General features: G+C 39.1%; 3 protein-coding genes across 5 annotated transcripts in view; 1 reads left to right on the top strand and 2 right to left on the bottom strand.

Annotated features, from left to right (window-relative positions):
* LSM11 (LSM11, U7 small nuclear RNA associated) overlaps window positions 1–12,065 on the bottom strand; it is a 13,341-nt gene extending 1,276 nt beyond the window's left edge. Inside the window, exons 1-4 of the mRNA XM_033096790.1 lie at window positions 11,574–12,065; window positions 6,230–6,369; window positions 4,265–4,348; window positions 1–3,827 (exon numbers count right to left, since the gene is read on the bottom strand). The exon at window positions 1–3,827 is cut by the window's left edge and continues 1,276 nt beyond it. Coding sequence (XP_032952681.1) covers window positions 3,417–3,827; window positions 4,265–4,348; window positions 6,230–6,369; window positions 11,574–12,015 — 1,077 coding nt within the window. The 5' untranslated portion in view covers window positions 12,016–12,065 and the 3' untranslated portion in view covers window positions 1–3,416. The remainder of the gene's footprint in view (window positions 3,828–4,264; window positions 4,349–6,229; window positions 6,370–11,573) is intronic.
* A 2,288-nt stretch (window positions 12,066–14,353) lies between these two features.
* Window positions 14,354–20,600, bottom strand: THG1L (tRNA-histidine guanylyltransferase 1 like). 2 transcript variants are annotated; one of them, XM_033097047.1, is made up of 6 exons: window positions 20,268–20,600; window positions 19,259–19,435; window positions 18,335–18,504; window positions 17,471–17,559; window positions 16,177–16,284; window positions 14,354–15,117 (listed from the first exon to the last, which is right to left on the bottom strand). In XM_033097047.1, the coding sequence occupies exons 1-6, from the start codon at window positions 20,468–20,470 to the stop codon at window positions 14,956–14,958; spliced, it is 909 nt and encodes a 302-aa protein (XP_032952938.1). In that variant the 5' UTR covers window positions 20,471–20,600; the 3' UTR covers window positions 14,354–14,955. The 2 variants fall into 2 exon arrangements, with proteins under 2 accessions (XP_032952938.1, XP_032952939.1); XM_033097048.1 differs by lacking the exon at window positions 20,268–20,600 and having other exon boundaries at window positions 18,335–18,409; window positions 19,259–19,325.
* Window positions 20,601–28,973: 8,373 nt separating this feature from the next.
* On the top strand, window positions 28,974–53,801 carry SOX30 (SRY-box transcription factor 30). 2 transcript variants are annotated; one of them, XM_033096817.1, is made up of 5 exons: window positions 28,974–29,982; window positions 31,593–31,832; window positions 33,081–33,260; window positions 40,622–41,111; window positions 52,746–53,801. In XM_033096817.1, the coding sequence occupies exons 1-5, from the start codon at window positions 28,974–28,976 to the stop codon at window positions 53,125–53,127; spliced, it is 2,301 nt and encodes a 766-aa protein (XP_032952708.1). In that variant the 3' UTR covers window positions 53,128–53,801. The 2 variants fall into 2 exon arrangements, with proteins under 2 accessions (XP_032952708.1, XP_032952709.1); XM_033096818.1 differs by lacking the exon at window positions 40,622–41,111 and having other exon boundaries at window positions 52,746–52,864.
* Window positions 53,802–72,089: the final 18,288 nt, after the last annotated feature.

Raw genomic sequence — 72,089 nt, 5'->3', positions numbered from 1 at the left:
TCTATTCTATTTCATTTTACCCATGTCAGCTGTTACAGGAATAGTGCAAACTGAAAATACAAATACCTACTCTGCATCAAGTTCAGTTTCTAATTTTTCTCGAGGGATAGAAGCGGTACAGCTACATTTCTGCAAGGCTTCTGAGGATTAAGGGCAGCTCACAGCTCCTGACCTGACAATCTCTAAAGGTGCTCCTGGACTATTTCACCATGAAAATAGATAGAGCCCCTCTTGATCCATTTAACAACTCATAGCAAGGATTCCTATGCACCTAGATGTTAATGCTAATATTTTCTAAGCTTTCTGACGTGACAGGCACCATGCACAGAGAGCAGGGTACTGAATAGACACTGCTAACTCTGGCTAACAATCTCACCAACGGCCCACCTCTGTCATAAGATGGTCTCTGAAAGGAAGCACAAATGCTTCCCAAATACTAGAATGAACAACCTAAAGTGCAAGTTCTCCTAGCAATCATTCTGGGTGTGAAACCATACCTTCCATTTCTCAATCCCTTGTTCTTATCTAACGCAGCTGGAAACTCCTGAGAAGACTTCAACAAGTACACAGGTATGCCCTGTGAATTATCTGGAAAACACGCCCACATGTTTATAGATTACTTTGAAGAACCAAAGTTGGATGTTCAAAAATAAGTACTATTCCTACCAAGTTTCCCAAACCCAAATTCTTGGACAATACTAGAAACCAGTTTTGTTGCATTTCAGCTGCTGAGTGTCCCCCTCAGGTGAGCTGTTGGGGAGCCTCCAGGACTACCATTCTAGCTGTTAATTTCCCTTTTTCTCTTTTTCTCCTGAGTAAGACTTCAGTTATTTCCATAGCAACTCTAATGTCCTAAATGATCACATTTTTGGACAGCATATACATTGGAACTATTTGTTCTTCCTTATGAAAAATTTCTCCAATATTAAAAAAAGCAATGATTTTTAAAAATTGACTTCTCTAAAAAATTATCATGCTTTGTACAAATTTGCACATTTACTAGATAGTTCATTCATTCCAGAATCACTGTCCAAACCAAACAAATAAATGGGTGCATAAGAGAGATCACATACAATTTTAAAATAATTTTTAGAGCCAGAATTGTTAAGTTGGGTAGAAAAAAAGTGAATCAATCTCTATACGGATATATGAAAATTATATGCAAACATGAAAACCAGCACGTGTTTAAAACAAATCAGGTTAAATTTAATCAGGCACTAGAATGAATGAAAATTCATTCATTCCTTTTGATTCCAAATTTCTACTTTAGCAGGAAAAATCTAGTATCCATTTCAGCTTCTAACTGAGGGACAAGAGGGCAGACAGATGGGGACAGCCAAACGGGAGACTGGAAAGAGGTAGAGGCAGGGGTGCCTGATGATTAAACAAGAAAACTAATAACTGGGGAAGTGAGATTTTAGACACTATTTAGAAGATTGGCAGATTTCAAGTTTGTAACCTGGAACCTCTCTAAATGCTTAGTGCATCTATTCTGGCTCTAAAAAGTATATTTAAAATGCATTTTAAATAAAAACAAAACAATTTCCGCAAATTCCCCTTTGGGGATGTGTCACTTTTAGATGCTCCTTCTCCCTTTGGTACTATCATATAAACCCCTGAAAAGTTCAGGGAAATTCTTTCTGATAATGATCAGAAAAGAGTGGAGGCTGGGATATAGAGGGCACAGCAAAGAAATGTTACTCTCCCTGAAGATATTCTTCTGAAACTTCCATTGTCCCTTAGAAGAAAGGAATGGAATATGGAAAATAGTTCCTGAAGATATTACTGCCTTCTGATACAGTAAGATCATAATTATGACACCTACAGAGATTACTTTCTTATGTTAGCACCTGCCTTGCTACTAAGACAGAGTTTTTACCAAACTATGAAACAGGGTTAGTAAAAATTACTCATGGCACTTAAACATGTCGAGAAACTTTAAAATGCTTTCCTAAAATTCTTTGTCTCAGTGCTCCTGTGAGGTAGGTGTCTGATGGGGAAAAACTGAGGCACAGAGGGGTTAAATCTGCTCTCCTTTCATTATATGATGAACCAGTGACCCAGCCGGTAGAAGGACCAGGCATCCAAGTTCCATAAACTTTATTCACCTGCTCTCAGAGGGCTTTTCTAAGTTACACAACAAATACAATGGGGGGAATTTTTCTTTTCAAGCATTTTAACTAGTTAGCTCTTTCTTATTCTCACTTTGAACATGAGTTAGCTAAACTAAAACCAAATATAAACTAACAAAACAAAACAAAATCAATGTTGACTAACAGTCTGTGTCAAGATATAGTCAATTCTGCACTGGTGACTGAAAAAGTGTACAATATGATTCAAGTAGTATCAGAGAGTGCTATGGTGTTTGTGTTACTGAAGCCAGCCTGTGAGTAGTGTCCCTTCCAGCCACCAGCCACTACAGTTTATGAGAATCTCTTTGGCCTGACCAAGAGAATAACACCATTCTGAAAGATATTCTACACAAGGCCAGCCCTGCCTGGAAAGAGGACTCTCAGCTGTGTGATGCATGTGTGTTATAGAGCTCATGCAGAACTCTTTGAAGCCAGACATGAAGGTCACAGTCTCCTGCCATAAAACTCACAGGACAGATCACAGAGGGGCAATACACAAGGTACATGCACTAGCACCATGCCACAGAAGTCAGAGAGAAGGACAAGAAGCCACCGCACGAGCGTCTTATAGTCCGATCTGGTATGCCATTCACATAAACTACTTCTGGTAAAGGGAGACCGCTGAGGTCCCATATGCTTTTCCATAGTGAGAGGGATGAAAACAGGCATTCATTGCTGGCTGCTTTGAGCATACCAGCTATTCAAAACTCACGCTTACATAAATTGGTAGCTTTCTTAAATCTTATAGATGTCCGAAGGTAACAGATTACATTTCTTGAACAAGAAAGAATGGTACAGAGAAAAATTCAATGGTCAGTTACAAGACGTGGGTGCAGGGCTCCAGGGCAATTTATACTGCTACTCTTTCAATCACATTCATGAGTACTCAGGGCACTAGCTTTTAGAAATGAGATCGTTCTCATTTCCTCCCACACACTATTGAGTCTATGAAGTGAATTCAATTCATACCATGACCCCAGATTCAAATGGAAGATCTTATATTTGGCTTGAGTGTCTGAAGCAGACCATGATACCAGATGAGACGTGTGTACCCATGTGCAGCTTTTGCCTTTATATTAATGTGAACACCCACCCTCCCCAAGGCCTGTCTCCCCTTGAGGGAGTTCATCTCGCAGAGAGCCCAAGCCTGGCTCTCTCCTCAGCACATGCAGTACCAGAGGGAATCATTACAACTCAGGGTTTCACTGGGATACTAGGACACAGCATAGCAGCGATTCATGCATTTTATTTCTAAAAACCAAAGCTGAAGTGAGGCTGAGCTAATCACTGTGCAAGATGAACCAGCAGGACATTCTCGCCTCGAATGAAAATCTGATTTATATGTCTAGTGAATACCTGCTGGTAGTCCACTTTGGGCTTTCGTTTTTTCTTACGGGGCTGGCCCCTGGAAAGGGTGGTAGCTCTGGAAAAGGTCCCCCCCGCACTAGACCCCTCTGTCTGCACAGTCCTCCCTGACAGCTCTGACCTGGACTCCTCCCTTGTAGATGCCTGCAGGGAAGAAGGGACGGAGCGTGAATGCTTGCGTGAGCCCCGGTCAGTGTCTCCTCTTCCCCACACTGAAGCTACCTTCCAAGTGGATGTCTGGGAGTATCTGGACAGAGTGGAGTCTTCAACTGCAGACTTAGAATCTGCTTCCTTCTTGGAGGAATCTTGAAGTTTTAGCCGATCAAATAGCTATAAGGAAGGCAATAACAAATATTAGCGTTCAACATCGCTCTTTCGATATACAGAAAGAAGACCAGATTCCTTAGCTATGCTCTGAGGACTACTTGCTTTGTAAATTTTAAAAAGTTAGTAATAAATTTTCTATTTCCAGCCATAATTCAGATAAAACAGTATGTCAAGAGAAGGTGCATATAAAATGGAAAGACTTTTAAGCCTTTATAAGAGATAATTTGTTGCTCAAATAATATGTAGGTCAGAAGCAGGGACTCATTTGAAATTAGCTAGATGCATGAGAAGAGAAACTAATGAAGACCTTGGTCCAGGCATAACTGGCTGACAGCACTAGGGCTTTCCCACTAGGAAACCCTGGTTACTGCACTCAGTGATCCTAATTCCTCAAGCTAAAAGCACGCTGGGTACTCAGGAAGTCAGGAGAAACCACCTACCCTCGTGAGAGTCAATGAAGAATCCCGCTCATATGCTTTGCCCAGCACAGGCTTTCGGTACGTCTCATCCACATCAGTAAGTGCCTAGAGAAACAGTCCAAAGGGGGAAAAATGAGGCGGAGTTAAAAATATTATTCTTAGAGCTTTCAAGAAAATTTTTAAAAGGCAAAGTAACATCTAATTGTAGAAAACTAAACTTAACAGGTGACTCAGCTGTTGGACAGAAAAAAATGGTAATACCTGGCACCCTCTGAGTACAACCATGTAAAAGACAAGTCTCTCTGTGGCAAGGCGCCTTTACAACTGCATCATAGAAGTTCTTAAACTTCAGTGTGTATGTATCTAGGAAGCTTATTAAAATATAAGTCCAACCCTACTCTCCTAGAGATTCAGATGCAGTAAATCTGGGATGAAGAGCAGGAACTTTCTGTTTTAACGAGAAACCCCAGGTGATTCTGATGTAGGAAGGCCTCAAATCACCCTTTAAGAAACACTACTGCTTCTTTTCCCTTTCCAGTTTCTGACAGCAATTAACAGAGATTGACCAGGGTTACACCTACAGAATCACTGCTGAATTCTCGTCACTGAGAGATCAACCTCACTGCACAGCTGTTAGGATCAAATGAGATTGTGTATGAGAAAGTACTTTGAAAAGTGTAAATCACCATAAAAATATAAGCTTTATTGTTTATTACAGTATTATTTTATTCATTACATTATTATTACCAACGTCATGAAATATGTTCTCTTAAATCTTTTTCCTTCAAAGGTAAAATCATAATAAAATGTTTTCTTATATTTTTAGAGGCAAGTAAACTGAGCCTCTGAGAAATAACTTGCCCAGAGTCATACAGCTACCAGGTATTAAAGCTAGGATTCAAATCCAGGTTTTCTGATTCCATAATGGTTGAAAACATGGTCTTAGAAGTCAGAAAGACCTGGGATAGTGTCCTGGTACTTCCACTTACACAGTAACAGTGTGATCTGCACCAATCTTCCAAAATCTCTAGCCTCAATTCCTTCATTTGTGAAATGGAACAGTAATAGACCTACAGCTCATTCACTGAGATTATATAAAGTCCTTAGTATAGTATCTGGCACATAACAAGTATTTAGTAAATATGAGCAACTATTGTTATCCAGGGGAATGCATGGATGGAGATAAGGCACAGGGAAAAGGAAAGTTGAAGATGGGTGATATATGGAAAAGAAACATGGAAAGCCCCGGTGGCCCTGTTTTAACTGCTTCATATTACAGTTGTGTTATAATATGTTCCTTCTTTCCTACAAACATCTATAGTAAACAGGAAGCTCCTAGAAGGTTGGGGTGTGTGGTACACTCCTTTATAAGAAAACACCATGCCAAGTGTCTTCTTACTAGTATAGCTATTTCCCCTCTATCCTTACCTATCTTTCCAAAAACAGTAGAGTGAAAGTTCTTTTCTGAAATTTTTGTACTTAGAATATGCCCAACCAAAGAGGGAAGTCAATTCATATTTTTAATAGGAAATCAATACAAAATTACTAAACAATGAAATAAGTAATTTTTCCTGAAGGCTGGGTTTCCCAACCCTGGCACTAATAACACTCTGGAGGGGGTAATTTTTTGTTGTTGTGGGGCTGCTGTGTATTGTAAGACATGCAGCAGAAGTTCTAGCCTCTATGCACTAGATGCCAGCAGTACCCTATCTCACAGTTGTGACATTCAAAAAAATATCCCCAGACATTGCCAAATGTCCCTGGGAGGGACAGAAGGGCAAAATCGCCCCATTGAAAGCCACTGCCTTAAGGAAAAGGAAGCAATAAAAAGACCTTTTTTGTTGTTGTCCAAGAGGGTGCAAAGATTCTAGTTCATCTGAGAGGTTTTTCTGTAGGTTTTACTGAATAAGTTACTCAGATCCTTTAGACATATAAAAGATTTAATCTCTAAGAGCTTCTCCAGCCCCTTAAGAAAGACTTAATTACCATATTCCAGAACTTGTCAAATGCAACGAGGAAGCCTGTACAGACTCCCCGAAGTCCCTTGAAAGTGCGGATGTGAACATTCACCTTCACCCCTTCCCGGATACAACGATGGAGCTCACCCAGAGGACTACCTTCGTGCACTGAAACAAGAGAAGAGTAATCAGTGTGGCATGAACATCTGCTCCTATTCGCAGAGTTAACAACCAAGACCACCCAGCCATCTCCAGCAACACAAGGCAACACGGTGTAGTGGCAACCTCACGATGGGAGCAGCAAGGCCTAACGGGCAACACACAGAAATGAGACAAGATTCCAGCAGAATGTGGATAAACCATAATAGGAACAGCTATTATCCATGTTTCACTACCTGTATATCCTATCGTCTATGACGTCATTGATTCTAAGATGCACCATCATTTAAAACCTTTTTGGGCAAAAAAGAAATATCACATTAAATGTACACATCAGCAGCTGGATTCTTCTCAGTTCTGTGCCTTCTTAAGACAACTTTTTTCAGGATAATTCTCATGAACCACATATCCAGCTTGAGCCTTCCAAAGAACCAAAAACCTTGTTCATATGTTTGAAGGCAACAAACTGTAACACATCTGCCATTAAATAATGTAATCCGAGTGAAAATGGCCTTTAGGCACCCCAGTCTGCGCTACGCTGTGCACAAGCTCTCTCGAGTCACTAGTGTTTCAATGTACATCATCTTCACACCAGGCGTCAGACACCTGGTGCTGTTTCACGCCCTGCTGGGGAACAGGCACCTGCTGAGCACCTGGGTCCTGAGACTGCTGATAAGCATCATGTAAGAAGAGCAGTATGACCATTCATGAGGAGATGGCTGGGGCTATAATTTCAGTTTTAACTATAGTGAATTCTTTTTGTGAGAGCTTGAGAGCAGGGATGAATTTCATTTTTATTACTTCATGTTAAATTAGCTTTCACAACATGTTGGCTATATTATATATAACGTCTCAAAACAGAACAACACACATACACATATTCTCTTACACACTCTCACACTCATGCATGCACAGTCTGTCTTTCCCTCCCAAGTGTGCCATGCAAATTCTTTGGAGGTTATGCCATTGATAGTAAACAACAACAACAACAAATCACTGTTTTGTTTCTAGTGGCATAAGAGAGAACAACAGTCCTGCACTTCCGTTTGGAAAACTAAGTTGGTTACTCTTACCTCCTTATTCCTCATTCATGGGTTGGCTTATAAATGACGGCAGTGATAAATTAATAAAAGAAAACACTCTTGGAAGAAAGTGAATTAGCAGATGAGACGTAGGAACTTATGTCAGATTGAAGATTCAGCAAGAAGGCACAGGTAGAGCAGAGTGGCAGAAACAGCGGCCTTGGAAAGGAACATGAGAACCGTGGTCTGACATGCATCATCCACCCTTCCTCTGGCAATAGTCTAGATTTCTCTGAACCTCTGGTATATAAGGTGTGTGTGTGTGTACATGTATCTGGATATGTGTTATAGACTGTGTTAAATCAAGCATCGTGGGCAACTTTTAGGTCATTCTAATTAGTTGCACGACCTTGGTGAGTAACTTTTTCTCTATAAGTCCGAGTTTCTTCATTCATAAAATGAGGTTAGATGACTAGTTAAATTTTAGATTCAGGACTAAATCTTTGTAATGCAATTTCTTAGCAACTGATCACAATGCCTGGATTACTCCTTCACCTAGACCCCTTCACTTAGCCCCCCACCCCAAACATATACATGTTTCCACAAAGAGTGGACAGACCATTCTTTTTCTAACTTGGAAAAAAATAGGGGCACCACTTCTCCCCCCTGACTCCCCAGGTCCAAGAGAAAGGGCAAGCATGTATCTTAACGACAGTCTCTTATTCTAATTAAACAAACGGCAAACTCAGGTCTTTCAACTCCTACACTGTATCTTTCTCTTCCAAAGATTTAATAAGGTGTAATTCCAGGAAGCATTTTTATCCTTGTGTGACCAAACATACAACACTAGCACCACCTATCAGAACAAACTGCTAAGGCAAAAATGAGCTCCACATCCTGAATCTCTTTCCAGCAATCTCTGTGACAAACTCCAAATGGATATAAGCCAGGCTTGTAAAAACTTAACATGACCAAAAAAAAAAAAAAAAAAAGCCTTATTTTTAAGAAACATATTCTTCCAATCCCCTTCTCCACTGCCACTACACTTGAGCCACACACCCTTCTAAGTCCAGGTCATTTTTAACTCCACTCATTTCTCCCTGTTCATGGCCAACCAATCACTAAATTCAGGCAATCAGTCTCAATAACTAATACTTTTCTCCTCCCACGACCAACCATACTGTCCAGAGCCTTATCAGATGATTGGTTTACAGTGAGTCTCCCAGGTTCTTTCAGTCACGTCAACAAATTCATCATCATCACTGTTACTGTCGTTACTACCAATTACTGAGCCCTTGTATGGGACAGGCCCTGGTCAGTTTAACTTTATGCACATTATTTTATTTAATTCTCACAACTCTAACACAGAGGTACTACTATTTCACCTCTTTCTCGACATGAGGAAACAGAGGCTCAGAAAGGTTTAAATAATTTGCTCAGTTACTTACCTAGTAAACAGCTGAGCCAACAGTTAATACAGGCAGGTTATATACATCCTGACCTGGGGTTTTTAATTATGATGGTCTAACAGTCACCGAGAATTTCCCTATGTGCTAAAGCAGATTACTGTTGTAAATGCTTTAACTGTGTTAATTAATTTAAACCTCACAGCTATTGGTAGATTCTATTATTGTCCTGATTTCAGATGGGGAAACTGAGGCCCTAAAGAGTTTAAGTAACTTGCCTAAAGTAAAACAGCTAGAACACGGAGGAGCCAGTATTCAACAATAGACAGTTAAACCCCTGTGCTCTACATACATTTGACAACAAGAAACTTAGCTTCTAGAAACACTTGTCCTAAAAGTGCTTTTGCTTAAGAATATAGACCATAGTTCCCTCTCTACCATCACAAAGTCAAACAGAAACTCTTTGGTTTGGCTCTTCAGTGCATTCTAGCAACAAATGCCTCTCTGGACTCAAATTCCGTTCTGATTGCTCTGAACACAAATCCTCTGCCTCACATATGTAGTAACCTCCACACACCAAACAAGCAAAGAAAAATTAGAATGTACTCTCCTTTTTCCCTCTCCTGAGACCAGCATAACTATTAAGCACATAGGCCCTGGAGCTGGACAAACCCAGGATTCTCAGCTGCAAACTAACTAGTTATGTGACCCTGGGCAACAACAGATAACTGAGCCTCAGTTTCCTCATGTATGAAGTCATATCTAAGGGTAAAATTAGATATCATGTATCTGAAGGGCTTAGCCAAGGTTACAGCACATGTGCTTAATAACAGTAGCTATAATTAGCAACAATAAAATTATCACCTGACTTACAAAGAAGTTTCAGAAAACTTTTTGTAGTGATGGAATTTGTTCTGTATCTTGAGTGTGGTGGTGATTTTAAGACTTTTTTGGTCACAACTCACTTTACATGTAGTATTTTACTATATGTAAATTACACTTCAGTAGCCTGATTTTTAAATAATTAGCTATCCTCAACCATGCTTTTCTTTAACTTCAAGACTTAAAAGTTTACTCTTACAGGAACTCCTTCTTGCATAAATCTATTCTCACCCACACTTCTGAATTTTTTTTGCTTTCTGAAGATCATCAACTCTTTATGATGTCTATCCATGTCTATTACGCACCCAACTATTTCCAACTGGCATGACTCAAATTTTCAGTGCTTAAGGCACATTCTCTGAGACCTTGATTCCAAGCATATATCCTACTGTGGGGTCAACAAAGCTGGTCTTCACACTCCGCCATAACAATAGAGCAAAGTGATCCATAAGTAAAGCTAAAACCACCCACCACAGAGCAAGATTTCTGTTCCTTGACAATCTCAATAGCAAAGCAATAACTGGCAAAATGAAAATAAATGTTACCATCTGAGATTTGAAATGCATTTCAAAGATCTGATGTGGCAAAAAGTATAGGCAAAATAAGGTACCCCAGACTGCTCCTATTTTAGGAACATGATACTCCATCTTTGTTTCACTGCTGGGCACGCAAGCTGGGGTGAGCCTGAAGCTTGGGCAGGGATGTTCTGCCATGGTACATTATCCCACCCACAAAGGCACTCCTAACAGCATACAGCTTTTCAGAATGTTCCTCTCTTAATAAACACATGTCTAGGAATGAATCAAAATATATCCTTGCTTAGCACAACCCTCCATTCCAAAGGTGGGGATTTAATAATAACACAATTTAGTTATCAGGATACAGATGCCCTGAATGGCTAAGTAGGTCACTGTGTGCAGAGGGCAGATGTCAGCACTGCTTGCAGATAACAAAAGATGTAAGCCTGGGCTGTGTTCATGCCATTTATACAAGACCTAGCTCACACGTGAGCAACCTCTGCTGTTGACAGCTTTACTTGAAGGATCTATTAGGAGGCTCCAAGAAATCCCCTAGCGCCATTTCCACATCCCGAACTTAAAATAACCTGTGCCTATGGTAATATGAGCCTGACAGACACAGTCCTGCACCCAGCCTGGTAGCATGGCTGGAGGACAGTGTGTTTTAGTGGCATTTTGTGCCTGCTGCTCTAGCTAGCACTGTGATTTGGTAATGTGAACATATGTGTATCAAGACCCTGCATCCCTTCTGCTTAGAGCACGGGGAGCACGAGCTGTCACTTAACGTGCAGGGGTTATGAGCTTATATGTCTCCTGTGCTAACTGAACAGATCGCCCCACACTCCATCCCATCATCCCCAAATCCCACTGACCAACACTCATTCTCCTAATACTGGCTGTGCACCACCACCCGTCTGTGGTCCCCAAGAACTCCTCTCACCTCTGCAAACCCCCCTCCGATGTCCCCATCTCTCTCTCCAAACCGCCCACTCCTGCAGATCCTCTCTGCAGCTTCCGCAACACCCCTCCCCTGCAGCCAGTGCCATGGACCCCCACCACCTTTGCAGACCTTCTACTCCCATTACCACGCAGACCCTCTCCATGGCCCCCTATTACTTCTACAGCCTTTTCCACTCTGCCCCCACTGCTCATGCAGACCCTTCATTCCTCAGGACGACCAACCCCACCCAGTTCCCTCATTACTCAAGGAGGACCTCCCCACGGTCGCTGATCACCTCTGCAAACCTTCCCCGAGACCCTCCCCCTAATATGTGCCGACGCTAATACACCAAGCCCCTATCACCTCGCCAATGTCCCCTCAGCCGCCACCTTCCGGACAGAGGACCGGTCAGTCTCTCGTCCCCGCCCCCGCCTGCCGGACTCACAGGGCATTCGCGTGAGCACATTGCGCGGCGCCTTCCTGCTCCGGCCCGGACCTCGCCGGCTCTCCCCGGCGGCGCCGTCCCCTTCTTCTTTGACCACCATGAGACGGCGGAGGCGCTGGATGCGCTCGGGGTCCGGGGCGGGGGCGTCCGGGCGGCGACGGGTCCTGCCCGAGGGCCCAGCGGCGGCAGGGGCCCCCGAGCCGGGGGCCGCGCCCTGCGCCCGCCCGCGCCTGGCGCCCCGGCACCCGGTCCTGAGGAAACTCTCGTATGCGGCTACGTTGTTGAAGCAGGGCGCGTTGGGGTAGGGGATGGGAGGCAGGCGGGGCGCGTACAGAGCCAGCAGCGGGTCGAAGCTGTCAGAATTGACATCCAGCCGCGGGCTGGGCGGGCGCGCGGGGCTCCCGGCGCCGGGCGACCTCGCCCCCCGCTCCCGCTCCTCCATGTTTGAAAGGCCCGCAAGCGGAGGCCGATGGGAAGAAGGAGCGGAGCCGACAGAGGGCGGCACTGCGCAGCCGCGCCGCGGGGTCGCACTGCGCCGGCGCGGCCGCAGGGGGGCAGCAGCTGTCCGCGTTCAGTTCCGCCGGGGGCGTGCCCGTGGCTGCGTCCAGCCGGGGCCCCCATCACCTCAGCGCGCGCGACACGTTGATCTGCTTTAATGCGGTGTTTCCCCATCTATACCATTACCACTTAGGGTGTTTGTTATTACTCCAGATAACCCGGGGTGGTGCCCGGGACCAGTGACTCTCCAGGCGTTTCCTTTCTGGAACAGCCATCTAGTTACTCCCCTATCTTGATTGGGCGGGAAGCGGGCAAAGAATGTCCCAATGTGCTTTCATGCTGAGTACCACTGGGGGGGGGGGGGGTTATCCACTGGCGGTTAATCTACCTGGGCTCAAATTATTTAGCGTCTCCGAGTCTTTACATTCTCATCTGAAATATGATAGTACCTACCTCGAAGAATTGTCCTAAGAATGGATAGTGCCTATAGAGCTTATAATAAATTGTTCTTGAATGTTAGCTAATACTAAGTGGACAATGAAACTAAGAATGGGTGGATCCCGGTCCTCCCCATTTCCTACGCCCTGTGCAAAAAGTAATTTGCATTAACACCAGGACCTTAGTAAGTCACTCGATCACTGATTTTCTATGCATTGTTAAGCAACTGGAGGAAAGGATCCAGCTCTTGGAAGATAGGAAGATGGAGGATTTACAAGACCTGGTTGTACTTTATAGCCTCTGCTTATTAAAACGTTTTTGTTTTTTGATATTAAGATGACAGTCTATACCGAAGGCCCCCTCATCCAGCAGAGGTTAAGATGTTTCCAGCCACCTACAGGCCACATAAATCACTTCAACTGCAACCAGTCCCCGAAACCATCAATTTATTCTATACTACTAACTGCTTTTGTGTCAAGAAAGCCCAAGAGAATACTATTTTTAGACAGCAAGACGAAAATGAATATACACCTGTGCAATATACATTAGAATACATACAACAAAACCATCAAGCATGGGGCTTCTAAGTAATTGCACTACAGATTTGGTTATGGCATGAATATGAAGCCAGGATATTCCTTTGTTCAAACCCCTCTGCCCAAACTAAAAACAAAGCTGCAAACGGCTGGCAATTTAAGAACAAATACTTGTCCCCGTATCTTACGACAAAATTGAGTGATAGAGAGCCTTTGTGGTATTACATGGCATCTACAGAAAACACGGCTTTGGATGCTTTTGTCTTGAAAATTTATACTTAAATGCCTTCATGTCTAATTTGGTATAAAATGTTGCAAGTTTACTTACCACTTACCTTTGCCCGTTAAGCGCTACATTATCTTACTGCCTCACTTGGCCTATCACAGTACACTCTGTTGCTCAAAATGTAGTATACCAATGACTACAGGCATCAGAAGCCTTTGGGGTTAAAAAATCAATTACTGAACCCCAAATCTTTATGGGGGTAACACGGAGTCAGCACTTTATACAAGCATTCCAAGTAAATTTTTGCATCCAGAAGTCTGCATTTGTGTGAGAAAAATGAAAAATGAGGCCAAGGGAACTGAATCCTTTATTTTTTTTCCTCAGAGATTTTATCAATTACCAAACATGAGCCTCATCTCCTATTCTTGTAGAGTGAGAACAGGAACGGAAAACATGGCATCAACAGATGGGGTATCAACTGGAGAACCATGAGACCAGACATTGCCCTTTCAAAAACATTTTCTTCTTGGCCTGCAATGCAAGACCAGACACTGTGAGGTGGGCTGTCTCTTCATTCTTAACAGAGCCAAATAATCTTTTCCTCTAAAATATGAAACCGAGGACAAGAGGCAATGTGAGTTCTCTCACCACCTGTCCCCACTACTGCCCCCTTTCAGAGGCCAACAGCTTGACAACATAAAATGAAAGCTGTCGCTTTCTGCTCCTTACCCACCTCCACTGGCCCGTCTGCAGGTGGAGCTATTATTAGGACCCCCTGACACCTGACACCTGACACCTGTGACCCCAAGGGGAGTATTGACCCCCTGCTCTCCAATTCAAATGTCATTGTTCTAATTTATACAGAGGCTACATGAGAATCTTTTTCAGTAAGTCCAATAGGTGACAAGGTGACTGAAGTATCTAGAGGACACGGAGTGAGTTTCTCCCTCCTCACACGTTTTCTTTCTCTCATATATACACATAATTCTTTCTTTTTATAAAGAGGTAAGTGGCCTTGCAAATAATGACCCTGGCAAGATGATGATCATGCTGGTAACTCCACAGACTCAATCTATGGAATGTTTACACAAGGACTTCCAAACTATTTATTTGTTCAGCCCAAGTTGCCAACTTGGAGACTGACACAAAGCTGAGCTGTCCCCGGAATTCCTGAATTCAAAAGACATCATGCAGGCATCAATCCATATTTATCTGCAGGTCTGCCAAAGACGAAAGCAAGTAGATAGGTGGAAAAGGTGACATTTTTTTCAAGGCCACTGAATATTCTAGTTAAGAACAGGTAGGCAAGAATAAAGTTTGGGCTCATCTTCTATCACAGGTGAAAAGAGCTTGGCAGGTTTTTATAAGACTATGTATGCCACAACCTAAAAATGATTCATTCTGCAAGGCATGAAATAGTTCTTGCTTTATAAAAATAGTACCATGATTTTTAAAAAATGCACTTCTATTGAAGGCACCATGTTCCAATACTGCATAAAAAGTGTCCCACTTAAAGCAGAACAAGATACCCCACCTCCGTCCATCCCTTCCTTCCCTGTTCCCCTCCCAACCAGAGGCATGTCACTCCTGGGACATTGTTCTGGGTGGCAGGGATGGCCACCTAAGGCCAGAAGAATTGGAAGGCCTTGCATGGTTAAGCACGCCAGGATTGAAAAGCAAAGGGTCAGTTGTCGTCATCTAGGATCTCTGGATGTTCCTTCCAGAAAGCATCCCCGATGATATCACAGTGCAAGGGCACTGGCTTAGTCCTGGTTCGGGTCACTTCCATCTTTTTTCCTTCCATTTCTGCTGGCAGCTTAACTTCTTTTGTCGTGACTTCATCCACCTATAAGTAAGTTAAAATGTTGACACTGTTAACTGGAGAGTGGGTTTAGGAAGGGAAGCAGGGAGATGCGAGGGCGATTTGCTTTATTTTATATACTTCTGACACATATATATGTTTATCAAGAGATACAGATACACACACGTATGTATACCTCAACATACATGAACTTCTTTACAATTAAAAAATACTTTAAAAATGTTATGTTGCTATATTCTAAAAGGACATTTAGGAACAAAGGAGGGGTTTCATGTTCCTTGTTAGCAATAACTGTAGAACTAATGGTATATTAGCTCTCCCACTTGCATTAAGAAGTACCCAAGTCTGTGCCAAACAACAAATGTGTTTTAAAACTACTAATAAAAGAGCTGAAGTTGCTAGTAGAATGACTCACTCTCAAGGTTGCCCTTAAGACTTGAAAACATTCATTTCAGAAAAAAACTACTTTAGGTGGGAGGAAATACATTTAGAGAAATCATTATGCCCAGGAGCTGATACGGAGAGAAAATATTGGTAGAATTAAGGACTTGGGTAAATGTACAGACTTATTACAGGATATTAAGTAAGTATGAATGTCTGGGGCATCTCATAAACCTTCTGTAAGTGTCAGAACCCTCAGATCCACATCTCTTAGGGCCTCCTATTAAAGTTGTTACAGGACGGACCATTTAATGGTATTATCTATCCAGTGTGGGAGAAAGTATTCTTTAAATGTTCAGTGAATGCAAAAATACTTTTATCTGCACTGCAACCCTTTATCAGGGTTTTATTTGATTTGGGGAGAGCTCATGACACAGAAAAACAAGTGTACTAGTTCCAAAATTCTGTGATTGTACTTTTAGGGGAGATTCCAGATCACAGAGTTCACTGACAAACACAATGAGCCCTGACCAAAAAAAAAAGCATCAAAATAGTAATCTCTAGCATCTTGTTTCGGTAAGGATCTAATTTGTGTTAGCAACTGCAGTCACAGCGGCTTCCAGGTAGCAGGCAAGACACCCCTGGGATGAGCACAGCTCATCCTTCCTGACCTCCAGTTTCCCCGGGACACAACAGCATTACCTTCTGCCATATCAACACAGTTCCTTTCCTGTACATTAGTGGCTCATTATTGTAGTTGATGTTGAATTCAGAAAACAAAATCTCATTCTTGTCTGCCGCAAGAGTTCCCTGAGGAAATAAAAACAGATATAAAAAGCTTTGTATGTCTTCTCTCCCCGCTACCATTCCACCCTCGACCTAAACTTCCATAAACAAATCACGAAGGGAAGTGTTCTTTCAAACATCTTTTGATACTAATGAATTTGCATTTTAAGAGAAGGTCAAAACTTATTTAGATGTGTAAATTCATAAAATTCTGTAGCAAACAATGGCTTCACAAGTCATGCCAGTGATGGGGTGACAGGAATACATACTGAGAACCTATTCTGTACTAGATCCTTTACATATATTTTATTTGAACCTCATAACCATCTCCATTTTAGAGATGATAACTCTGAAGCCTAGAAAGTTAATATAAATTGCTCAAGGTTAAAGGTTGCTCTTATTCTTCTAAGAAGAACCAAATCTAAACTTGGCTCTTCCAAACTGGATAGACCTATTAGGATTCCTATTATTGTTATATGTAAATCTTCATCATTATTATTAATGACAACCGTTTACTGAGTGAAGTACCAGGCATTGTACTAGGAGCTATTATAACACATCATCTCATTTCAGAGTTAGTCGTCCTACAAGAAACAGTTACCTAATAATAAAAGCCAGTGCTTAAGTACTTACAATGTGCTTTGTACTACTGTCCTACGTGTTTTATATGCATCATGCCATTCAATTCTCACCATAAATCTATGAGATAGGAACTATTACTCTCCACATTTTACCTATACAGAACTAAGGCAGAGAGAATAAAATTGAACAGAAGCATGATCTGAGTACAATTATTTGACTCCCAGAGCCCAGACTCTTAATACATTGCGGTCATAAAACAGAGAAACTATAGGTGCCCAGCAGGCAGTGGCAATGAGGGAAAAGGACAGGTGCGATGATCCAAAAAAAAAGCACACGCCCTGTCTAAAGAGTGCAGCCAATATTCAGCTCCAGCCAAGCGTTACCACATAGGAATGCAAAGCCAATGTCACTGATTCCATTTTCCAGCGGAGAATACTGCGGCTCAGGGAGAAACACTAACTCACACAGTGTCACAGAGCAAGCAAAGCACCACAGCTGCTACTAGGATGATTTTTATATCCTTTCAAAACAAAGCTGTAAAGAGAGCTTAAAGAGAATACAAAATGTCATGGGAGAGCCTATAGCAAATTGTCCCCAGCTAAGTATTAATGCAGTAAGATATTTATACCTGTAATCTCTCTTGGGCTTGTACTGGTGTTAGTCCAGACTGTTGTACGAGTGCCCAGAAAACTGTATTATAAAGATTATTGATGTGACCTGTAGGAGAATAAAGTAGTACTGTTTATACACACATAATCTTTATTCAGGATTCACACTTCAAAGAACACTAGAGCCCCACCTCTCTCCTCTTTAAAGAGATCTCAGAGACATTTAGAGACCGGCCCAAAATCATACACAGGAAACATGAGGGAAGTAGGCACGCAGAAACAAACTTATTTCCCAACAGTTTTATTGTATCATTTGTTATGCTTTACACAAATCTGTTAAGTAGTGCATTAAGCTTAGGAATACTTTAAAAGTTACATGATTTACTTTATTCCTACCTCTTTTCCAATTCTTCTGGCAAAGTCAAGATACGCCAAGTGAGAAAAAGTCTCACAAACATTTCATCACAGTCATGTAAGGCAGGGGTCACAATTCAAATACCCACTCAGACCAGCACAAACATAAATGCATAAAGTAGAGTAAGTGACCCCCAGGGAACAACAGGGACCAGTGGCACACTGGCTTCTGTGTGTGTACATCGTATGTATGAAAAGGCAGCAGAACACAGGTTCTGTCCAATACTAAGTGGGAATATAGACCTACTACTCCCAGATCTTCTGATTTAAAAAAAAAAAAAAAAAACAAAAGCTGGAAATAGGGAATATTTACATGAAATCTCCCAATATTTCATTTTCAACTAATTTTTTATAAAACTGAAATATTGCATTCCAAACAAAGTATATGTGAGCCAAACCTGTACCAGATCACCACCTCTACAGTATGGAATTGGTGGTTTAATTATATCAGTTTAATTCCCTTCACTTACAATCTGCTTGCCGCCAGCTGAGATAGTCCTTTAAGATCTGGTTGGTAGGATACACCACAACTCTTCCATCAAAGCCTGGGGGATACAGGAGGGGCTGGTCCTCAAAGTAATGCTGCCAATAAAACACGAAGCTGGAGGCAAACTGGGAGGCCACGTGAGTCATGAACTTACTTGCAAGTATAAGGCACATTGGGTGAAGAAAAGAGAAAACACATGATATTAATTCAACATCATGACAGAGCCTGTGGGTGCAACAGAGAGATTACACAAACTGCTCAGCATGCCAAGAGATAAAATGTGTTGGGCCAAGAAAAACTACTTTAATTTTCAGTTACATATTTGAAATGTAGCCTGCCTCTCCTTCTAGTCCTATAAGTAATTTACAAATACCAAATTTTCCTTTGTATGTAATGTGAATTTATGGTTCAAGAAGTTTTGTGGGTTTTTTGTCTTGGAAGGAGGGGAACCATTGTTCTAAAAACATACCAATTTATTATGTCATTTGTTTCCTGTGAATTTCAAAATACTCAAATATTAGATTTGTCTATTTTGTACTGAAATACTGAAAACCTCAATTAAAGGTTTAAGCAATACTGCAACGATTGTATAGAATGTCACTGGCTAAAGCCAACCTATGAATCATTAATATTATATACCATGATTTATTTTTCTAGTCTTAATGTTTAATGTCAAATCAGTCTAGAAGCTAAGGTGACAGGGAACGGAGGGGAAAAAATCAGATAAAAAGGGATACGGAATGCTCAGATATCAAATGGAAGTGTAACAGTCCAAACAGGAATATACATACATTCTGCAGCTGCAAATACTGCAGATACCATCTGTGGTCTGCAAGTCTGTGTTTAAGATAAGCAGAAACCAGATGCTGGTAGGAAGTATTCTGAAGGAGCTAGGCCATGGAATTACCTGGCTCTTCTTTTAAACCAATTGCTTTTTCGCTTGAACACAAAGCTGTACTCATCACTCTGTCCATATGCAATCACAATATCCTCTAGTTCTTCCATTACAGTCTGAGCACATTTGGTCATTAGGTGGAGAGCACGGCTATCATTAGGTTTTGCAAAGTTGTGCTTCTCGGAAAACCTTCATTAAGAGAAAAAGAGGAGGAAAAAGGGCATGAATGGAAGAGATCTTGTCGTTAACACCACAGATCAAAGAGGAAGATACTGTAATAGTGTCATGAGTCCAAATATTCCACTAGCCACAACCTAATCCATTTCTTCGCGGTGCAGGGTTTTTTTTTTTTTGCTCTGACCAACTGAGAAAAGGAGACATAACTGCTAAGCCCCAATTCCCTTTTCTGTGAAATGGGCAACAGAGAGTATTTACTTTGAATTGTCCTGAAGATTGGGGGAGGATAATAAATGTAATTACGCCCGGCTCCTTAGAAGTGCTCAATAAATGTTAGTTACAATAATCATTATCATTAAAGTAGCAATTCTAAAAAATTAAATTTCCATCTTTTTGTTACACTTCTACTTTTCTTTCTATTTTTTCCTCCTGAATCCAGTCCATGTGGCTGGCCTATTACTGACAACGAAATAAGAACATATTGTAAAGTGTTGCCTACAGTAAGGCCTAAACAGACCTTTTAACAGTCAGCACTCGAAGACATCTAACAAAATAGCTGGGCAATTGCCTGAAGAGGTAAGTACTGTGCACGAGTGACTTTTTCCACCAGGTCCTTGCTCGCGGGTATCTGTCGCCAGCTTTTCACCAGGGGAGCACCCTACCTTATTTAACTACCCTGACCAGCTTGCTTTCAAGCATTTCGCAACGAGCACATAAAATGACGCTCAATGACGCGCGCTCATTGGCTGCCGCGTTACCCTGGTGACCATGACGGGCCTACGACAGATGCTGGGTTCCCCGGAAGCGCTGGCGCACCACGCGGCTAAAAGCCGTTCTCACTCACCTATGGAAATTTCTGCCGTCCAGCCGCACCACCACCCAGCAGTGGGCCAGGCAGGTGTCGTCAGCCTCGAAGTCCCGCACGTACTCGAACTTGCTCTTTGCCATGGTCGCCCCCAATTTCAGGTACCGTTTCAGAGTGACGGAAGTGGAGGCCAAGCAACCGCGAATCTTCACGTTGCAAGCAGCCCAGATTCCCGCCCCCATGCCATCCCCGCGAAAGGGAAGAGACTAGAGAGCCGCCCCGGAAGTTCCTGTCTCTTCATGGCCGCTCTAGCTAACGTGGAGGTCGGAGTCTGTCTCGCCTCTCCTTGTAGTCCTCAATCCACTTCCGGGCCTCGAAAGAGAGTTCCATTTTTCCTTTTGCTCTACTTACGGTTGCTAGCTTTCCCTCTGTTCTACAACAAATCATTCTAACAAAGTTTTTAAATTTTTTCTTCTAACTTCGAAGTTTTGTGATGTTTTTCTTTGCAAACAACATTTGTTAATTTGTTGTAGAAAATGTAGAATATTTAAAGTACTTAGTATCTCCCCTCTCCATGCCAAAGTATTGGAGCTTCCTTCCAGTCTTTTTTCTCTTTGTATATTTATGTTTAAACAGGGAACACACAAAATTGGAATCCTATACCTATAGAATTTTTAATATTTTTTCCACTCACCTTGAGTATTTTCAAATGTCATTAAATATTCTAAAGCGTGATTTAAAAAAGAAGAACGGATTCATTCCAACATATGGACATACTAAAATTAACTTATTCAAAATTTGTTGCTAGTAGATAATAGTAACAATAAAACCCTATTATTTGTATTATGGTTTATAAAGCTCTTTTGAGTTCATTACTTAACTGTTTTTATCCTCAAGAAAATTATTCATATAATATTAAAAAGATATATGGTAAAAAGTAAGTTTCTTGCTAACTCCTAACTTCCTACCTTAGGCAATTACTGTTACCAGTTTCTTGTATATCCATCCAGGGAGAGATATAGATATATAGATAATACAGATAAATATACAGATAGAGATGTAGAGATAGAGATCGAGAGAGATAGATATAAATGATATCGGTGATGCCCTGTTTCCCTGAAAATAAGACCTAGCTGCGTCTTTTGGAGCAAAAATTAATATAAGACCCCTTCTTATAGTAAAATAAGACGGGGTCTTATATTAATTTTTGCTCCAAAAGACGCATTAGAGCTGATTATCCGGCTAGGTCTTATTTTCGGGGAAACACGGTATAGATACAGATATATGGCAAAGCAATAATAGAATGTTACTTCTTCCCTCCCCATACTTCTTTCTTCCACCACCTGCCTCCAGCCCCCACCCCACCCCCAGGACAAGTAGTGGCAGGTGGGGGAGGGGGATGCCTTCAAGTGCAGACAAGAAGGGAGAACTGCTTCCTCATGTTCCGGCTGCGGACCTGCTGAGTTTGCCTGGTGCTGCCACCGTAGGAAGGCACCAGGAGAGTCACTGGAAGATGCTGAGAGGTGTCATCTCTCCCGCTCCCTTCAAGTTTGGTTGTGTATGTGAATGTAGAGATCACTGACTACATTACACTTGGAGGTTTCTGGAGCAGCCATGTGATGTGCTGAGGAAAGGATGGGCACATCTCACTGCAGTTCTCCCTAGCCTCTGAGGCCTGGAAAAAGTCATCTCCACCATCAGTTCCATAAGAAGGAGCTCAGTGGTTAGAGGGGAAGGCAGGAGCTGGTAGCTACCTATGAGGTCACAGGGCAAGTGAAGTCACCCTTCCTGGAGGGGGTTTGGAGACAAGGTGGAAGAGCCAAAGGGAGCTATGGCTGCTCCTCTTCAAAGATCCTAAAATAATCTAATGCTAAATATGGCCCCAGGACAACCATACACCAAGTCAAAGCAGGAAGAGAGAAGACTTCCCACCACCAGGTTGAAGGCCAGTTATATAAGGGAGGCCTCTGCCTATCCTACACCCCAGCCCAGACTTCAATGGGACAAGAATTAACCTTGAAAAGAAGGGCTGATCCAGAGGACCTCAGATCCAGGCCATGCCTCCCACCTCCACTCCACAGTGTTGGAGTGGAAGCGGCATGAAAGAGCAGACCCAGGGCCTCCCACTCCAAGCCCCTTCAGTAATGGGTCTGGCCTGTACTGGGGATGGGGTGGGGGGTGGTAATGATGCTTGTCACAAAAAGACAAATACTCTATGATTCTGGAAACTCAATGAGGTGCTTAGAATAGTCAAATTCATCGGGAAAGAAAGTGGAATGATAGTTATTAGGATAAGGGGAGTTGTTTAATGGGTGTAGAATTTCAATTTAGTAAGCTGAAAAGAGTTCTGGAAATTGGTTGCACAACAATATGGATGTACTTTACACTACTGAACTGTACACTTAAAATGGTGAAGATGCTACATTTTACATTATATGTATTTTACCACAATTAAAAATAATTTAAAAATCCTGTACACAACAGATATTTATGACCTAACTGAACACTGATGTCTATTTTTAAAAAATTTCTGTTACTAAACAGATCACTTACTCACTGAGGCTGACAAAAAGAAAAAAATTGCCTTTAGTATGGAAGTCATATTTCAGTTTGTCTTCCCCGATGCTGACTCATTTCATTTGTACTAAGAGCTGCATTATGTAAATGAAATTCAGGGTGGAGGGGATAAGAAGAAGGAATAATTTATCTGTATAGTCTCCTTCCCTGCTCTAAACCACTCTAATCAAATTTCTGGCTGGAAGTAATGTACAGTACATGTTTCCAGGAACAGGCTGCCTCGTTCTGTCATGGTTTTGAAGTTGTGGTTTTTGCCTGCCCAGAATCCCTTTTTCTGTCTTCTGACAATGGCACCCCCACTGTCCTTTCCTCCACCTCAGACCACTTGGTTCATGTGAGGATAACCCGATCTCACCTTTGCTCTGAGGTGAGCACATGACCAGAACCACTGTAGTGTCTCACTGAATTACAAAAAGGCCCCTCTCTGGCAGACCTAGTCATGCATCAGGCGAAGGATTGGGAAGTATGCTCTGCACTAGATTTCAGCCTCTGCTTGTCCTCTTTGCAGTGAACACAGCACAAATATTTGTGGTGGCCTCAGCAATAACCAAGACTTGACCAGCCAGGTTCAGAGTTGCGCACCTGATCCAAGCCAGGCCAACGAGACAGTCCGGCACTCTGCTAGAATGGCTGGGAAAACAGACTCTCTTCCTATTAGAATGACTACACTGGTGACCACATTGTCTGCAAGAAGGAAGAGCATGCCCATAGGAATTAGGCCAATACAAAGGGAACAATGGGAGAGATGGAGAAAAATATTTCTGATGACCTTGAGCAGCACGCCTGCAGCCAGTGCTTCTCCTAGACTCTTACAATTTCCAGGAGGGCAGGGACCTCGCTTAATATTTTTCAAAGCTATATCCCCCATGCCTAGAACAATACCTGGCACATGGGAAGCAACCAATATATTTGTTGAGATATTATGCCAATAACTTCCTTTTTTGTATATGAAATTGGATTTTTAGAAGTCTTAACTCATTGGGGTAAAAATAAATAATAACCTCATTTTCCCCAGTTAACTGCTCTCTCATGTTCTCTTTTCTTGCTGCTTAGCAATTCCGTTAAAGAATCTTGGCCAGATCCCATAACTTCCAGGTTAGTAAAATGTGTTAGTATTGGTATTCAAATTTTGGTCAAGAGCACTGTGCTCCCCCAATGCAGGCAACTTTCTCCCTCTCATTCCTATTCCTGTATCAACTCAGGGTAGGAAGGTGATTGATCGATAGAGCAGGTATGGTTCTGGCTTTTTCCAACAAGCCTTTCAGGGAGGTAGCTGGCCCCAAACTAGTAGGGGCTCTTTGAACTTAGAAATGGGCTACTTCACATCTTATATTCTCAGTTCTGGACCTCTGGTATAATTTCAGAGCAACAAGCGGGAAAAATCCCACTTAACATCTTGTTTATCAGGTTTAAGTTGGATCAAAATGCAATTCACATAGATGAGATGAACTTGAAAAAAAATAGGATGACATTTGGCATAAATTCAGGAATGTGCGTAATATATGCAAAGTAGATTGAGGGACATGTGAAGACCCACAAAGACAGAGAAAGTGGGGAGTGGTAAAAAACTATAAGACACAAAATGAAACTTGAAGATATTAAGTACAAGGTAAGGACTTTGGCCTTGATCTATCAAATGGTATTTTAGGAAAATTAATCTGGCTATGGTGTGAAGGGTAAATGAGAGTGAAGAAAACCCAGAGGCAGTTAGCCAACTGAGAATCTACTTCAATATTTTAGATATGCGGTACTGATTAAGAAGACGAGATAGATGAAGAAAAGAAAAACAAAGAATTTGGTATTCATAAAATGTTTTGAGGTCCTAAATCGTCACAAAGAGCTTTAATCCTTTTTAGAAAAAGCAAGGCATTGCGCTATCTTGAATAAATATAAATATTATTATTGATACAGGAACAGAGTTATGTTCAATGAAGTACAAATTTCACCACATAACTAACTACGAGTTATTTATAGGGCTGCATATTGAGTGCCTCATAATAATTTGGCCTTGAATGGACCATAAATTGGTAGCAAAATTGATACAGGCAGATATATTTTAATTTAATTTTTCCAGTGTCTGAGGTGGTTTACTAAAAAGAATTTGAAATCTTCATGCCCATACAAAAGTGAAACCTGAAATGTGAACTGACCTTCTATTTAGCTTATATAGTTATTCAATCCTAAGCAATGGAAGTTAAAGGTAAAAGGAAATCTAGTAAGTTTTGAGTAATTTGCTTGGGAAGAATTATTTCCTAATCCAAGTCCAAAGACCATAGCAGAAATCAATTTTTAAAAACCAGCAAAACAATTGAGAAAATCAGGGAAACTGATAGTTGGTTCCTTGAAAAGATCTATGGAATTGATAAAACTTTAGCAAAATAACCAAGATGAAGAAGAAAAGATACAAATTACCAAAATTAGGAATGAAAAGAGGAAACGTTTTGAACCCTACAGAAATTAAAAGGATTATAAAGGAATATTATGAACAATCTTGTGTCAACAATTTGACAACTTTGTTAAAATGGGCAAATTCGTAGACAGAAATGATCAACTTGACTCAGGGAGAAATATAAAATTTGAATAGACCTTTATCAAATAAAGAAATTAGTTAACTGAGATATTTAAAAATCTTCCTACAAAGGAAAGTCCACACCCAGATGCCTTTCCTTACTGACGTATCCTATCAACATTTAAGGAATTATAATACCAATCAAACACAAACCCTTTCAAAAATAGAAGAGAAGGGAACATTTTCTAGCTCATTTTACCGTGATACCAAAGCTGCAGACAAAGATATCACAAGAAACTATAGACCAAAACCCTTCATGAATATAAATGCTAAAATTCTTTATCAAAATAGCAATTGGATCCAGTAATTTATAGAAAGGATTATGCATTATGACCAAGTGGAGTTTATCCAGGAATGCAGATTAGTTTAACATCTGAATATCAATTAATGTATTGCACGTATTAATAGAATAAAGCAGGAGTCAGCAAACTACAGCCCATAGGCCAAATTTGGAATACCTTTTGTTTTTGTAAAAAAAGTTTTATTGAAACACAATCATGCCCATTCATTTACATGTTGTCTATAATTGCTTTCATGATACAATAGAGTTGATTAGTTGCAACAGAGATCATATAGCTCACAAAACCAAAACATATTTACTATATGGCCCTTTCTGGATAATGTTGCTGACCCCTGCAACAAAGGAGAAAGCCATCTGATCATCTCAATAGATGTAGAAAAAGCATTTGGCAATATTCAACAATCATTCAGGATTAAGCTCTCCACAAACAAGGAATAGAAGAAAACGTCTTTAACTTGATAAATGGCAGCTACATAAAACCTACACCTAACATCAAGCTTAAAGATGAAAGACAATGCTTTCCGCCTAACACTGGGTACAAAGCAAGGATGTCCACTCTCACCACTTCTGTTCAACATTGAACTGGAGCTTCCATGCAGTGCAATAAGGCAAAAAAATATGGATAGAAAATCAATATACAACTAACTAGAGATGAAGTTAAGAAAACAATTACACTCACAACAGCATCAAAAAATATTCAGAAATAAATTTAACAAAAGAGGTGCAGAACTGTTTACTGGAAATTACACAACATTGTCAATTAAAAGACAATGTCCCGAAACTGGATTGAGTGATGGTTATATAACTTTATAAATGTATTTAAACGCACTGAATTTCACTTTTAATTATATACTTACAATAAAGCTGTTTTTTTGTTTTTTTTTAAAAAAAGATTGCTTTTCTGCTGAAAACACACTCCCTGTATACTGTTTACATTGCTGTCACGGAGAATTGTCATGTCACTTTTTTAAAATTACTAATTCAGATTGGAATATGAACTAGACTTGCACCAAATCAACACTCACTTGATTTTTCTGCGTTTCATCAGCCTTTATGTCTGTACTTGGCTCTTTCGGTTAAACCCTAGTTCAGCAGTTCTCAAAGTGTAGTTCAGGACTGACTCAGAGATCTGCTAGGTTAATACAATTTGCAGAATAATTCTAAGACAATATTTGCCTTTTTCACTTCATTCTCTCATGAGTGTACAGTGAAGCTTTCTAGAGTCTATACGGCACATCAATTCGACAACAGATTAAATGCAGAAAAAGACATGAGAATACAACTGTTTTTCTGTTTTGTTTTGTTTTGGTTTAAATTAAGCCAGACATTGGTTCACAATGCCACCCTTCTAATTTTGAGGAAAATATTGTTTTATCATGAAAATGTGTTATGTTAACATGTAATGGATTTAGTATTGATATTTTAAATGAATTGATAACAAGACATTGTTTAATGTCTCAATTTTTATTTATAGCATGGCAAATATTAATAGATAAAGCCACATACATAAAAGCTCTTTGTGATCTTCAATCATTTCTGTGGGCATAAAAGGTTCCTGAGATAGGAAACTTTGAGAACCACTGCCGTGTATACTTGCCTGATATAAGAACTGTTTGCCACATTTGACAACAGGGATTAGAAAGAGAATTGGGGCAGGTCTTCTCTGAGAGATAACTTGTCTTGGTTAAAAAAATCATCTGCATCAAGATAAATCTATGGCTTTTAGTTAGGACATCCTTTAGAAATATAGCAAATGTTAACACAAGATTTCTTTTTCTTGGTGACATTTAATGGAAATACACACAGTCCTTGTACAAGAAGAGGCACAGGCACGGAAAGGACTTGGAGCAGAGCCTAGCACAACAGTAAGACCTTAGAATAAGTAGTGATTATTACTATTTCATCATTAGACTGTGGCAGTCCTTATTCACTTGACAAGTATTTGTTGAATGTCTCTATGGTCAGCACTGGGGATTCAGTGGTGAGCAAAACACACACAGTCTGCCCTCAAAGAGTTGATAGTCAAGTGGCGGAGGCAGTAGAATAGTGTGACATTACATATGTATATAAATTACGAATTGTGGTAAGAGCTTTAAACGAAGTGATGGAGGTATGACTACATATAGGAGATTTGATCTGATTTTCAGTCAGACAGTACTTCTCCGAGGAAGTGCTAGCTGAGCTGCAATTTTGAAAAATGAGCTGACGGAGTTAAGGAGACACAAGGGAGGACAAGCATTGGTGGCATATCCAAAGGTCTTTGAGGTAGAAGAAAGAATGATGAGAAGCCAGTGTGGCTGGACCCCACAGGGCCAGGGCTAGAGTAGTGAATAGTAGTAGTACTAGAGTCCAAGCTATTTGGAGCTCTCTAGGCTTTAACAAGTACTCTAGGCCTTTGTCAGGTGGCCACTGGGGAGCCAAGATTTAGGAGCCTGAGGTGTGATAGGACTAGATTTATATTTTTGGGAGGTCCCTGGCAGCTAGCGTGTAAGGGACAAGAGTGAAATGCAGAGAATCTATGTGCAGGGTTACAGCAGTACCCAGGCAAAAGATGATGATGGAAGCTGGAACAAAGCCATGGCGGAGGAAAGGAAAAGTGGATGAATTTTAGATGTATTTTACAAGTAGGGTCCATAGGGCTAGTGATTAATGTAAAATTTAACTAACACAGTAATCACACAAAGTCAAATTCCCTTTCCAGTAAGGGAATCAACTAACTAATGGGATTATTGAGGTCACAGCATTTCCCCCTTTCCCAGTGATGCTCAGGGCCTATTGTGTATTCTGTTAAGCGCAAACAAACCGCGCGTACAAGGCTCGATTACTTGGCCCGCGCAGGGGACTCACGTGACATTATCCCTTGGAGTTCAGTGGCATGGAACCGCACAGTTTCCTGGGCAACGCCATTGTCAGGCACTCTGGGCGGGGGAGGGGGTAACTAAGGACAACGGCCCGAAGAGAATTCCGGAAGAGAGGGAGAGTCAGGGAAGGGAAAATGGGCAGCACGTGCCACAGCTCTGGCCAACGCGGGTGATTCGAGGGCTCTGCACGAGGCAAGAGCAGAGGGTGGGAGGAGCCGGAGAACGCACCTACGATTGGCAGGCCGGGGGTACAGGGACGCTTGTGATTGGGCGAGGCCACGACGGAGGGCTGCTTTTCGAACCGCGTAGGGTTCTGGGTAGCAAAGGGCTTGGAAGGGTCTTAACCGAAAGGGGGAGGAGGAAAGTCACCAACAAACGGCTGAGCTCACAATCCTGACCAGGAGCAGGCCAGGGTGTCCCCCTCCCCCCAACCCCCCATGGAGAGAGCCAGGCCAGAGCCACCGCCTCAGCCCCGCCAACTGCCGCGGGCGACCCCGCCGCGCCCACTGCGCCCAGCTCCGCCCCCGCTGCCAGTCGAGGGCACCCCGTTTCGGGCAGTGGCCGTCGAGCCCCCTTCGTCGCCGCCCGCCCCGTGCGCAGCCGCCATTGCAACCGTGGCCTCGTCGTGCGGGGAGGCTCCGGCGTCGGGGGTACTGCCCTCGGCGCGGCGGCTACTACACGTGAAGCCAGAGCAGGTGTTGCTACTGTCGCCAGGGCCACCGCTGCCCCAGGCCTGGGACGAAGGCGCCGCCGCCTCGCCCGCGCAGGCGCGACTGCTACAGCTGAGACCTGAGCTGCTGCTGCTTCCACCGCTGCCACCCACTTCGGACGGCGCCCCCTGCAGTCCAGAGTTGCACCCTATGCAGCCCCGGGCCCTGCACGTCAAGGCTGAGAAGCAGGAGCCTGGGCCTAGCTTGGATCCTTTGGCGGGGCCTGGGAGGTCCATCGAGGCAAGCCATAGGGCCTCCAGGGTGGCCAAGGTGGAAGGCCCTGGGCTGGCTCTCGACAGCTGCCGATGGGACGAGAAGGGCAAACTGGAGGCGGAGGAGGTCATGAGGGACGAGGTGAACGGCGGGGAAGGCAAAAGCTTGACTGCCGTCAGAGAAGGAATCATCAAAACGGAGGAGCCTGAGAGACTCCACGAGGACTGCAGGCTTGACGCGGAGTCCGCGTCTAATGGACTGGTCCATGGCAGCAAGGAGGTCATCCTGGCCCAGCCGTCCAGCGCCTTTGGGCCGCACCAGCAAGACCTCAGGATCCCTTTGACTCTTCATACCGTCCCCCCTGGGGCACGGATCCAGTTTCAGGGACCTCCAACTTCAGAGCTGATCCGATTGACCAAGGTCCCCTTGACACCAGTGCCTATTAAAATGCAATCCTTACTGGAGCCTTCTGTAAAAATTGAAACCAAAGATGTCCCGCTCACCGTGCTTCCCTCAGATGCAGGTATTAGACAGCAGGGGAATGTGGTTTACAAATTTCATCTATGTTGACCCATAGCTGACATGTCAGCAATTCAGAAGCCTAAGCTAGAGAAGTAAAATCATGGAACTGATTCTTTTCAGGGCAGAGTCTGCACAGGTATCACTTCTGATTAACTTGTACATATATTAGTAAAATACACTGACCCATTAAAGATTCCCAAACATTAAAAAAAAAATCTATTTTAAGGCCCCGTGAAGTTGAGATTTAGATGTGACTAATGTTTAATATACACAAAAATAGAAATATTCTTGCTAGACAACACAAAGCCCTCAGTTTATATGCTACAGATAATCAACATTTTAAAATATTGTATAGTAGTTCAATGTTTTTATGTGTATCAAGAAGTAGAAGAAAATAATGGTGTTTAATGAAAAAATGGTTAAACAGGAACGTTTTACTGAATTTAGAGGTGATTTTTTTCCTTTAAAAATGAACAGTACACATTTTTCTAGGAGAAAATAGTACATGATTAAATGTAACATTTTAGTATTCTACAAGCTAAGGACTTAGAAAAATATTGAAAATGAAAATACTGTAGAATAAACTAGAAAATTTTTTCAAAGAAATGACAACTGCAAATAGATATTTTATCCATTTCCAAATATATAGTTAGAAAATTCTTATTTTAACATTTAATTCAGACAAAACATTATGCCAATGAATGTCATAGAAAGTCATATTAATCTTCATATTTTCATTCAATTTTGTATTTATTGTTTTCTTTACTGATTCTTTCTCCCCACCCCACCTTCTTGCTTTTATTTTCAGCAGTTTTTAAACTTTGTTTATATTTTCCAAAGGAGAGGAAGGGAAAGCTTTCTTTATAATATTTATTTCATCCTTTGTGTTTTTTTAAAAAGTTTTATTATATATCAAGTAACCCTAAAACAAAGAGAAACAATATATAAAGTTTATAGACAGTTGTTTTTGATGAATTATGTATGAGATGGGAATTTAGCCAGCTTCCTTTATTGTGATTTCAGCTGGATCTGTGACTCTCAAAAAGTCACTTTTATCATTTTTCTCTCAGGACATGGGACTAATGCTGATGACCCACTTGGCAGCAGCTTCACTTTCATAATGAAATACAACTAATATAGTATTATAATATTTTTGCTTGAATGGGCACTACAGTGGTATATAAATCACTTCCTTTAAACATTTAAGAACGCCTACCTAGTGCTGGGACAATAGTCATGAAAAAGTCTTAGTTACTGTCCCCCATTGATAGAATATTTTTAATGGGAAATAAATTACATGTTAATTATTGTAAGAGTTATTAATAAAACTCAAAGAATAAGCCAGCAGTTTACTGTGTCTTCAACATTACTTCTTCCACAATATCTTCAACAATATTATTCTTCTGAGGCAAAGAGGAGTCATTCTAAGCTACAACTTAGAATGCTGAGTTCAGGGGTTATGAGGAATTCTGGAATACTGGTGTTCTTTGGCTATATTGAAGTGTATGTTTTCTCCTGATATTTAAAAAATAGATAGAGGTGGAGATGCACTTCACTTTCAAATTGTGTGTATGTGTCACATTAATTAGTCTCTTAATTTTTGTCATGTAGGAATACCAGATACTCCCTTCAGTAAGGACAGAAATGGTCATGTGAAGCGACCCATGAATGCATTTATGGTTTGGGCAAGGATCCACCGGCCAGCACTAGCCAAAGCTAACCCAGCAGCCAACAATGCAGAAATCAGTGTCCAGCTCGGGTTAGAATGGAACAAACTTAGTGAAGAACAAAAGAAACCTTATTATGATGAAGCACAAAAGATTAAAGAAAAACACAGAGAGGAATTTCCTGGTAATGAAAGGAAATGAACAAAACTTCTTTCTGATTTCTTTTAAATTTATTTAGGTAAACAGGAGGTTAGGTTGAGATTGAAAGACAAAAATGTGTAATTCTTTTCTGATCTGATATGTACCATAAAGAGAACAATGGCTAATATTATACTACTGATTAAATTGATACTGGGCTTAAGTTTTCTTAAACAGAACCAAGTAGAGGGATATCTGGTCTCATATTTCTAACTGATGCAAACCAGGGGACATACAGTTTTACTGTGATTTGGGTTAAATACATAGATATCAGCTTAATGAAGGGAAAGCTCTAGAGTTCTAGGCTATAATTTTGCAAATATACTAGAAAACGAAGTGTTAAAATCATAGCAATAGAAAAAACATGTAGTGCACACTTAAAGGCAATGAGAATTCAGGGGTTAACACCGTGCTCCATTTCAATATTATATGCTTATCAGAACAAAGTCGTGCCTTCTGATTGATACATTTATCCTCACCATAATGTCATTTGAAATGAATTCTGATTTCCTCCCCAGCAGTACAAACATTAAGATTAAGTTTTGGTAAATGCACAGTGTAAGGCCAACATGACTGTGCACAGTAGGAAAAGAATTATTTTTTCTAAAACACGAGCACAGAGGTTCTAAGGGGGGGATGGTCAGAGGCAGTGATGATAGGGAACCAGTGCTTCTCCTAGTTATGCAGGGTTACAACTGCCATAACTCCACTCATCTGACTTTGGAAAGAAATTGGGTTGCTGGTGGACTTGGAGACTGCCAAGTCCAGGAGAGTGATTCTTCCTAGACTAGACGTAAAAATAATGACTGGTCATTAGTGACCATTTCAGTGTAAGATATAGACAATTGTATCTTATAGAAAGTGAGGAACCAGGAGGAGATGAATACTGTCTCACTGGGGCCTTGTTTTCTAGGTAGAGGAAAAGCTTTAAGATTCAAACTCAATGCCTTGAATGGCTTTAACCACAGGTTCAGTATGTGTCTTTGAATATAAGACATTTGACCTTGCTCTTCCTTTGAATTACAGGTTACAACATTGACCACTAGTTAGGAGCTATATGGATATAGATGCTAAAATGCACAGAAAGAGTATCATAGAACTGGAAAAGATACCTTAGACAATAACTTTTTTAAAAAACTTAGACGTGTTTTGGACTTTTAATATGAAAAGAACTATTTAAAGGCTAAATAGGGTCTATATATTCAAATTAAAAAAGGTGTATCTTCTTCTATAGGTTGGGTTTATCAGCCTCGGCCAGGGAAGCGAAAACGCTTCCCTCTAAGTGTTTCCAGTGTATTTTCTGGTACCACACAGAATATCATCTCTACAAATCCTACAACAATTTATCCTTATCGCTCACCTACCTACTCTATGGTAATTCCCAGCCTACAGAACACCATCACTCATCCAGTTGGTGAGTTGGTTTTATTGTAGATTATGAATTTTTAAATAACTGTGTGAAAATTTTACTTCTTAAGTTGAAATTTTGATTCTGTTAGCTTAAAAATTTAGAAAAACAATGTTAAGTAAAAAAAAAAAATGAAGAAGAAAGTGAAACATTAAATTGGAGAAGAAAAAATTTCAGTACACATCAAAGCACTTGGTTAGCCCCAGTAGCAAATATTCCATGTATAAAACCTCAGACCTTTTAAGCAAATCAGGATGAGCCCATAGATTAGGCAGATAATGCAGGAAATGCCTGAAGTAATTCAATAGGAAATAGGAGTATCTTTTTATTACTGGCATTAAAGAATGCCTTACTAATGGGGTCTGAGGCATCCTGTCCTGGAATTTAGTAATGATGACTGATCTGTTAGGACTGTTCTCTTGCTGCCCTAGAAAAGCAATGAAAGTAATCTGTTTTCTACCAAATGTTTGGTTCATTATATTGTCTTTCCCTAAATTCTCCCCTATTATCAGTTCCTTACAAACTCCCTGTCTCCTGCTTTTAAGAACCCAAAATTGAGAATCTAGTAACTTAACTTGTTATAAGGCTATCCATTATTGGTCCTTCCAGAACCTGTTTTAACCATCTCTTAGGCAGAGCTTTTCACATTCACTACCTAAAACTATTGCTCTTTCCAGTATTTACTTGCTCAGGTCCTTCCAGTAGTAAAGGCACCCCTGTATGCTAAGAGGTTTAGGAATCTTGAAAATTGACTTATTAGAATCTTCGGCATTTTCACTTGTTTTCTGTGTAGCATTTTAGAAGTTGATAACAACAAAGCCACATTCAAGGTGTCTAGGTTGAAAAGGAAGGTGCAGAAAGCTGATTCTATATCCCTGTTCTTTCCAGCACAGCCAGGCACTTTCACCCTTCACTATTTGTCAGTATCACCTCTCATCGTGTATTTCAACCTAGGCTTAACTATGTTTGTGTTAACTTACCTTGTTTTTTCTACTATGTTATTTATGATTTCTGCTTTCACAATCTGTTTCTTCTCTTAATCCCTTTGTTTGAAACCTCCCTTCCATCTGCTTCTATCCACTGCTAAATGCTGTATGTTTTCTCTTCCCAGGAATAGATTTATTAATAATGTTCTTATTTGAGGCAGTTGACAGTTTTATACAACAAGCAGTTGACCCTTGAACAACATGGGTTTAAACTTCATGCATTCCCTTATTTGCAGATTTTTTCACTAAATAGAGGTGGCCCTCCTTTTCAGCTAATTTTGCATCTGTGGACTCAACCAACAGCAGATACTGTTTTTGATCTGGGGACATGGCAGGCCAACTGTGTCCGATGGCTCTGTGCCATTTTATATAAGGGGCTTGAGCATCCATGGATTTCGGTATCCCCTGGGGTCCTGGAATCAATCCCTTGCAGATACCGAGGGTGGACTGTATTAATTTTATGCAATTCTGAGCAAAGATATGGGGTAGATAGAAACTGGAAGATTTTCTCCTAATGTTGGCAGAGTTCTTACATCCATGATGTTGTATTTAAGTATGGCAGGGAGAATTATAGGAAGCATTTCAGAGCCATACACAACAGTACTTAAAATTAAGGCACAATAGTAATCTTTTGTTCACTATTTTTTCACACTGTCTCTTACTTTTGGTGATATGTGGTGTCAGTAAAGATTCTTTTCTTGAATCTCAAATGATAAACATAAGTTATTATCTTTTTAGTATAATTTGGGAATTGTTTTCCCAGATATATATCTCAATAGTTAATGATGAAATTTATGTTACTTTGCTGCCCAATTGTAAGTTTTGAAACATGTTCTTTTAATATGTTTTCATCAGGTTGGCATTATATTACTTACAGGAGTTGATATCACTTGCAAATTTGGAAATTTCACTGTATATTTCATTTTCTAAGTCATTTATAAAACTTAAATATGTACATATTATAGCACAAATCCCTACGAGAATCATACTTTTAATCTCTTATCATCTGCAGCTGTGAATTTTTTTACCTTTTTTATTTCTTTCAACTAATTTTATATTATGTTGTAAATATAAAGTCATGCTAATTTTATTTTTCAAACTTGTTTGCTTTATTCCCATGGTAGAAATCAATTTAGTGAGGTATGATTTATCTCTTATAGAAACGATTTACTCTCCTTTTTCTAGAAACCTTTGTGCATTAATATATTGTATAGATTTTTTTGCCAGCTTTTCAAATGTAGAAAATAGGCTCGCCAAGCTATACGTAGTTCTCAAGGTCACCACTTGCAATAGTGAGTTATGTTGACTTTCCAAAAATACTCTGGCAGAGAGACAATTTGTATCTACTTTATCTAATATATTCTCAGTTCTAACAGTCTCTCTACAGTTTTTAGGTAAATGCCACCCAAGGTCTAGTTTTATTCATTTTGTCAATTTGGATTAGAACATTCTGTGAGCTTGACATTATACTGCAATTGATCTAATATTCTTAACCTTTATGCTATGGAAATGGATTAGGGTTGAGAAATCTTCTTAAGGTCTTACTTACTAGGAAGGAGTTTATTGAATCTCTCTGTTCTCCTTTCAGTTGCTTTTAATACTGTAATGACTATTCCACTGATTCTCTTCATTCTGTAAAAGTCTTGAAAGAATCAGTTGGTATTGACTTTGAGGTTCCTCAAATGTGACTCCTTCAATTTTCCTTTGGACTACCTAATTTTTATTTGTGTCTGACTTACACACTTGGGCTTCTCCATTTTATGCATTTGGACAATCTTTTCATTTTAAAAAGATGGTTTTTGAGGTATATTTTTTTCTTTCTGGGTTTTTAGCATTATCATATAAAATGACCTTCATTTTTCTATGAATTTTTAACGTTAGGTATCCCTGTCAACTTTTTTTCCTAGCCAATATCTACGTTTCCAAAAATCTAATAACTCCAGGGTGGAGGTTTTTGGGGGTCTTTTCATGTTTGGATATTAAATTTAAAATGTTATGATCCCTATTGCCTAATATTTCACACACAGAAGTCATGCACTTTCTAGTTATATCAATTATTTGGTTCTCACTCAAACTTATTTCATTTTACTGTGTATTCTTCTAAAGCTGTTTGTTCCTATAAGCAATCATTTATTTGTCCAGTACTACATTATCCCAGCACATTTCTGCCTCATTAAGTCAATCTATTTGGAATCTGGTCATGTAATTTGGTTCTCCCTTGATTTGGTGAATGTTTCTATCTCAGATGTCTTCTCAGTCTATAGTAAATTCCAGTGCCACATTTGCGTGTCTATCTACCTGTCCACCACTACCCTATGTTTATTAAATATCAATGATGGGTCAAACTTTGTGCTGGGGGTGAAATACAAAGATGTTTTTACAGTCTCTGCTGTTAAAGAGTTTATAAGAGTTGTAGAAAGGATTGATACAAATACTGATTTTACTATCTCTTTGAGAACTCTATAACACCTATCTTGTTTGGTATTATTCCTACGACCAATGTTTACTCTGTCTCTCACATGTAACGCCACATCCCAAGCTCTTCTCCTGTTTCTAGTTTCTGAAAGTGCTTATAACATGATAGTCCACAATTCTCTTCATATATCTTTCTTTTATCAAATGTCTTCGATGCCAGTTATGCCAGGATTTTCATTTTATTATAAGTATTCAAATTTGTTTATTTGAAAGGCTTCTGGAACTTGGATAAACATTATATTTATCTTAGCTTGGCTTTTAAGTGTCACGTTGTACATAGATGAATTTTCTAGTGAGATTATTTTCTTCTTTACATTTTATTTCTCAAGTCTGAAATTGGTTTTCCTTATTACATCTGAACTCAGTTGACACCTTTCTCTCTCCTGAATTCACACATTTTCTCTAAATTTTTAGTTTAAAAAATGTTTACTACTATTTTAATTTTGTTGGTGGTAGACATATGGTGCCATTTTGGTTTATCCACCTCTTCTTGCTTAACCAACCCAAACCAAAACAAACCAAACCAAGCCAAACCTCCATCATTCTGATACTGTTATCATCCAAACAATCTGATCTTGTCCCTGCCTTGAGATCCATTCCAGCAAAGTGTTATGTCCATAAAAAAATGCAAATCTGGCTTGAAAATTCCTTGAAGGTGATGTAGCTCTTTATTTTAGGTTTTCTTGAGGGTGAAGAGAAGAAGGAATCACATGCTTCACTGTACAGTAAGTCTTCTTGGAGCTCCTCGTTTCCTTTGTCTCTCCCCAAAGTCCTACTTTTCTTACTAGCAGTTGCCTAATAGTCTTCCCAGCTCTCCATTCCCCTTCTTTGTCATTTTATCTTTATTTCTTATTCTATATCTCTCTATCCTCTCCTTTTCTCTCTGCCTCTGTTTCTCTCTCCTCAGCCATATGCTGCTCCTCCTCTCCTTCTCACTAACCTCCACACAGCTTTTTCTTATAGAGAAATCTGATCTGTTTTCAGTTTCTGCCATTCTTCACTCCTTCACTGTTCATCCATCCCAATTACACAAAAAAAGCTTCATTGCGTCCTTCGTCTATTCAGCACAGACAACAGACTCTTCGTCTTTGGAAGTGGATGGGAGGAGATTTGCAGGAATTATTGAAAACTATTAATAATTTTTTATTTTGTCCTTGTCATACTAGTCTATAGATATGCTAGCTGCTCTAACAAGCACCAAAACATAATAGTTCAAGCATAATTATGATTTATTTTTTATCCATGTAAAGTCAAAAGTAAGTATTTCTGATTGGTGGATGGCTCTTTTCCAAGGGGTGATTTATGGACTCAGGCTTTTTCTACCCTGTGATGCTGCCATCTTTAATGTGTGGCCTCCAAGGCCACTGTACTAATGTGCATGAACCTGCAGAAGAGAAAAAAGCATGGAATATCATGAATGAGAGTTGTTTTTATTATTTTTTTATTTGAAATATAATTGACATCACCTCGCGTTAGTTTTAGGTGTACAGAGGTGTGAAAGATTTTTATGGGCTGTCTCAGAAGTTGTGCACGTCACTTCTCGTTACACTTCACTGGGTAGCCCTTCGGCCACATGGCCACTCCTAACTGCCAGGGAGGCTGGGAAATGTGATCTAGCTGTGTGCTAGAAGATGAGGAAACAGGTGATTGGCTAGTCTTCATACTTAGCTGTAGTTTGATATGTTAGAGTTCTGCCTTTTCTGTAAGTCTTTTCTATTCACTGACAGTTTATCAGAGATGACTAGATGTTGCAGATGTTAACTGCCTCCTGCTTAGCAACCTGAATTTTGATGTTTAGGACATTTTCATTATACTTCCATATAACTCTCTATCTAATGTTTTACCTCAGACCAGAACAGAGGCTGACACATTAGTTGCTTAGTGAAATTTTGTTTAATTAAATAAATGCATGATTTATCACCCCTTGCCTCACTGGTACCCCTTCTTTTATAGAAATGTCTTTGGTAGAAAAGAAATTTGGAATCAGCTAAAAGATGAGTCCCTTCTTTCTTCAGTAACTGCGATAATATCAACGGTCTGTACAGCTCCTGTAATTTATGTTTCCTTTGCCTAGAAAGACCATTCAACTTCTGAGAATTAAGAGCTTCTTGTACTGGGTATAGGGCAGAGAAATCTGAATCAAAGGTAACTTTTAGGAGATATCTTGAGTGCAGTGATTATTCAATTAACAAAACTTGGAGAGATTTTATAAGTCCGCCTGGTTTGGTTGTTTAGAGGAAGTTTAGATCCCTTTAAACCAGATTAGTGGTAGACGTGCTATCAGTTATAGGCTTGTTTATTAGTTTGTTTTTTCTCTCACCTAGTCATACCTTTCTTAGCTATTATTAACCAGGTTCAGTGTTAAAAACTGTGAACATAAACATGAATAAAACAGTTTCCGTTCTCATACTCCCAGTTTCATGATGTGGTTGGGCTGGCAGATATGTAAATAATAATAAAAATTTATACTATTTTCTGGTAAGTGATAGATTTACAGTCTGTGCAGGAACAAAGAGAAAGGAAATTATTCTTGATCGATCAGGAAAGGCCTGACTAAGGCCTGTGCCTCACAGGTGGGAGGGCTAGTCCACATAAGCCCATCAGCTGAGAATCAGGACAGCTTCATTTACACGCTGCTCCTGTGTTGCTTCTACTTCACTGGGTCGGAGGCCATCTTGAAACAGATGGATGTATCCCTGTTTCCCTACGTCCAGGTTCAAGAGGGGTATTATCTGCCTTACCAGGAGAGAAAGGTCTTAACTAGGCAAGGCTGAGCAAAGCTCAACATTCCTCTGAGCCTCTGACAGAGGCGTTTCTAACCACTGAGTCTGTTCTTGGACTGCACTTCTGTATTAACAGAGACTGAACTGCATTTGGAATAAACTAGATCATGCCTCTATTGCTATGGCTTCTCTCTCTATTTCTTTGGAAAAGATTAGTTAAATTTAGGCTAAGCGTGTCATTTGGATAATTCAGCAACTCAGTCAGCAGGCCTCTCTTCTTCAGAAACAGAAAGATCAAAGTTTCCCCTGCCTTTAAAAATTCTGCCATATCCATCGTGTCCTGCTGCAATAATATTCCTTTCATATGTGTCATAAATTGACCTGTGGCACGTCCTATTCTCTCTTGAGAATTACTCTCTGTATTCACATTGAATACAATAACATGAAATAATTGTACTGATTGTTTCCTTAGTTTTTTTAACTAAAAATTAAATGTCATTCATAATTTGGTTTAATATAAGGACGTACACAAAATGAAAGAAAAATGACCCATGCCCACTATGCTGAAACCTCTATTAATATTAAAAATAAAATTAATATATGTAGATAATAGAAAATTCAAACAGAACTTATAGGTATAAAATGCAAGTCTAGCTTTTCCTACCGCTCGACTGCCCTGTCTCCTCTCCCAGATGACCACTCCTTAAAATAACCAATCAGTAGTTTCATATTATTTCTTTTAGAAACATTTATATATATATATATATTTATATATATATATATATATATATGCGTATGCCAGCATTTGTGTGTATTCATCTTTTACTCCATCACTCAATAATTTTATTCATTTATTTCTTCATCAAAAAAATCGTTGAGGGCCCATTCAGTGTCAAGCAGAATTTAGGGAAATAACAGCAGTGAACCAAACAGAAAAGGTCTCGCCTTTCATGATGCTTAGAATCTAGGTGGGAAAGAGAAATCACAAAATATAAAATAAGTAAACAAGATGACTTCAGTTAGTTCAAAATGCCATAAAGGGGATAAATAGATGTGCTGATGCTATTAGCTAAGATGGTTAGTGAAGGCTTCTGGCTGTACAGTTTATTAAATTCAACTGAAAAAAAGAAAACCATGGAGTGACTTAATTAATGCCTGACCTATGATATTTTTATTTCTAAAGGTGAAGCCCCACCTGCCACCCAGCTGCCCACACCTGCAGTGCAGCACCCAAGCCCCATCACACTTTTCCAGCCCAGCGTCTCCGCCACTGCCCAGGTGGCCCTCCAGGCTCCAAGTCTGCCCCTCCGCCCAGCACTCCCACCACAGCGCTTTGCTGGGCCCTCCCAAACGGACACTCACCAGCTGCCTTCCGGAGAAAACCGCTCTGTGAAGAGACCCACACCTGTCTCTCTGCAGAGCACCAGGATTCCAACTAGTGCAAGTACTGCGCACGTCAGATTCACAACCTCGACCATCCCGCCTCCCAAGGAGTATCCCAGTGTTTCCACTTGCCCCAGAAGTACTCCAATCCCCCAGGCTCCGCCTATCCCACACCCCCACATCTACCAGCCTCCTCCCCTTGGCCATCCCGCCACGCTGTTTGGGACACCACCGCGCTTCTCTTTTCATCACCCTTACTTCCTACCTGGACCTCACTACTTCCCATCAAGGTAAATGAACTTTTTTTTTTTTCTTGCACCTTCAAAATACATACGGCCAATGAATTTTTACCTCTGAAGGCATCTCTTTTGTACTGAAAAAGGGACTTTCTCAATTGTGCTTCGAATATAATTTAAATTAGAGGCTGAATCGGGGCCAAGCAGTTAACATAAAATACATGAGGGGTGCAGATGAGGACTGGGGGAGCCCAAGAGAGTACTTGCTCCATCTAATGGGGCAGCCTGCTATTCAGCTCCAGCTGACTGTTGCCACATGAGATATGGGCTCCAATGTCGTCAGATCTGATTCATGAGAAAAATGAGTTAAAATGGACCTTAAGATCGTTTAGCCAACCCCCCTTATTGTATAAAGCTCTGTTTCTCACCTGTGATCTTGTTAAAATGCAGATTTCTGCATCGGTAGGTCTGGGGTATAGTAGTATCCTATACCAGGGTATAGTAGACCTGATCTTCCGGGTTTCTCATAAACTCCCAAGTGATGGCAATTCTGCTGGTTTGTGGACAACATTCGAATAGCAAGGGTCTAGAGAAGAGCACTTGATCTGAGAGGTTAGGTGACTTGTCCAAAGTTACACTCCCTCCCTCTCAGTGCCCCTTTTAACCAAAAAATTTCCCACGCCAGTCAAGGGATTGATTACCATCGGGAAATATCTAGGGAAAACAAATCTGTCACTTTTGATTTTGGAGTGATAGCATCCTAATAGAGTGGTATCAGCCTCTACTTTTCAATTGCTGTTAAGTGTGTAGACAGAGTTTCTGCTGACATGGAGTGTTATGTGTCTGACACCAGTATTCTATTGTTATTTAGAAATTAAAACTACTCCCCACTTCGGTATATCAATGCTTTAACAAAATAACTTTTGAGATATATATTATGTTGCTTCAATTCATAATGGGATTGCTTGCTTTCAAGTCCTTAGCCCAGGACTGAAAAAAAGTGGAAGTAGGGGATCAGATCAGGAGAAAGGGAGATTTTGCTACCTGTGGTTCTTTTTTTTTTTTTTCCCCCTGTCGGTTCTTTTTATCTTTAGCAGTTTTCAGAAGTCTTTTAGTTCCAGGAATCAAACCTCAAGAGACTTCTAAGGCCAGGGTTTGATAATCTCTTCTCATTGCTGTCTGCCAGGAGCAGAGATTTGATAGGAATTTTAGAGAATTTTACAGTTTTATAGATATAAGAGGAGTGCTAAGGACATAGCTGGAATTTAACACATGAGTAGGTTTGCGATCAGTCTTAGTTAGAACATCGAGGTCCACAAACGAAAGTTGCAGAAATTTTGTCTGTGTTACGTAATTCATTTTGTAATACAGCCAAGGCTTGGACAGCACTTACTCGTAGGAAAGGAGAAAAAGAAGCACCTAGAAGAGGCTGTGCCCACAATCTCATTCTAATCCCTATCATTTTTTTTTCTTTTTAGCATTTTGAGAGCTAGGCATTTTACCCAAGTCACAGGATTGTTGTGACAATTGTAATTCCCACAACAATCCTGTGGACTTGGGTATAATACTCCCTCACTTTTTCAGATAAAGAAATTGAGCAGATGTTAAATATCTTTGTTAAGGTCACACAACTAGTAAATGGCAGAGCCAGTAGTCAAACTTACTTTGTCTATCTGCTTTTGAATTCCATGTTTGTTATTTTCACTTATTAGTAAGGCTTCTCAATATAATGGTTCTTCTTGATTGGGAGCTGTTAGTTGCTAGCAGAGAATTACATGGAAAATGTGTGCTTTTGAATAGAAAATTCATATAGCCAAGTGAACGTTTGGGCAGGAAATGTTTCCTTATATAGTAAACAGATAAAATTATAGGAAGTTTATCTCCCTTACTCACGACAAGGCTTACAGGAGTTGTCTGTTAATGTACAAATCATCTGATAATGCAAAGAACATTTTAAAAGGAAGCTCTGGAAAGTAAGCCCTTAGAAGACAGAAACTATATCTTTAATACCACATTGCTAATTAATAATGATGCTATTGGAGGAACCACATGAAGTGAATTAGTACTATTGTACTGAATTTTATTTCATTTAAGAATGTCAAAGCAGTATGTCAACTATAAACATTAAGCTGCTTGTATTCCAAAACAGAAGACCAGCCTTCAAAATTATCATATGGTTTGATTACTTTTCTAACTTCTCCCTGTATGCATACACATATGATGATAAATTCCCCCAAAGAAATGAATAATCTTATTTATGCTTGTTTAGATAGAATATTTCAGTAAAATCCAGCCTGGCTATATGACAAATTTAATTGATTGCCTCTGAATTTTTCTATTGTCTCTTTTCCCAACTGATAACAGAATCTTCTATAAAGAATAGTCTCCCCTAACCTAACCTTTATGTGTGGAATTATTTGACCATTTCAATACTATAATTGAAATGACATTTGATATACATATCAAATATGTATCAAATGTACATATTTTCCAAGCAGTCTATTTTGCCCTATGTATCTAGAGTGAAAATCAGAAAGCTTATGCAGTTTAATCAAGGAGTCATTTTATAAAATAGATGGACGTTCAGAAGTGCTGATCCCTAGCTCGGAGAGCTAACATCTTCTTCCTTCCTTTAAATCTTAACCATCTTCATACTGTGATTATTGAAACACTTTCTTTTTGTATTACATTAATTTTTTAGGTTAGTATTTTTTTTCTCCCCCTACCCTTTCTCCCATTTTTTCCTCTTCCTTGCAGTATTTATACTTTTACATGCAAAGGCGATATCTAATATCTTCATTCTGTTGGCCATTGAGTAAATAAATGTGTTTAAAAGTCCATTGCAATTATGAATATAGAAAGGATATGAAAGACAAATGGGGATTTATTAACTTGAAATATATAGAAAATATAATCATGTATATGTATATACATGGGAAGGTAAGTCCAAAGAATTTCCAGATTTGTGAGAATATACAGCATCTTAACTGTGAAATTTCAGGCAACAGATCAAAGGTTAAAAGGAATTAGCCTTAACCTTTGTTTACCTTATAGACCTATTTAACAATTTGACTAAAGTTGTGGACCACTTCACATGATAATACACGTGTACAGACACGTACAATCTTTTGCCTAACCCTTATGGAGGAGGGAACGTAAAGTCCTCATATACGATAGACTTAGCGAACATGAAATATCTTCTGCTGTAACTATCTAGAAATATGGAATTTAAATATGAACAATTTAATACCCAGCTGAACTCACCATTTCCTTTGCTGTGTGGAAGCTTTTTAGTTTGAAGTAGTCCCACATGTTCATTTTTGTTTTTGTTGTTAAATTCAAAATATCATTGCCAAGACCAATATCAAGGAGCTTACTGCCTATGTTTTCTTCTTGGAATTTCATGGTTTCAGGTCTTATGTTCAAGTCCTCAATCCAATTTTTGTTGATTTTTGTGTTATGGTGTAATGTAGGGATACAGTTTTATTCTTTTTCATCTATCTAATTTTCCCAGCAGTTTATTGAAGCTATGATTTTCCCCCCATTGTATATTCATAGTTCCATTGTCATAAATTAATTGATAATATACATATGGGCTTATTTCTGGGCTCTCTATTCTATTCCACTGATCTATGAGTCTGTTTTTATCCCCAAACCATACGTTTTTATTAAGGTAGTTTTGTAATATAGTTTGAAATTAGGGAGTGTAATGCCTCTAGATTTGTTCTTTTTCCCTTAAGATTGTTTTGGCTATTTTGGGTCTTTTGTGGTTCCATACAAATTTTAAGATTGTTTGTTCTATCTCTCTGAAATATGCTATGGGAATTTTGATAAAGATTGCACTGAATCTGTAGATTGCTTTGGATAGTTTGGAAATTTTAACAATATTATTACTTCCAATCTATGAACATAGAATGTCTTTTTTTTATGTGCTCTTCATTTTTTCAGTGTCTTATAGTTTTCAGTATATAGTTCTTTCACTTCCTTGGTTAAATTTATTCCTAAGTATTTTATTCTTTCTGATGCAATTGTAAATGGGATTTTCTTAATTTCTTTTTCTGATAGTTTGTTGTAGTGTGCAGGAACACAAGTGATTTTTGTATTCTTACCAAAACAATTTTTTTATCCTGTACCTTTATTGAATTCATTGATTAATTCTAACAGTTTTTTGGTGGAGTCTTTAGGATTTTCTATATATAGTATTTCAACTACAAGTCAGGACAGTTTTACTGCTTCCTTTCCAATTTGGATGTCTTTTACTTCTTTTTCTTGTCTAATTACTCTGGCTAGGACTTCTAATTCTATTTTGAATAAAAGTGGCAAGAGTGAGCATCCTTGTCTTGTTCTTGACCTTAGACAAAACATTTTCAGCATTTCAATGTTGAGTATGATATCATCTGTGAATACTTAACCTTCAATAATGGATAGAAGTTCATCCATCCAAAAATGGATGAAGATCAATAAGGAAATAGAAGATTGCACAATACTGTAAACAAACTATATATATATATATATATATATATATATATATATATATATATATAATATGCACATATATGTGTATATATATTGGAGTATTTTTTATATTATATATAAACTATGTATATATACACTTATGTGTATATATATCTATATACACATATGTGTGTGTATATATATATATATATATCTATACACACACATAGTTTATATATAATATAAAAAATACTCCAACAACACAATATAGATTCTTCTCAAGTGCACATGGTATATCCTGTAGGATAGACCATATGTTGGATTACAAAATAAGTCTCAAAAAACTTTAAAAGATTGAAATCATACAAAGTTTCTTCTCCAACCATGATGGAATGAAGCTAGTATTAACAGAAAGACAACTGGAAATTCATAAATACATGAAAATACACTCAAACAACCAAAGGGTCAAAAAAGACATCACAAGGAAAATTAGAAAAAACTTTCAGATGAATAAAAATGAAAACACAATACACCAAAACTTAAGGGTTTTTATAGCGAAAACAGTGCTGATAGAGAAGTTTATAGCTCTAATGGCCTACATTTAAAAAAGAAACATGTCAAGTCAACAACCTAACTTTACACCTTAAGTAACTGAAAAAAGAACAGCCAAGAAAACCCAAAACTAGCAGAAGGAAGGAAATAATAATAACTATAGTAAAGATAAATGAAATAAAGAATAGAAAAACAGTGGAGAACTTAATGAAATAGAGAAAAGTCAACAAAAGTTGGCTTTTTGTAAAGATCAACAAAATTGACAAACTTTTAGCTAGACTGACTCAGAAAAAAAGAAAGAAGACATAAATTACTAAAAGCAGATATGAAATTGGGTACATTACTTCTGAGCTTACAGAAATAAAAATGATTATAGGAGAATACAATGAATTTGTACCAACAAGTTAAGTAACCTAGATGAAATGAACAAATACATGAATTACCAAAACTGACTCAAAAAGAAACAGAAAATCTGAACAGACCTGTATCAAGAGATTGAATCAGTAATCAAAAACCTCCCAACGAAGGAAAGCCCTGGACTAGATAGCTTCCCTGGTGAATTCAACAAACATTTAAAGAGGAATTAACATCAGTGCTCTCATACTTTTATAAAAAATGTAAGAGGGAACACTTCTAAGGCCAACATTATTCTGTTATCAAAGCCAGACAAAGATATCACAAGAAAGAAAATGACAAACCAATATATCTTATGAATATAGATGTAATACGTACTCAAAAAAATACTAGCACCTTGAATCTAACAGCATAGTAAAAGGATTATTGTATACCAAGACCGAGCATATATGTGTGTTTCATCATCTGAAAATCAATGTAATACACCTCATTAATAGAATGAAGGAACAAAACTACCTGATCATTTCAATTGATGCAGAAAAAAAATTTGCTAAAATCGAACACCTTTTCATGAAACCGTTTCCTGACTTCAAAACTTACTCAGAGAACTGGGAATAGAAGAAAATTTCCTCAACATGATAAAGGACATTTATCAAAAGCCCACACTTAATATCATACTCAATGATGAAGAACCAAAGCTTTTTCCCTAAGATCGGGAACAAGACAAAGATGCCCACTTTTACTACTGCTATTCAACCTTGTACTAGAAGTTCTAGCCAGCACAATTAGTTAAGAAAAAAAAAGATACCCAAAATGGAAAAAAATAAATAAAATTATCTCTATTCACACATGACCATATATATATATATATATATATATATATGTAATCCATATATATAATATATATAAATATATATGTAATATATATATTTATATATAATATAAATAATAACTAATATATAAATAATAATAAATAAATAGTATATATATAAATAATATATATATTATCTCTATTCACACATGACCATATATATATATCATATATATATATATATATGAGATATATATATATCATCCTAAAGAATTTACAAAAACTAATTAGAGCTAATGAATAAAACCAACAAAGTTGCAGGCTATAAGATCAATATACAAAAATCACTTGTATTTCTATACACTAGCAATGAACAACAAGCAAAATCCAAAAATGATATTGAGAAAACAATTTCATTTACAGTAGCATCAAAAAGAACAAAACACTTAGGAATAAATCTAACCAAGAAAGTACAAAACTTGTAAACTGAAAACTATGAAACATTACTGAAAGAAATTAAAGAAGACCTAAATAAATGGAAAGGTGTCCATGTTCATGCATTGGACTACTTAATATTGTTATCAGATGGCAATACTTCCCAAAGTGATTTACAAAATCAATACAGTCCACCTCAAAATCCCAATGGCTCTTTGCAAAAATGGAAAAGTTGATCCTAAAACTCATATGGAATTGTAAGTGACCCAAAATACTTAAAACAGTCTTGGAAAAGGAGAACAAAATTGGAGGACTCACAGTTGCTGATTTCAAACTTAGTACAAAGCTCTAGTATCAAACAATGTAGTATCAAGAGAATGAGAACACAAGCCACAGACTGGGAGAAAATATTTGCAAAAGACATATCTGATCAAGGACTGTTATCCAAAATATACAAGGAACTCTTAAAATTGAACAATAAGAAAATAAACAACCTGATTAAAAATGGACAAAAGACCGGAATGGACACCTCACCGAAGAAAATACACAGATGACAAGCTATGAAAAGATGGTTCACATCATATATCACTAGGTAATTGCAAATTTAAACAACAATGAGATACTACTACACACATATCAGAATTGCCAAAATCCAAAACACTGACAACACCAATTGCTGGTGAGGATGTGGAGCAAAGGAAAATAACTCATTGCTGGGGAGAATGCACAATGGTACAGCCACTTTGGAAGACAGTTTGGCAGTTTCTTCCAAAACTAAAAATACCGTTAACCATATGATCTGGCAATCACACTTCTTAGTATTTATCCAAATGAATTGAAAACTTATATTCATACCAAAACCTGCATATGGATGTTTGTAGTAGTTTTACTCATACGGTGAGTAGATAAATTAACTGTGGGTACATCCAAACAATGGAATATTATTCAGTGCTAAAAAGAAATGAGCTATCAAACCGCAAAAGCACGTGGAGGAAACTTACATGCATTTTTCTGAGTCAGAGAAGCCATGAATAATTTATTTTTTCCTTATTTACCACTTTGTTATAGAAATTTTCATATGCAAAGCAAATGGAATAGTATAATGTATCTCCATATACCCATAACATCAGTATGTATTTACTAGTTAAGGACTTGAAAAAAATGACCTCCTACCATTTTCATACCTAAAAAATTAATAATTCCTTATTGAATTTCTCTCTTGTTTCAGAACTCCCTTTTCACAATTGGTTTGTATAAAATAAGATCCAAGCAAGGAATACACATTGGATGTGATTATGTCTCTTACGCCTCTTTTATGCTACAATAGTACTTATCCTCTTTTTTTATTCCCATGTATTTATTGAGGAAACAAGAAATTTTCCACATTTTGGATTTGGCTTATTACATCTTTGGGTATTGTTTAACATGTTTCCCTATCACTCATTTTTCCTGTAAAATGATAGTTAGATCTTGCAACTTGATTAGATTCAGGTTCTTTTTTTTTTTTTGCACTGAGCCCTCACAGGTGGTTCTGTGTACTTCATATCGTATCACATCAAGAGGTATATAGAGTCTTTTTCTATTAGTGATGTTAAAAAGGATCTGTAGGTTCAGGTATTATCAGTCTGATTATGAGTTTTTTCACCGAAAGCAATGCTTCTCAATTCTTATGTGTAAGTAGCATCACTTAAAGAGCTTAGACCAAATAAATCAGAATCTTTGGGGATTAGAACCTGGGCAGCAAGTATTCTTTAAAAGTTTCCCCAGGTAATTCTGATGGTCACCAAAGATTCCGAAATACCAGCAGAATTATTTTAGTAGCTATGGTGATTGTTACCTAGACCCATGGATTGCAAAATGATGATTTTCTGACTTGATATTCCTTCATTCATTAGCTGGAATTCTTCTATGAAGAAAAACTTTTCCCTTATCAACTATTTGATTACTCTGAGATACTGGAAGGGCAGCATCATCCTTGATTTCTTCCCCATATCAATGAATCTTGTTTTGTTTGGGGGATCTTTTGATGCTCACATTTTCCCCTTTTTTATTTCCCCAGTTAGCTACAAGTTGGCTCCCATGTCCTTAATCTTTGATTTGTTAGTTTTTTTGCTCTCTGACACATATGTCATCTTGTACGTTATACATACCAGACCTGGAATCAGCCATTTTACCCAGAAGTCCAAGTTTCTTTTCCTGAAGGTGGTCTGAAGAAGTCACAATTTGGGTAATAGGGATGCTTACTGCTACCGAATTAACAAGATATCTAGGCTTTTTCGGTGGACAATATCAGAAAATGTGTATTTTTTGTGAGAAAAATAATTTATGAGCTTATATTGATATGTCCAAAATAAATGTAATATTGTAGAATTTCAAATGAAGTTCTTTGACTTTATGTGCTAGTATCATTTCCCCCTAAAAATCTTGGTTCCTAAGGATGATAACATCATTACTTATTTGCTTTATCCTACCAAACATGTTTTTTTACTGATATACATACACATATATACACGAAGAGAGTATAGTTTCAAAACAATGGTATCAATAGTTTCAAAACAGCAGTGTCACAAACAATAAAATTACTGAATGCAGTTTAAGATTTATTTATGATTCGTTTTCTTTGTAGGTTATATCTTATCAGGAAGGTAAAAGAAAAAGATCAGATTTAAATGATCTTGAAATAATTTTTCTCTGTGTATTTAAGGCACCTACAACTTGATATAAACTTGGGTTTATTTGCTTTCAATTTTTAGGGATTACTTTTTTAAAAAATTAAATTTGTTTAAAATTATGTAAAATATTTATATGATTTCAAAGTCAAAACCATAATATAAGGTACATTCTGAGAAGTTCAGCTTCTCTTCCTGTCTCCTCCCCTCTTCTTTCTCTCCTTCTACAGGTAACCATTTTAATTAGATTTTGTTTGATCTTTGCATTGTTTTTGAAAATAAAGGCAAATATACATGTATATGTATATTCACAATACATTATTAAATGTAACTTTTTGTAAGACTAATCATACATTGAAGATGTTTCTAGTTTCCAAAGTTCTCATGTACATCCTCTCCCAAGTTTCTTACGGCAGACCTTTTAAGTTGGCAGAACAGGCAATATTATCCCTATTTTATATAAGGAGGCCCTAAGGTTCAGATAAATTAAGATTTACTTAAGATTACCAGGTTTTTAAGTGGCACAGCTAGAACTAGTGCCCAGGTGTGTGGCATGGTAGTTAGGAGAACAAGTTCTAGAATCAGATTGCTTGATTCTATCTTACTGCTTACTAATTATATGACTTTGAGCAAATTACTTAATCTCTTTAAGGCTCCATTCCCTTTCTGTAAAGTAGAGGTATTATTGTATCTGTGTGTATCTCGTAGAATTGTTCTAAGGAATATTTAATATAACATAAACTCCTTAGCCAATGTCTAGAAAACATAGTAAATGCTTATTACATGTTGGCTAATATTATTATTCTGATAATTCTATTTGATGCTTTCCCCACTATCCCACGATGCTTCTATAGTTTTTTCTTTGCATCCATATAAACTTCTAGGATTACCCTTGTCTTAATTGATCTCTTTGTTCTCTGGATATAACATAAACTTGTTTTGAGCACACCAATATAGCCATGTGATGTTTTCATTTTAGAGTTTAACACGTGCCTAGTATATACCCAGATTTTAGAACTTTTTACAAAAAAATTCTCCACCAAGCCTCGCATAGTATCTTGCCTACATTGAGTCCTGAAAAAAATACTGGTTGAATTGTTTCTAGCTGATGTGAAAGGTTTGTGGAGGAGGTAGATTTGAGCACTCGCCTGAAGTGTCTGTGGAATTCAATGGATGGAGAGACCTGAAAGTGGAAGAGTTACAGGAGCAAAGTCAGAGTAGCTGGAAGTACAATGTATTAATGACAGATATAGTCAATTTAAAATGCCCAAATGGGGATGTGGCAGTAGGAATGGAGCCTGAAACATTTTAGAAACTTTGCCTCATCTCTGTGATATTTATCATGGGCAAGGTCCTTAGCACTTGGAGATTTGGGGGTGGGACACCAAATCACTGAAGAAAACCATGTTTTCAAAGAGTTTGAGATGATGGTCTAGTACGTCAATAATTTAAGTTTTTAAAGACAAGGAAACAAAGTTGACTTTTTCTTTTAAATGTGGGAGCATGAAATGAAACACCCATCTTATCATGGGTTTTGCTAATGCGCATGATCGTTATGTTTGTGTCGTCTGTCACTAGATGGAGTCCATGAGCCCGGGGAACTCTTGATTGGACCTTTCTATATACCTCTTCCTTTGATTCCTGTTCTGTGCCTTTGAAAGAGAGAATAAGTACTTTAAAATAAAAAATTTAAAAATCGACAAATGAATTTGAATGGCAGAATTTTCAGATTTGCCCTGTTTAAAAACATCAGTATTTTTGCCTTTAAAAAAGTCATCAAAATAATCTTTTACTTCTTCATATTCCTGCCCTCCAAAAATTTTTTTGGAAAATATCTTTAAAACCACATTTTAATATCAGTACTAAATCTTTCTGCTATTAACAGTGTTTTTAATTTACTTTATTATTGAATGTCAATTAAAAAGTTATTAATCTCTGTTCCAGGGCTTCCCCAAAGGCTCTTGATTTCAACCCAATTATACATCTTCCCCTCATAAGCTTTGTTTCAAATATTAGTAAGAACAATTGCTGCACTGCTTGCTAAGTGTCAGTTTTTAGCACAGCACGACACATGCCTGCATTTTTAAAACCTTACCTGGTGTAAGACGTCATGAGAGAGAGGCCCAGATTAGCATTTTTCTTTGTTAAGGTTGTCAAAAAGAAGCCTGAGGCTGATAACAGATTATAGTGCTAGTGAGTATTCCAGTCACAAGCTTTCTTTGCCATTTATTTTATGCTAGGGCTAAGCAGTAGTAAAAGGGCAAATGAATACATGAAGTGGTAGCAGAAAGTTGTCTTGGGAACTTTCCAGGCCCCAAAGAGGATGCACTTAAACTTGATCAAATTAGTCTTTATGCAAGGCAACATGTAGGCAAGGTGTGATCTAATTCCTTTTTTGTCTTTCTGCTGCAGCACGTGCCCTTATAGTCGGCCTCCTTTTGGCTATGGAAATTTTCCAAGTTCAATGCCAGAATGCCTTGGTTATTATGAAGACAGGTACCAAAAACATGAGGCTATGTTTTCAGCTTTAAATAGAGACTATTCTTTTAGAGACTACCCAGATGAACGCACGCACAGTGAAGATTCTCGGAGTTGTGAGAGCATGGATGGGACCCCTTACTATAGCAGTCATGGCCACGGTGGGGAAGAATACCTGACTCCCACGCCTCAGCTGGACATCGGAACCTTGGAGAATGACTTCTCAGCCCCGACATCAACTCCCTCTAACATTCAGCAAGTCAATGTCACCGATAGTGATGAGGAGGAAGAAGAAAAAGTGCTCAGGAATTTATAATTTTAAAACAAATATGCACAAAAAATAAACATTTCTTAAAATATATTCTGGGTCAGTTGGTGTGAGAAAAAAAGCCTAGAATGTTTTGCTGAGAGTTTTCGAGCCATGATTCGAGGAGTCAAACCAAACTCAATTTATGCCTTCATAAAGTTTTTATTAGTGAAACTGGAGTCCCGATGTTTCATCGTAGGAATATTTAAGATATGAAGTAGTTTATTTTAAGGTGGAAATTTGCATCAGTATATATTATCATTACTTTATCTTGGAATGTGCAAAATACCCAAACCTCACAATTATGTGAGGGAAAAGGGAGCATATATCTGGCATGACAAGTGTGATTGTATTTTACCTCGGGATACATTTATTTACTTTTCTTACATGATTTTTTTGTTTGGTGTTTATGTAATCCTTATGGATGTTGTCAATTTTTATGTACCATTTTGAAAATACTATGATAACTTTTAGTAGTGCATTGGGACTCAGTTACTAAATTTAATTTACTCTGATAACCAGTTATAAATTGAGAATGTGTCTTAACAGCACCTGGGTAATTCCTTCTGCTAAATTAGTCGTTTCTGTTTGGAAACATTTTCATCATCTTTTGTGGATATCTTTTTCCATTTGGTATACATTGTTCTACTTTTGTTATAATTAAATAAACAGAAAAAATTGTTCCTCTGTATGTTTTCTGTTTGAGAGATAAAAATAAGCAAAATGAGTATGGTTCGAATGAGGATGATTTCCATACCACATACAGATATTTATTTTTACTTGATAGTCTCCAGAATTGCACCGATCCTATTAGCTTACACAAGACTTAAAACTATTAACAAAAAGGTTGTGCACATATTCCAATGCCATTTCCAAACTCTTTACACATGTGTACATGTGACTTAAGCACTCCTCAAAATGGAAGAGCTCTTCCAGATTTGGTTCAAGCAGCTGTCTTTAAAGCCCTGGAATTTCTATAAGAGCACGTGGAATTTTTTTAATTCACAATAAGCAAAAAAATCCTACTTGCAATGTGACCTCTTGGTAGGTGCCCACTTATGGATGGAAAGAGCCTTTTGAGAATGAGATCAGGACTACCAGAGATGGGATCGTGGTAAGAGCTCTACAAGGCACAGAGTGAACTGATGACCGGAAATAGCCACAAACCAATACACTTTTCCCTCAGTGATCTATATAATTTATGCAAATTGAGATCTTGTTACTTAAAACTGCTTGGAAATTGTGTATGGAAACCTGTTCTAAGCTTCCAACTTCTTCCCTTACTAAATCTGTATTTTTTTCTGTAAGCAAAGATTGTTAATGTAATACATGTTATCAACCCTATACTTGATTCTATGTAAAATTTCCTCTTCCCAATAAAAATTTTATTTTCATATTTTATATTCTTATTACTGCGTGCAATGTCATTTCAATGTATTTAAAGAGCAAACTTGAATTTCTTGGTAGAGCGCAAATGTAAACTTCACATTGGAACTAAAGCAACATTTGATTGTCTTTGCATTTGATGTCTACACCATGAAGGAAAAATGTATTTGACAGTTAGACCTATTTCACCCCATCTTATTTTAGTGACTAAACTGAGTTTTGGTCACAGACCTTATTCTTAAGACAATTTGGGTAGGGGCACCCTGGTGTAAGACAGTGGCATGACAGAGCACGGTTCAGTGTTTCCTAACAACCTGTCTGCAGGCTAGCCCTGCACCACCAAATCCCTTCCCCAGTCTTCATTTTAATGGCTGTTAAAGCTGGGCAACTTTTTATCTTCTTCCTCCTCTTCCTCAGTGCTGGGATCAGAAATCACAAGTTTAGACTGCTTACAGATCCACAGCATAATTTGCACTGGGAAATATGGGTAGCTCTTCTGTAGAAAAGTACCCTATTGCAGATAAGCATGTCTAAATACGAATGCCCATATCTGCGCATTTGTAGTCCCTCAAAACCACTGTTGGCTCCGATGAGAAATCTACAGACCAAACAAATCCCTGATCCATTGGCACTAATTCCTCTGCCTTTCTAAGTCACCAAAGTGAAATTCTCCGAGCTTGAAGCCACAACAACTTTCTAATAGGTCTCGTTGCCTTGTTTGTTCTTATAATTTGGAAGATAGTGACATTTGTAATAAGAATAGCCTCTTTTACAAGTGTGTTCAATATGTTTAGAATGTCAAACTGTTCTGTGCTCTGGCTGTTTGCAAATAAAAACTGTTTTTACTGCAAATAGGCTGAAAATAGATTTAGTCCCAACTTTCAAGTAGCTAATTTACCAAATTTAGAAAAGGAAAGAACAGTATTTCTCTAAGTGTATTAGTTGGGACCCAGGCTGTTTAGGTATTCTGACAATAGTTGGTCAAACAAGTTTGGGAAACACATGCTATGCCCCCACTTTGGAAAGTGTCAATTATCATTGTTAAGTTCTCAAAAGTCTTGCCATGAAGAAATATGTTGAACTGTGTTTTATCATGGTGCTTCCCAAACTTATTTGGCTTGAGATCCCCTTTTTTGTTTTAACATAATGTCTACCAAGATCTCACAGAATCCACTTTGGAAAACACTAATACAATTAGAGCTGTTGGCTTTGATTTTCAACTCCTAACTTTGCGCATGGTTTTCTGTATTGATCTCCTTAAATCTTCTACTGAGAGAAGCCAATGGCCAAATAAAATGTTTTCTGCACTAAGTATCTGAAGGTCTTAAAAGATTAAAGAACTGAAATTAATAGTTGTAAATTGCTGTTGTTTACTAAATTGGTTTTTTAATGCAGTTGATATTGCACCCAAGAATTCAAGTGGGTAAATGTGCTAAATTCCCACACAAGCATATTTTTCACAGTGTAACCCAGCTGTTACGATTATTCCTGAGCCAAAAGTATAAGCTACTTTTGAAAGTTGTAGTTTGGAGCAGATTTTGAAAAGAAATTCTGAGAATTCTATGAGCTATTTGCAACATTTTGAAATAGCATAATTTTAATGTGGGCAGGGTAATTTTGAAAATTTTCTGTTCTGTATTTTAGACCAGACTCTGCTGAGGCACATTTCTTTTTTAGCTTTCTGAATCATCTTTTCAGGATTTTAGAAAAATTCCAAAGGCTTAACAATAAAACTAAAACTAAAATTAAGTGAAGTTACTTTCTATGTAACTGTACTTGGTGACAAATTCTGTATCTTCTAGACATATTTACTGTCTATTTCTATGTTCTGCATTCTAATTGCCTGACCCAACCTTACATGTCTCCTTCCTGATGTGAAAATGCACAAAAGTCCCTCATCTTTTCACTAAATGATTAATGCTTAGGAAAGGATGGAAGATGGGGAGGGCTGTTTGCTACACGTGTATTTCTCTGGCTCCTTCTCTGACACCGCTTTGGGGAAATGTTTTATTTCTAAAACTAATGACTAGCATCTTACATGTATTCTTTTTCAAAGGAAGATCTTTAAAAAGATAAGTGTTTGCTTGCATTCCCTGAGACACGTCTGGGGAGGCTGACAACCCTTCCTGGAGAATGTCTTTTCTTTTAAGCTGTACATAATTACGTAGCTCATAGGCAATGAACAGGTGAAGTTTGACCAACCGTCCCAGTTTGCCTAGTACCAAGGGCCAGAGGGTCCAGGGACACAGGACTTTTCAGAGCTATAACCGGGAAACTCCTGGGCAAACTGAGACAAGCTGGTCACTTTATTCAACGAGTAAAATTGAGTATAGAATCATCCAGCAGGCTGGCTTGCACAGATTGTGCTATCCAGATGTAGAGATTTAAATTGTCGTGCTTCATTCAGAAAGGCAGATCATAGCTGAATTTGTGTCTGGCCTATTGGAAAGGCATGGGGTAAGTTACAGGACATATGCGGACTGTAAGAGAACTGGAGACAGGTTAACCAGGGGTGCTTTTATCAGACAGCTCCAAGTTTACTTGGAAGACTAAAAGGAAAATGATCAAAGCTGTACATTTTAGTGATACTGTACTTTATAAACCAGGGAGAGAAAGCATTTTTGTTAACATGGAGTCTTGGTTTTAAATTTCTTACTGTTTCCCCAACAATGATAGCAGCATATTGGCTTAGAGTCTTTAGCACAACATAAAGCTGGGATATTTTGGCACAGATAATGTCCCAACTCCATACTTTATTAGATGTCTCTGAGACACCAGAGACATTTTTCATATGCCAGTGTTTTTCAAATGTGGTCAGTGTACAACTTCCAACAAAAGGACCTACAGGATGGTTGTTAAAAATGCAACCATTCCTCAGACCTACAGAATCAGAATCTCTCTGGCTAAAGCCTGGGAATCTGCATTTTAAATAAGCTTTTCAGGTAATTCTTAAGCACTCTTACCTTTGACACCATGCAGTTTCCAAGACATTTATTTCAAATTTGTTATGAAAATATGTAACTGCACTAAAGGGAATTTTCAGAGAAGAAAAAAACCTTTAATCCATCGAATAATTGTTTTATTTTCTGATGTTATTTCTAATGTTTGTCCATATACACAATTTTTGCACAATTATAATCACAAAATATATACAAATTTGCAAATATACAAATTTGCATTTCCCCATATTTTATCAGGAGCTGTTTTTCTTACCCTAGCCTCACACATATGATCACTTTTCATGTTTGTATAATATTGCTTCAAGCATATGTGCCATAATTAATCACATGAAAGGAGCAGGACTTTAGTTTTTTCCAAATTGGTTTTAGTAATTTTTTCTAGTAAATTTCAATGATGAAATTTTGGAGTGAGCTGTCTTACAGATCAGAAGGAAGGAGGCATCTCTAAGCAACCATTATTCCAGTGACATGATGGGTTTTGATGTCCTTTTAGATCTGAGCACCGATTGGCTAGGGCATGCAGGCTCATTCTGGGTGTGACTTTGGGTCACAATATGAAGGATGATGAATAGAGCATGTGGAAAGAAGCGTGGTACAGGGTGTGTCTTCCTGCGGAAGGGACACACCAATCCCCCTTTTCGATTGGGCTTTGCTTTGTGACTTCCCTTGCTTATTGCTACTCATTCTTCATATCTCATCTTAGAGCTCTGCCAGTCGTCTCCCAAAGGCTGCTCCCCTTTTCTTTTTTTAGTAATCAAATCCTATATTTTTAGCTATGCTTCATCTCTTGAAGCTAGGTGTTGCCAAATCCCTCAGTGCTGGACAATAAGGTGTCAATGGAAGTTTGAAAATCCCCTTAAAGGGAGACTTTAAAGGGAGAGCTTAAAGGGAGAGGTTGTGTCATCCTTCGGTCCTCTGTCCTTCCTACTGGCAGGAATATGACACTGGTGGCTTGATTCTGAACAATCATCTTGGACCACACAAGCCTCATGCTGAGAATGGTAGAAAAACTGGAGAGGAACCTAAAGCATAATACAAGCATGGATTACTTTCCTTAAGACTTTTCTGTGAGAAAAATTCGTTTCTATCTGGTTTAATCCACTATAATTTTGTGTTTTCTGTCATAGGCAGCTGAACTAAATTCTACCTCATTCAGAATTCTTCCCCTCCAGAAAGTTTTCTCTAACCCTCAAAGATTAAGTTAGTTGTCCCTGCTTTATATTTCCACAGAACCTTCATTTCTCTTTCCTGCTAGATTCTAAGCTCCCTGAGGGCCAGCTAGGGCAAATATCCTAGGAAAGAAAAATAAATATATGGTGACCAATAGAAGAACAGACACAACCCTGGGTTCTCAGCCTCAGTGACTAATGTGACTAATGGCTAGCTGACAAGCCAGTGCTTCTCAGGTCAGATTGCCTATCAGAATTACCAGGGAACAATAAAAAACATTCTGGACGTCCAGAATTCAAATATTTAAGAATGGGAGCTGGGAATCTGTATCTTTTAAAGGCTTCCCAGGTGGTTCTGAAGCCTACAAGGCAGTGTTTCACAAAATGGTATTTGGTAGCATCAGGATTTTCCTCCCACCCACACCCCACTTTCCTTGTTTCTCCCTCCCTCCCTCTCTAAGAGCTAGTACTAGTTCAATGCCTTTCCAAACTCATGCTTAATGCAATTGTTAAACTCTCTTTCATCTGAGAGTGACTCCCACTACATAAATAAAGGGGTGGAGAGAGATTGAACAGGAGGGTTTTTATACCAATAATAGATATAAGCACAGACGTGATGTTTTTCAAAGCATTATCACCATCTGTACTTATCTTGTTTGTTTCCTTATTTATTTTCTCCCCACCAACCCCTGCTGCTTGAAGCTTTAAGTGAATAGGAACGTTGTCTTCCTTTCTTAATTCATTACCCCTAAGGCCTAGCACTGTGCCTGCACTATATTGCATGTTTAATGATATTTGTTGGATTAATTAATAGATAGAAACTACACTTTACTGAGCACCTGCTATGTACCACTGTATCTGGTATTTTATGTAATAGGCAGAGTTACAGCAGGTCCACTTCTGACTCTCCTTGGCTTGAGAAGACAGTTCAGAGCACCGATGAATCCAGAAGCACTCTGCACTTGCAAAAGTGTCTTATTTGGCCACAGGACCAAGCAGGTTACTTTATGGAGTGGGGTAGAAGTGACTTGAGTTCAGGCCCTCTGCTCCTGATGCCCCAGCCTTGGGCAGGACCACACCTTGTAACAAATGGGTAGATGTTGGAGACGATGTGGAAATAGCTAAAGATGCCAAATAGAAACAAAGATGATAATAGAGGCTATCGATTTAGGACACTAAATTCTACTGCCCTGAGAGGAACTCTGGAGTCAGCCTTTGTAGAGGACCAGCTTTGGTTAGCTTAGCAAACTTGGATGGAGAAAACGCTTTAGGATCCACCCACTCCATCAAAAACAAGTCTGAACAAGCCAGGCGCTGTCCATCAGATACCCAGGCATTTTGCACGAGTCCATTGTGAGCACCACCCAAATGTAATCTGAGAACTCCGAGTCATCCATTGTGCTGTAGCCACACGTGAGGTTAATGCCTCATCTCTTAGAGGCACACAAAGGGCCATCTGAGTAGCAAAGTCCCACCAAATCCCACTGAAACACACAGCCCAGATTCAGATCATCTTTCTGAACAGCGTCTTGGTTTGGAAGGCACAGCTGTTGCTGAGATCCCTGAATGCAGCCTGCTGTTCTCTGTGGAGGCTAGAGTAGATTAGTGTGGTTAACTGGAGATGCAGGAAAGCCCTTCTGACTTCCCCTTCCTCCAAATAACCAAGCTGCTGAGAGCCAGATGATGGTGATTGCCAAAGGATCCCTGTCAGTGGGTAAAGCCGGGCGGGACCTGGTTCCATGGAATCAAGACAGGAACAGGCTCTGCTTCAAATTGGAAAGTCCCCCACGGAATGAGTGCCCAGCACTTCTGCCTCCTGGGAAGGTGACGATTAGAAGTGGCCTTCTCTGACTCAACCCCCAGAAGTGTGACTGTTAGAGAATTCCATGAAACATGAGACATGGACCAAAGACAAAGCTGAAATCAGGTTTATGCCTCTAACAGCTGTGGCATTCAAATGGTTTCGGATTGAAGAAGTTGAAATAACAGCTGCAGATTTATTCCTTGTTCTTGGGATGGGAGGTGATGGGTGCAAATACAATGGGGACGCAACTGCCGTGACTATTTTCTCCTTCAGTAAATCCTAAGTAATGTGTTGGTTTCTGTGAAATGAGATGGAAAATTAGTGATTTGCTATAACCTAACCAAAATGAGTACAAAAAATTAAGTACCCCCAACTCCTACAGCTTTGCAAATCCAGATTGATATTTTTGCTTCAAGATGCCCCAGATTTCATAGAGTTCTAAGAGACCGTAAAGTTATTGTCATGCAGGGTGTCACGCAGGGTCTCTCCCACTCCCCACGTAAGAACGCAGTATATGGTGAAGCCAAAAAGGAACACCCACGGAGCCATGGATGGGGGAGTCACACCACTATAGTCTCACTGGTGGCTCGGTTGGAGACACAGGAGGCAGGAGCCACACGATCCGCAACCCGCCATCCACTTGTCTCTGCCAACCAACCTCACTTGCTAAATGCAACCCGCCTCTCTGCAATCCGTAATCCACACTCCACCACGCCACGCCAGGATGCCACACCACCATGCCGCACACTTTGCTGGCTTAGCCATGGCAGTTGTATCAGGGGTTAATGACTAACCGGTAACAGCCGATGGCCAACTAGCCACAGCTGACGGCCATCTACTACCTGAGCCAGCACCTTTCCACGTGAAGCCGAGAGCCTGGAAACTGCTCTCTGGGGCTCTGTCCCCACAATTATCTAGTGACACATGGGAACTGCATGGTCGTCCTGTGTCATCCTCATTCCTATATCCATAACAGACATCGTTAGTCACAGAGCTCTCGCCTTCTCTCAGACGTTCCTTCTCATCACAGAGGGCTCCAGGTAGAACCTAGCAATGCTATGGAGTCGACGCTCAAGATAAAAGTTGTATGTCTTCCCTAACCTAGCCCAACTCATGCACTTTGCATGTGGAAAACTAAGGGCCAGAGAGGGGAAGAACCTGTCCAAAGTTACACAGTAAATCAGTGTATTTGTGGGAAGCTAAATAAAGGGCCCCAGAATTTTTAGAAATGTCAAGTGAAAAATTGGTCACGGCTTACGCGTATTTACTTATTGTGCTGTATTTATTCTGTTTTCTAGATTGATCAAACTGCTTTTTTCTAATTTTTTGTTTTTTTCTTATATAAAAGCAATATATTCCCATACAAATACAAATGAATGAAACAAAAAATCCACTCAGAAGCACCACCCATACATGAAATCATTGTGTTAATCCCCATACAAATACAAATGAATGAAACAAAAAATCCACTCAGAAGCACCACCCATACATGAAATCATTGTGTTAAGCCAGGGTCTGTAGATCTTTCTCTCTCTCTCTCTCTGTCTCTCTCTGTCTCTCTCTGTCTCTCTCTCTCTCTCTCTCTCTCTCTCTCTCTTTCTCCATACACACACACACACACACACACACACACACACACGTATATAAACATATACAGAGGGTGCCAAAAAATGTATACACATTTTAAGAAAGGAAAACTGCATTAAAATTGTAATACTCAAGATATACCAATAACAAAAGATGAATACAAGTCACGTTTGACTTCTGCAATTACAAGAGGTGCTCAAAGTGGTTACCATCAGCCTCCAGACACTTCTGATTACGGTGAACTACGGCTTGAACAACGTTGACCAAAGAGTCCACTTGTATTCATTTTTTTGGCACCCCTGGTATGTGTATATATGTATATACACATAAATGTGTGTGTGTTACATATATGTATATGTGTATATATATGTATGCATACAGATATCTATATATCTGTATTTTTATGAGGGAGTGACTCAAGCTTCCTTTTTAGAGTTCCTGGTCACAGAAAATTCTTAATAGAAACATTACTTTAGGTCGTGCCCTCTGAATGGACCCATATTGTACATGTTGTTTTGTGACATGCTTTGTGTAAATGTTCATCAATTATAATGTCTAAATATGCATTTAACTTCTGTTGTTAGACATTTAGACTGTTACCAAATTTTTGCTACTCTGAGTATATCCAGGCTAAATCTTTACTCATAAACTTCATTGTTTTCGTAAGGGCGAACACATTTTAAAGGCTTTTGACACACATGGACAAATGGCTCTCCAATAATGCTCGAAGCAGGGGCCCAGCGGTGTCTAAAGACTGAAGTGCGTGTTTTTTAGCAACTTCACCAACACAACAAAAGATCTCATCATTTCTGTTCTTTTATTTTCCTGTCTGTATGCTTTGTACATAAATGGCGAGTATAGGATTCCCGAAGGCAAAACCAGGCTGTTGCAGACCCCATGGTGAGAGGCATGACTGAACACATAATCATAATGAATTAACATTTCCTGAAAGTTTACAAAGTGCCAGACATCAGGCAATTAGCTCATACGGTTCACAGCAACCCATTTTGTAGGGGAAGCTCAGAAAGGTTGAGCAACTTGCCTGATACCACACAGAGACCAAGCTCGGGTAAGTCTGACACGAGCCTGCATGCCATCCCCTTTGCCACACAGTCACAACAAATATGCGTTTGTATATAGGTTGATGAATTTGTTGTTTTTCTCTGGCAGAACAGACCTGAGCAACTCAGAAGGGAGCAGCCATAAAAATGGGCTAAAAATGCGGTCTTAGTTTCCCCAGTCAGTCTGGACTTGAATAGCCCCAATGGATTTCAACAATGTTAAGCTGGCTTTGAGGGTATGACCTGAGGTAGTATTTTTATTAAGGATTTCTTATGACTGGGAACTCTAAGAAGGAAACTTGAATTATCCCATATAAAAATACAGCCATCTAAGATTATCAGTGGCATTTCCTTTTTATAGTGTTTCGTGCTAATAATAGCTCCAAACTCCTCAACCCAACTTTCCAGCTTTTTAAAAGAACAGTACTTATGAGAAAGAACCTGTAACGACGGGATTTATTCCAGCCAGAGTTTCCTGTGACTTCCCTGAAGGAGAAGGCGGAAGGCTCCTGGGTTGATGGCTATTACAGCCTCTGTGTGGCCCAGGGACCTGATGAGGGGCCCCTGGCAGCTGAGTAAGAGCCAGAGAGAAAGACACAGACTCCTAAGGAAGCCAGGCAGGCCTGTGAGGCCGGCATGTGAGAGAGGCCAAGAGGGTTTTCATGGAGAACTCAAAACTAAGTCAGATCATCTGTCCTAGATTTCAGGGAGCTGAGTGGGGGAAAATGGGCCCCTTTTTTCATATTGTTGTTCTTTGGGCAGCCCTGTTTCTGCCAGGCCATCACACCATGTCTGACTGGAGACCTGAGGGACTGCAACCTCTGAGAGTATTTGGCAAAGAGGCAAGTGATTTTATAAATTAATCTGTTCCCCGACGCTTTCCTGCCCTTGCCTACTTCCATATTTCTTCCATAGCATGTCTACCCATGGAGGCCCTCTCCCTGACACGGCACCTGTGGAACAATTTGCCATGTTTCAAGGCTCTTAGTTTTTACATAATTTTTTGGAGGTATAACTTACATAGAACAATATGCACCCATTTTAAGTGTACTCGTACATACAGCTCAATACATTTTGACAAATGTGTGCACCCATACAACCACCACCACAATCAAGATTTAGAACACTTCCATCACCTCAAGAAATTCTTACCTGCCCCTCCACCAACCCCCTCCCTCCCTCTACAACCCAGGCCACCGCTGATCGACTTTCTGTCACTAGAGCTTAATTTGGCCTTTTCCAGTATTCCATATAAACTGCATCATAAAGTATGTAGTGTTTTGTTCCTGACTTCCTTTACTTGGCATAAAGTTTTTGAGATTTATCAATGTTGTTGCATATAGTAATAGTTTTTTGCTTGTATTTTACTGCTGAGTAATATACTGTTGTACAGATGTGCCACAGCTGTCTAGCCATTTGAGTTTACCAGGTTTTGGTTATTATGAATGAAACTGCTGTGCGCCTTCATGTACAAATCTTTTTGGGGGCATCTGCATTCATTTCTCTTGGGCTAATACCTAAAAGTAGAATTGTTCGGTCATAGAAAAGGTGTATACTTGTTAAGAAATAAGAAACTACCAAATTGTTTGCCAAAGTCTAATATCTGAAAGTTCCAGTTGGCTTCACATCCTCACCAATAGCTGGTAGTGTCAGTTGTTTTATGTTGAGTCTTTCTCAGTGGTGTAATGTGGTATCTCACAGTGGTTTTAATTTGCATTTCTCTGATAGCTAATCATGTTGAACATCTTTTCATGTGCTTGTTGGACATTTATAGATCATTTGTTTTTGAAGGGTCTGTTAAAATCTTCTGTCCAGTTTTTGTAATTTAGTTACCTTTACATTGAATTTTCAGAGATCATGATACAGAGGGTGCCCAAAAAATGTATACGCATTTTAAGAAAGGAAAAAAACGGTATTAAAATTGTAATGCTCAATATATACCGATAACAAAAGATGAATACAAGTCACGTTTGACTTCTGCAATTACAAGAGGTGCTCAAAGTGGTTACCATCAGCGTAATTTTAATACCGTTTTTTCCATTCTTGAAATGTGTATACATTTTTTTGACAGCCTCTGTATATTCTAGTTAAAAGTCATTTATCTGATATTTGCATTGCAAATATTTCCTTCCAGATTGTGGCTTGCTGTTACAGTTTCGTAATAGCATCTTTTAAAGTGCAGAAGATTTTTTTGGATGAAATCTAATTTATCATTTTTTTCTCTTATGGTTTATGCTTTTATGTCCTGCCTAGGAAATCTTGCCTACCTGAAGGTAGTGAATATTTTTGCCTCTGATTTCTTTCAGAAGTTTTATAGTTTTTAGCTTTTCCTTTTAGCTCTATGATTTATTTCATGGTAATTTTTTGTGTAAAAGTCAAGATTCTTTATTTTCCATAAGGATATCCAGTTGTTCCAGTACCATTTTTTGAAAAGATCATCCTTTTTCCATTGAATTACCTTAGCACTTCTGTCAAAAATCTGCTAAACAAAAATGTGGGTTTACTGCTCACTAGCTTTATGACCTTGAACAAAGACAGCCTCTCTGAGTCCCCATTTCTTTCTTCCAGGCACACACATCCTAGGTGCTCAATGGTAGTGTGATTACACATGGTAGGTAGGACAAGAATTTATCTAAGTTCTTGAAATTAGTCATGTTTTCAGTCTTTTCTCTTGTCTCTCTTTCCCTCCACAGAGATCTCGTGGGTTCTGAACCAGGCTTGATGATCAGTTGTGACTCCCACGTCCCACCCTCTGTGTGTCTTGCTTCCACCCTCCCTTGTTTCTCACACCCTCACACTCAATATGTTTAAAACTGCATTCATGGGTGGTATCTGAATCAAAGCTCTTTTGGTTGCAAGAAGCAGAAAGTCACTAAATTAGCTCACGTAGAAAGCCCTGTTCCTTGAAAGGCTGCAGGGGGATTGTCAACATAAGTGAAGGGTGGGACACAGGGGAGCTCGCAGGAGAGCTTGCTTCATTTGAATGGTCCAGAAGAGCCTCATAGAAAAACAGAATTTGAAAGGAAATCTGGCTGTATTTGAAAAGGTGAACATGGTGTAAAAGGTCTTTTCCAGTAGATGGAACAACTTGGATCAGGGGTGTCCAAACTCTGGCCCCACGAGCCAACTGTGGCTCACAATCCATTTTTTATTGGCCCGCAGCAAATTCCAAAAATATATTTAGTTTACTTAAATAAACCAGGTGAGGCAATACGTACTTCACCTGGAGTGAGTGGCCCGGCTGTTTGTGTATTTTACTGCCTATGGCCCTTGGTGAAAAACGTTGAAAAAAGTTTGGACACCCCTGACTTGGATAAAGGAAAGAAGATAGGAACGTGTCAGTCATTCTCAAACACTGCTGGGCGCTGTGGTTATTTGGGATTCCAACTCATATTTCCAACTGAATTCTGAACATGGACTTGATCTTATATTTCTGCAGATTGCTTTAGTCCCAATAATAGTAAGGATCGGCATCACCACCATCAACATCACCATCATTATCACCACCCCCACAGCACCAAGAAAACGAGTCAGCACTTAGGATGTGCCAGGTACAATGCTAAATTCTTTTCCATCGTATTTTTTCGTAATCCTCAGACACCTTTGAAAGTCCTTAAAGATGAGGACTTTGAAGGTCAGGGAGGCGTGTTCTTGAACTTGACCAAAGTGATTACTTAAAGGCACTTAAAAAGAAAGACTGGAATCCAACCCAGGCCTGCCTGTTTCCAAAGTCCCTTAATTTTTGAACCCTAAGATTTCCTTAGAACATGGTCTTAATCCTCAGCTGTTTGTCGAATGAAAAAGGCTCTGTGTGATTAGTACTGGACATTTCCCTGCAGTCATCTAAACTAAAACCATTAAACTGTTAGCAAGGACTTCATCCATCATGAACATTTCTGGTTCTTTGAAAAAGACAGCGATTTCTTCTGACAAGCCCTTCTCCAAATGGGATCTTAATTCTTAAAACTTGCAGGAATATTGACACTGGGGGAAGTCATTGCTCAACCCCAGTTAGCACTGCTAATCTTTGGGCAAATTGCTCCTTTTAAAGTTGTTTCCTTGGCTTGGCCTGTTACTTAGAGAACTTTGGTTACAGAGAACTCGTGGGAGGGGCTTTGCAACTAATTCTGATCAATAAGCTTCAAGAGGCAGGCAGGAAATGATGGGTTTAAATGGTCCCTAGTGACCCTCCCTGAGCCAAATGCACTTTCAAGAAATCTAGAGCAGTGCTTTTTTTTCAAACCCGAGTCCCTATTCAGAGGAAAAGACTGCCTTGTGCATTTGATGCTCTGTCTTTGAGATGCAATCTCTAAGCCATTAAAGAAAATCCTCTCATCTCCAGTCTCTGAATCATGCCCTCCATATGCCACTGAAATTATTCATGGTCTAGGAAAGAGGAAATGAGGCTATGGAGAAAGAACCTGACCCAGGAAGGAGTATGAATTGCTCTAGTGTGGAATGTGGGACATCACCCACTGTTGGCTTTAAATACCCTCAGTATCCACTCCCACTGCCTGCTTTGGTGATTTGTCAACTTACAGTCTCACAAGTATAGCTCTGAGTTGGTTGCTAACAGCAATTGTTTACAACTGCTCTTTATAGTTTGCAAGGCATTTTGAATCATTTATCGGTCCATCCATTTATTCACCCATTTGGCAAATAAGTACCTAATAATAGTAATATTGAGACCGACCATGGGGCAAGCATGGTGCGAGACTTAGAGACTATAGTAATAATCAAAAGACTTATATAACCATGGTCACTGCCATCATGGAGTTGGTAGCCTAGGGCAGTGGGTTTTGTTGTTGTTGTTGTTTTTAAACAATTCAGTGAAATTCAGTTGGAATTCTTACTGAGGATCATGGTGAACAACATGGAAATGCACTGGTTTAGTGGAGGCTATTGCAAAAGATTCCTCAAACTATCCCCCTCACAGCCACTGGAGAGCTCATAGGGTCTAGTGCAGGAGGTAAAAAATATTATCACTATTCTTGCTTGTCGTGGTATCCGTCAGGCATTATACCTTGCAGGGGGAGAAAAAGTGATCAAGCACATTAGTCCTTGCCTTCAATACTTTTGGGGCTCCCCATTATCCTCAGGATTGTAAAATGAAAACAGTAAAGCTTTTAGAGGAAAACATATAAGGACGTTTTTTGATCCTGGGGTAGAGCACGATTTCTTGAATAGGACTCAAAAAGTATTAACCATAAAAAATTGATAAGTTTAACTATATTAATATCAACAATTTCTTTTCATCAAAAGTGAATGAAAAGGCACCTAATAAAATGGAAGAAGATATCTGCATACATATATCTGACCAATGGCCTGTAGCCAGGATATTTAAAGAACTCCTGCAAACCAATGAGAAGAAGACTACTCAGTTAACAAAATGGGAAATAGACTTGAACAGACTCTTCAGAAAAGAGGGTATCCAATGACCAGTAATAATATGAAGAAGTTTTTCAACCTCATTAATCATTGGGGAAATGAAAATTGAAACACAATTTGATACCAACACACCCATCAGATACCTAAAATTTAAAAAAGGGAAAATACCAAGTATTACGAAAGAAGTGAAGAAACCACCGCTCTTTTAGAAAGCTGGTGGGAGTGTAAAGTAATAGAATCATTTTGTTAAACTGCTTAAAAATATCTGCTGATGTGGATCATATACTATGACCAGCAATGACACTCCTAGGTGTATACCCCAAAGAAATGCAGACACATGTTAACCAAAATAATGTTCACTCCAGCAGCGTTTATAATAGTCTTACTCTGGAAACTACACAAATGTCTATACATAGCAGAATAGGTATAACTTGTGGTACATGCCATTAATAGAACACAGAATAAGCCATCTATAACTACATAAACAATATAGTAGGATCTCATCAACACAATGTTAAGCAAAAGAAGCCAGGACATCCCAACTCCCTAAGCCCCACCCCCTGCAAAAGACGTACTGTGTGGTTCCATTTATACAAAGCACAAAAAGAGGCAAAATTAATCTTTACTGTTAGAAGTCAGGCTAATAGTTATCCTTGGTGAGAGGGAGATTTGTGACCAGAAGGGGGCAAAGGGGAGCTTGGGAGTGTTGGTCATATTCTTTCTTGATCTGGGTATCAATTATGTGGGTGTGTTCAGGTTGTGAAAATGGTTGAGCTGTATCCTTATGGTATGTGCACTCCATATGTATATTCATGTTGTATTTCAGTACAAAGTTGAAAATATAAATAATGCTGCAGTGAACATCCTTGTAGCTATATCTTTGTAGACATCCCTCTTTGTTTGTTTTTCTTTTGACTAAATTCCTAGAATTGCAATTCCTGGGGCAAATGGTTTAAACACTTTTATGGCTTTCAATCCATCTTACCAACTTGTCAGGGGCTGCTTTTATTTATCTTTGTCTCCTTGTGCCTCACACCACACCACTGCCTACTAGATGTTTGGTGAATAAAAGAGTGAGTGAATAAATGAAGGCCTTCTTTTACTTCTTGAATAAATCAGGCCCCCTCAAGCCTCAGAGCAGTTTCTGTTTGCTCTGCCTGGGATATCTTCCCCCATCCTTCTTTGTACCACTCTCAACTTAAAATACACTCAATTAAGAACCATTTTCTGCTATGCTGTCTAAAGTACTTCTCCTTTCTTATTTTCTTTCTTAACTTTTCTTGTTTACAAATCCCAATGTGTAATTATTATATTTTATTCATTTGTGTAGTTGCTTGCTTATTGCTATCCTCCCACTGGACTCTAAGTAATAAAGATAAGAATGACATGTGTCTTGTCCACTGTTGTAATCCCAGCAGCTAGCACAGTGCCTGCGCTGAAGAAGGCAGTTATATTAGTGAGACAGTTTCAGTCACAAGGGACAGATTCCTAACTCAGGCAAGCTAAAGCAAAAGAGAAAAATTTTGGCTCATGTAGTTGAGAAGTTCAAGGGGTAGTTTCACTTCAAATATGGCTGGATCCACAGGTTCAAATAACGTCATTGGCCCTCTCTCTCTGTTTCTATCTCTTGCCATTCTTTGACTACATTTTCAGATAGGCTCTTTCCTGAAATAGTAGCAAAAGGACAACTCACAACCCCAAATTTACATTGTTCACCATCTCAGAAGAAAAGGAAGAGGGCTCTCAGAGTCTTGAGGGTGCTCACTGGTCCAGTTAGGGCCACATACCCATCACTGAGCCATACCAGTGGGTATGGGGATAGAGTTCTACACCTAGGCCTGGTTTCTTGACTATCTCTGAGGGGGCGGATGGGTGGGAGAGGAGGCTTCACCCCACCCAAACCACAAGCGTAGATGTGAACAGGTGCAAGACCACGTGGTGTTGACTTACTTGCCTAGTTTCTAGTCCAACTTACCACTCAACCAACTGCAGGGACTCAGCTCTCTCACTGGGTGTACACAGCCTATACTCAGGCAACTGAGACCAACACGTAATTGAGCTATTTTCCAGCTAAGTGAGGCCAGCTGAAATTAAGTGTATCCTTGAACCTTGAATGCCATTTTGAAGCAGGCAGTAAGTACGTATATTGGCATTCTCTGAATGCCTTTGCCCTTTGCAATTTATTTGGTGTTTAAGTGGAGGTCTGCCTTTTGTAAGAAACACCGGGGTGGAGTTCATATATAATGTTTTCCTCCTTCACAATCCTTACCCTAAACGGGATCTTTTATACAGTTTTCTTGAACCTATTTAAAGATTACCCCTCCTTCCATTTTTTCCACCTTCTTCTGCTTCAATCAGATTAACCAAAGTTGACCGAGCTAAGTGACAAACAGGAATTTTCTCATTGGTATGCTGAGGTACATCAGATACATTAACTCACTGCCAGCCTTAGTAGTCACTGCCTTGCAGACTCATCACTTTAGACTTCCAATTTGGCTCTCTTTTCAGGATTTGTCCATGACCTTGAGGAAGTCAGTTCCCTCTTTCTGGACCTTGGTAGCTCTAGCTGTAAAATAAAATAATTACTTTATCTGCTAAACAAGATGGTTTCTGAAGTGCACTCCAGATCTCTGATCCTGAAATTATCTTTCCCCCCTTCTTAGCAATCTGGTAATGACAAGGTTCCTACTAAGTGTGGGGTGGCTGCAGGACAAGCCACATGATTTGTGGTTCTCCATACAAAATGAGAATATGGGTCCCCTTGTCCAAAAATTAAGAATTTCAAGTCAACTGCCTGGGTTGCACTCCGTGAAGCCAGCCCCTGGTGCCTGAACTAATCAGGTAAGACTAACCAGCTATGCTATGCCCCTCCTCAACCTTCTGCATTATGTCTCCACATCTTTTGCAGGGATAACAACATCAAGTCCCTCTGAACTAAATGAGTGATGTGGACTGTGGGTTGCTGGTGACTGTGACAAAAGAGAGAACAAATGTTCTTCCTAAAAGAAGCAGCTAATACTGATCCCCAGCCAATTGTCACTGTGGGAAAGTTGAGGCTTACTATTGCCAAACCTTCTAATTTTTTAAGAGAAGCCAGAGTAAGGATTTAAAAAATAATAATACATCTCTTGATTTTTTTAATGTTGGTAAATGTTGAGAAAAATTATCCGAAATTTGGAAATGAGGCAAAAGGATGAGTGCAGTTTCCTTCAATGGCAGTGATTCTCCAAATGTGCTCCCTAATCAACAGCATCAGCATCACCTGAGATCAAAGCATCAGCATATATATAAAATCATATATATGCATTTATACACATACATATGCTTATACATGTGCGATGATGAAAATGACACAGGTAACAGAAGGGAGGAATTAGGATTATTTTGTTATTATTAAGTGCTCACACTACCGGTGATGTGGTGGTATAGTGTTATTTGTGGACTTGGATTAGCTATAAAAGTGTATTGAGAACTCTAGGGCAACCAGTAAAAAACGTTAAAAAAAAAGTGTAACTGATATGCGAAGAAAAGAGAGAAAATGGAATCGTAGAAGATGTTCAAACAAAGCCACAAAAAGCAGAAAAAGAGTGGAATAAAGGACAAGGGCAAAAATAGA

This window comes from Rhinolophus ferrumequinum, chromosome 24 (assembly GCF_004115265.2).
Source record: "Rhinolophus ferrumequinum isolate MPI-CBG mRhiFer1 chromosome 24, mRhiFer1_v1.p, whole genome shotgun sequence".
In the NCBI taxonomy this organism is placed as follows: domain Eukaryota; kingdom Metazoa; phylum Chordata; class Mammalia; order Chiroptera; family Rhinolophidae; genus Rhinolophus; species Rhinolophus ferrumequinum.
The sequence above is the reverse complement of the archived record's forward strand: the minus strand, read 5'-3'. Positions and strand labels throughout refer to the sequence as shown.

Bases quoted from the DNA above. Each gene is read 5' to 3' on its own strand.
- THG1L (XM_033097047.1), bottom strand. From the start codon at position 20,470: ATGGGGGCGGGAATCTGGGCTGCTTGCAACGTGAAGATTCGCGGTTGC. The intron at 19,436-20,267 runs GTGAGTGAGAAC...CTCTTAATGAAG, and splicing joins GACGGCAGAAATTTCCATAG to GTTTTCCGAGAAGCACAACT. The intron at 15,118-16,176 runs GTAATGCTGTTG...ACTTACTTATAG, and splicing joins CTGTGTTGATATGGCAGAAG to GTGGATGAAGTCACGACAAA.
- SOX30 (XM_033096817.1), top strand. From the start codon at position 28,974: ATGGAGAGAGCCAGGCCAGAGCCACCGCCTCAGCCCCGCCAACTGCCG. The intron at 31,833-33,080 runs GTAATGAAAGGA...CTTCTTCTATAG, and splicing joins ACACAGAGAGGAATTTCCTG to GTTGGGTTTATCAGCCTCGG. The intron at 41,112-52,745 runs GTAAATGAACTT...TTTCTGCTGCAG, and splicing joins CCTCACTACTTCCCATCAAG to CACGTGCCCTTATAGTCGGC.